At 35.8% G+C, this 72,089-nt stretch overlaps 5 protein-coding genes across 5 annotated transcripts; 3 read left to right on the forward strand and 2 right to left on the reverse strand.

The window, feature by feature from the left end:
* The first annotated feature begins 8,223 nt into the window (after positions 1–8,223).
* LOC141664816 (uncharacterized) lies at positions 8,224–9,645 on the forward strand. The gene is made up of 2 exons (XM_074470770.1): positions 8,224–8,728; positions 8,834–9,645. Exons 1-2 carry the CDS (start codon positions 8,224–8,226, stop codon positions 9,643–9,645), a joined length of 1,317 nt encoding a protein of 438 aa, XP_074326871.1.
* Positions 9,646–18,829: 9,184 nt separating this feature from the next.
* On the reverse strand, positions 18,830–19,267 carry LOC141664818 (oleosin Cor a 13-like). Its single transcript, XM_074470771.1, has one exon. It carries the CDS (start codon positions 19,265–19,267, stop codon positions 18,830–18,832), a length of 438 nt encoding a protein of 145 aa, XP_074326872.1.
* A 10,467-nt stretch (positions 19,268–29,734) lies between these two features.
* Positions 29,735–30,940, reverse strand: LOC141664005 (uncharacterized). The gene is made up of 2 exons (XM_074469866.1): positions 30,497–30,940; positions 29,735–30,398 (listed from the first exon to the last, which is right to left on the reverse strand). The coding sequence occupies exons 1-2, from the start codon at positions 30,938–30,940 to the stop codon at positions 29,916–29,918; spliced, it is 927 nt and encodes a 308-aa protein (XP_074325967.1). The 3' UTR covers positions 29,735–29,915.
* A 3,767-nt stretch (positions 30,941–34,707) lies between these two features.
* Positions 34,708–36,418, forward strand: LOC141664819 (gibberellin 20 oxidase 1-like). The gene is made up of 4 exons (XM_074470772.1): positions 34,708–35,201; positions 35,373–35,700; positions 35,843–36,069; positions 36,289–36,418. Exons 1-4 carry the CDS (start codon positions 34,708–34,710, stop codon positions 36,416–36,418), a joined length of 1,179 nt encoding a protein of 392 aa, XP_074326873.1.
* Positions 36,419–64,395: 27,977 nt separating this feature from the next.
* Positions 64,396–66,299, forward strand: LOC141663940 (phospholipase A1-Ibeta2, chloroplastic-like). Its single transcript, XM_074469785.1, has one exon. It carries the CDS (start codon positions 64,554–64,556, stop codon positions 66,195–66,197), a length of 1,644 nt encoding a protein of 547 aa, XP_074325886.1. The 5' UTR covers positions 64,396–64,553; the 3' UTR covers positions 66,198–66,299.
* Positions 66,300–72,089: the final 5,790 nt, after the last annotated feature.

Below are 72,089 nucleotides of genomic sequence, written 5' to 3' on the forward strand. Positions count from 1 at the left end.
TGCTAGATGCTGAACTAGTAGTCTTCAATAAATAAGGGATCCCATGTAAGAAGTAATTATTTCTGTGGAAATCTATTGACACAATCAAATTCTGATAATTGAGCTTAGTTGAGTTTACTTTATCTATCTTATTACTAAGTCACAAACTAGAATAATGCTACTCATCTGTTAAGTTCTGATGCTAGTAAATCTGTTGAATGTACTAAGTGCTGATAAACCTCACTTATCAAAAGAAAAAGCAAAAGAATCAAGGATTAAGAATCAGGTACTCCTTTGAGATCTAGAGTAAAAATGTGGAAGGGAAGACCCAAGTGCATTGCTGGTATTAAGTAATATGCATCAGAAAAGCAAATAAAATATTTTCTTGGTGATTTTTCACACTATATGATTACTGGAGAAATACTCTGATAATAGAATAAATTCTGATGAGCAATCGTGACTCACTTACACTGAGAAGCCACTGTAAAATGGAATTCAAAAAGATGCATAAAATTAGCACACAATAGTTGAGGTGGACTCATGCATGAACTCATTCAACAGTAGGTTTCAGAATAATGACAGCTCTTTAGCAAAGTGTTAGTTATGCCTTATTTCTAAGATGTACTGAAGTGAATCAGACTTTACTCTTTGTCTGATATTTAGCTTAATGCACACACTAATCACTCCATATGAATGATGAAAATTACTGTGGTGATCTATGTTATTTTAGATGAACAGTCATTGTGTCACATTGCACAAATTCTGATGACACGTTCTCATTACATATTCTGATGATTAAGTTCTGAAGAATATAAATCAGAATTTGTGAGAGGACTTACTAAGATAGGCATTTCTTTTTCGAGTTAAGAAATTATGTTCTGATGACTGTTAAGTTCTGATATAAGTCTAAGTTCTGATATTACAGTCTAATTCTTTACTTGACTTATTTGTGGATAAAATTTGGAAACAGTCTCGGTTCAAACTAGTATATATTGAAGTGGAAGATTAATAGTCACTATGGTTAGGGTTAGTTGTACTCGTACTTGAACAGTCAACTTTTACTTGCTTCTTGTGCACATTAAACCATATTTTCTCTTTCCAATGAATGTTTTTCTTTTTCCAAGTCTGGGGAGACGAGGTAGAATTAATTCTACCTGTCAACATTAAATTTCTTTGTGTCTCCTGGCATTTTCTTGCCTATATAAGCAACCACTCCACAACAGCCTTCCCATTAAATCTTTTCTCACAAACTTACCTTCATACTTTTTCTATCAAAAACACCATGGTCAGATACAACATGTTTTTGAACTACGAAACCTTCAATATGGAGCTAAGTTGTGCCGATTGGCAGCAGGAATGACACGTCACTGCCATTCCTGATGAAATATGGGACTCTGTGCCCCAGGAGGTACTCACCCACCTCCTGTTCTTCTATATGGATTACCATCACCATCTGGAGCGATTGGAGGAGGAAAGGCTGGAAGCTCTCCGCCAGCAAGAGCGAATCATTCGACTCGCCATTCTGTTTGTCGAGAGTAGGAAGAAGAAATGATTTATTTTCTTCTTCCTATTTTTCTTCATCATCAGCCTTGACCTGCTTCTTGAGCTAGGACTAAGGTTGTTGATGTTAGGTTTAGCAGCTTAGGGAAATCTTGTATAAATTCTGATGTAATTTCAATTTCATGAATGTATTCTCTTGATATATTAATGAAATTTATTTTTGTATCAAGATTTTGTCTCTAAGATATTTTGTAATGCATTTGATAAATCCTGATAATTATTCATATTCTGATGACCATATAAATTCTGTTTTAATTTAAGTTCTGATTTTACTTTATCAGTACTTACTCATCTGATTTATTTTGATCATTTTCACTTGATTTATTTTCAGAATATTAATGTTGCAGTAAAAAATAATTAAATAAGTGGGAACAGTTTCAATTTTGAATTAAAACTGTTTCACCTTGATTAATGGAATATCTGGGTAAGTGGAACGGTTTCTCCTTGAAAAACGGCAAGTGGTATAGTAATGATTACTGTTTTCTCGTGCCCAGTAACTATCCGTTATTACTGCATGTCTGACAGGTGTCCAACGGTTACATTTTTTTTTACAAGAGTATAAGTAAGACATAGAGAAGATTTTTTTTAATCTTTTATTTCCTTTCATACTTTTTCTCTACTTGCTTTTACTCTATTTCTTCTTCTCACGTTGGTTTTTCATACAGACATTTTCTCAAACACCTAACAGGCACTCTTAAATCTCAATTTTTCATATGGCACCTAAGGATTTAATCATCGATGGAGCTAAGTTTATTCCAAATAACTATGCTGCAATTCTTGATCATGCTGAAGCTCCATCTGAATTGCATTTTGTGCCAGATCTTCTTGCACACAATGAGATTGGGTATGCATTGACCCAGCCTTCAGTCTTTTCAAGCCAACAAGTTCTGACATTTTGGCGGACTGGGCACTTTGATAATGGTGGTACACATGGCACTCCCAGTATTATTTTCGAAGTGGGTGATTCTTCATATGCAGTCACTCCTGGTACAATACGCAAGGCTCTACATCTCCCAGAAGGATGTACCTTTTCAATTCCAGAGGAATCAGCTCTTCAGGAGTTAATGGCTAATTTGGGGTATGAACAGAGTTTGGCAAAGCTTGGGCAGTTGAAACGGGCTCATGTCAGAAGAGAATGGAGCTTCTTCTTCGACTGCATCACTAAAGCTTTTGGGAACAAGTGTTCAAATTTTGATGTTATCCCTATTATGAGTCAGCACATCGGGTATGCTATTATAAACCAAACTCATTTTGATTTTGTAACTGCTATAATTGGTTTTATTGGGGATAGGATGATAGAGGATAGGAATGTTGTTTACATTGCTAGATTCTTTCAACTTATATATACTTTTTGTACTGATGAACCTCAATTAGTCAGTTCCTCAACTCCACCTTTTAAGGTTGCAAAACGTTACTTTAATGACCTGATAAATGCTGACACTAAGAAATCAGTGGTTAGACCTTTACAGATTCCTCAGTCTGTAAAACAGATCTTAGTAAATGCTGATCCTGATACTTATAAATCTGTTTATTCTGATGTCCAACCAACAACAACCATCCAAACACCACAACAACCATCAACACCTACCACTCATTCTACTCAACCAACCCTCAGGCAATATATCAAATCCTATCTCTCCACTTCACAGACCGTTCAACCCTCATCCTCAGCACCTACTGTGAAGCCTTCATCTTCCAAACCTAAGAGGACAAAGACTGTTCCTCAAACACCTCAAAAGAAAAAGAAGATTGCTTTGAGAGATGAATCTGATACTGAGGAACATGTTCCTTCTTCAGAACCTGTTGTTAAACAAGCTGAGAAAGTGACTTCTCAGAAGAATTCTTGAATTGGGGGATCTAGGCTTCTCAAGAGGCTTAGAAGAATGACAGTTCCTGAAACTCCCAAGGAATCCAAATCTACAAAGAGATACAAGAAACAGAGGGAAAAAAGACCTGTTTCAGATGATGAAGAAGTAGCAACTCAGGAAGGGGATCAGGAATCTCTGATCTCACGAGAAAAGGAATTTGTTAAAGTCACTTCTTCTTCATCCACTCCATCTCAGGAAGCTATTTCTGAAAAGGTCAACACACCATCTGTATCTCCTGTTGATCCAGGCACAAGTGCTGATATTGATGTTCAAAATTTGGTTGTGCCTGAAGTAATTCTCTTAGAAGCTCCAACAGCAACTAATCCTTCAACAACACCTGTTACTGATGCTGTTCAAACTCCAGAGTTATCTACTACACCTTCTCTGCATCTAGATGCTGATGATCAGAATTTAGGTGAGCATCAGGATATGGCTGTTGATCAGAACTTAGACCCAGATCAGCAATTAGAGGATGCTGAAGCCTCCATTGCTACTCACACTGTTGTTTTATCAGAAGATACTGATTCTGTAAGTTCTGATGCTGCAAATGCTGGAGATACTGGTGATGCTGCTCCAAATGCAGATGCTGATGCAGCAGGTCCTTCAGGACATGCTCCTCAACAAACTATTCTTAAGTCTGAACTTGTTAAGAAGTTTGTTACCAGAGAAGCACCAGTGCCTTGGAGTGAAACTCCTACAGGACAGGAGTGGACTAAGGAATGGAACTCAGTTTCCTGTGTTCCAAATGAAAAGCATCTTGCTGAGCACTTGACTAAGGCCGATGAACTGTTAAATTCTGATGATTTCAAAACCCAGCTTAGAGTCACTGTATTGAGTACTAAACATCTACAAGGTCTTCATTCAACTACTCATGCCGAGCTATACAAGATTCAGGAAGAATTCATTAAACAGGAACAAGTTCAAAAGATTGATAAGAAAAAGTTCTTCCAACCTACCTTTGACAGGATTGCTTATATTGAGAAGACTCAAGAGAAACAACAAGCTCAGATTAATGATATTCTGACAAATCAAGCTTCTCAGCAATCTCAACTTACTGAAATCCAAGCCTCAGTGGAATTGCTTGTCTCTCTTCTACTTCCTGCTGATGCCAAAAAGGGGGAAAAGTAATTAAGTCCAAATGCAAGACTGACAAGACACTGAAAGGGAAGGATAATGAAAAGGATGATCAAGGAAGCTCTGGAATGGGTAAAGGTCATAGTCAAGGTAGAGGTTTCACATCAAGAAAAGCTGAAATCACAAGTCACAGGACAAGTTCTGATACTGGGAAAAGAATAAGTTCTGCTACTGGTAAAAGGATAAGTTCTGATGAACTTTTAGATCTTGATGAAGAAATGTCAAGACAGTTATTTCTTCAGGAAAATCCAGGAATGGACTTGGAGAGTTTAATGGAAGAAGAAGCCGGACTTAAATCAGAGAAAGTCACATCTAAATCTGAAGCTTCTGGTAAAAAGCCGCTTCCAAAACTCAAAGGCATTGTGATCAAAGAAATGACACATACTGAAGCAACATTGGCTAAATCACAACCGCAGATAGATCCAAGATCTAAGGGTAAAGAAAAGGTTGGTGAACCTATCAAGGTTTATGTGCCTCCTGAGAATGAAGAAATCACTGATGAAAAGGATGATCTTGCTCTGACTTCAAGAAAAGTTCTTAAAACAACCTCTGACATGGCTCAAGTTGTTCAGAGTCAAGAAACTGTAAGTTCTGATATTCAAAAGAAGCAAGTAACCTCTGACACAGCTCAAGTTAACTTGATATCAGAAGATAGACCAAAGACACTCCTACCAGGATTCACTAAAGCAAAACAGACTCAACCTTTGAAGACTGCTGCAAGTGGTTTTGAAGCTAGAGTAGTTACTGGAAAGGAAGCAAGAGATAAAAGTGGATTGGGAAGTGCTGATGAAAGAAGAATACAGAACACTACCAATGATCCAACTTCCTTGAGTGAACCAGGTATTGGAGCAACTCCGGAGAGATTGAATCAACTGGAATCTGTACAAATGGTTTACCATACCTACTTGAAAGAATACATCTTGTTGTACTTCATGACAGATGGTAGGGTTTATCATATAAGGCAAAATGTCATTCTATTGAAGTATTTTGAAGAATTGGAGCATGTACTATTTTTACTTCAAGTGAATGACAGATTGACAGGAATTGCTGCAAACTATTTGAAGGATCAGATTCAGAGACAGAAAAGGCTTTATTCTATTAAGTCTGACAACACATATGTTCCAAAGTACAGAGATCACAAGGGTGATATAGTTGAAATGAAGCCCAATTCTGCTCAAATTATAACTACCTTTCTAAGGTACAGGGCTGTGGAATTCAATCTTGAGTCTGATAAAGCTTATCTGATCAGACTGGATCAGGATATAAGAAAAGCAAAGATTAATGATCTCAGGGCTGCAATCTTTCAAATTGGTGAAGATAATGCAGAGCTTAAAGATGCTAAAAGGAGAATGATTGATGAACTTAGATATGCTGAGAGATGTTTGTTGAAGAACTATCTCAGAACAACTCCTGACATCAGAGAGATCAGAAGATGAAGCCAAGTCAAAGATCTACAACTGCTTAAATTCTAATATTTGTACAGACTGAAGTTGTTATCAGAAATTAAAGATTGGTAAAGCTTTAAGGACTGTAAGTTGTAGTTATCTAGTCTAATTCTCATGCATTTGTACTTAATGTTTTTGACATCATCAAATATCTGTTAAACTTGTAAATTTTGCTAATTTACAAGTTGGGGGAGATTGCTAGATATATTTGATAATGTCATGGCTAATATGATTTATGTTTAGTTTTTTAGATCTTATTTAACAGGACAAATCAGTACTTAACTGGGAATCAGTACTTATACTGGAAGTCAGGACTTAAGGATATCAGTACTTATATTATCAGGAGATAATCATCAGAAGATGGATATCAGAACTTAAGTGTTGAAGGACGTTCAGATAAGGACATTAGCTGATTAAAGGAAAGAAGATCGATATAAACATAAGAAGAGATATGCATGAAGAAGAAATTCTATGAAGAATAGAATACTTGGAAGAAAAGATATATGATTGATATATTTTAGTAAGCAGAATTATATTCCATATCAATTAGCGATTATCTTGTAACTGTGTAGTATATAAACACAGACATAGGGTTTACACTATAAGTGTTATCATATTCGAGAAGATTATTTATTGTAACCCTAGCAGCTCTCGTGATATTTGTTCATCACTGAGAGGTAACAGTTCCATACTGTAACAGAGTTTATTGTTTCAATAAAGTTTGTTTTCTGTTACTTGAAATATTAAAAGTTCGATTTGATTGTATTTTACACTGTATTCACCCCCTCTACAGTGTGTGTGACCTAATAGGGAAACACGAGAGTTACAAGCTGAGAACGAGAACATGACAAAAATAATTCATGAGCATTCACTGCCGCCTGGTTTTTCCGACAAAGGACAACCATCCACCCGAGTGGACGAAGATGGGGTCATCACATTGACTCCCGAAGAAGAGGCCTTACTCCTAAAGATCCGGGCAGAAATGGCCGCGGAGAAGGGCAAGGCCAAAACTGATCAAGCTGACAAGGAAGCAGAAGCCCGAACGAAGCGAAGAGAGGCTGACGCGCTCCGGCTAAAGGCCCTGCAGCTTCAAAGAGAGGAGATTGAATTGCAAGAACGAGCCTTGCGTGAAGCAATGCGGTCCGACGAGCCCGGTAGAACGAATAAGGATAGAAGAGAACGTCGGGTGCATGACGAAGAAGATGAACCTGACTCTGATTCGCATCCCCGAAGGAAAAGGACCAATCAACTCTTTTCTTCTGATTCGGATGAGGAACTCGATGGATCCCGCCTCAGGCTCAATCTCCTATAGAAGGCCCTGTTCGGCGATAGGAGGGCCGATAGAGAACCGGTCGTGACACAAGAAATTGAGCAATATCGACCCCCCGGGCGAAGAGAGGCAATTCCCTAAGATGAGCGAGTTCAATGGGAAAGGAGACCCCGAAGACCACTGTGAAAAATACGAACTCCTGATGGTTGGGATGGGCCACAATGATATCATGTTGTGCAAAATGTTCAAGAACTATCTCAAGGGGCCGGCTTCGATGTGGTACAAGTCCCTCAAGCCCCGATCCATTGGATCCTACGAACAGTTGAAGAGGAAGTTTTTGAAGTACTACTCGCACCTGTGCCAGAAGGCGAAGGATACTGAAGCCCTGATCCACTGCAGACAGAGGGCGAACGAAGAGTTGGGGGACTATCTCGCTCGGTTCAAGGAAGAAGCTGGGATGGTCACTAATCTGGACAAAATCAAGGCGATGGGATTCTTAACGGCGGGGCTGGACCCCTATAAAGGTAAAAAGCTTTGCTCATCTCTTTATGATTTTCCCCCGAAATTCCTGAATGATATATATATATATGAGAGGCGAGAACATTCGCCGAAAAATGGAAAGTATTGGGGGTATAAGGATTCAAGAAGGGATGACCGATCAAAGCGAGCCGGCAGATACAAAGGCTCAAGATCAGGCGCTGACCGAAGGGATAGTAGGAAAGAAGGAAGAAAAGAAACGGATCGTGGGGCCGAACGGCGACGAGATAGAGATTCGGCATTATTCACCCCTTTGAATGCGCCGATCTCCAAGATTCTCCATGAAATCAAGGGAAAACCTAGATTCGTCCATCCCGCCAAAATGAATGTCCCAAACCACAAGAAGAACCCCGATAAATATTAAGACTATCACAGGGACAAGGGGCATAACACCGATGAGTGCTATCACCTGAAAAAGCTCATTGAGCGTATGATCAAAGACGGCGAACTTAATCAGTTCGTCCGAGATCTGAGAGATAGGCTTGGGCCGAGGGAGAATCAGGAGGAGGAGATAGAGGCCGAGGTGCCAGAGCGAAGGGACTGGATAAGGAACGAAGTAAAAACTATATCTGGAGGCAGCATCCTGGATATGGATAGTAAGACAGCCAAGAAGAAATATGCCCGACAAGTGTACCATCTATATCAGTTCGGACAGGAGAAGCACCATATGCCCATAACCTTCAGCTCAGAAGACTATGAGGATGTCATTCGCCCACACGAGGACCCTCTTATCATCAATCTTATCATCGGGCAAAATAAGATATGGAAGGTAATGGTGGATACCGGCAGCTCGGCTAACATACTGTTCCACAAAACCTACTGCAAGATGAACTTGGCCGGAGAACAGCCAGAGCCCTGCAATGAGGCTCCCCTTTACGCCATTGGAGGGCATCCCATTCAGTTTGAAGGAAAAATTACTCTCCCAGTCCTCCTAGGTAAATTTCCATATACTGTTGAGAAGCCAGTATAGTTCTACGTGGTTCGGATCGAAAGCCAGTACAATGCGATATTTGGGAGGCCTTTCTTGTCAACCTTTGAAGCGGTAGAGTCTATACCCCATCTTAAGCTCAAGTTCCCAACTGAGAAAGGGGTAGGAGAAATGAGAGGCGATCAGAAAACTGCACGAATCATAATGCTGGAAGATCTTGAGAAGGATCAGGAATACGAAGGGCCGGACGGAATTGGAAAGAGGAAGCGGGCTGAATCCGAGCCCAGCGGAAGCCGAGAAATATTGAATATTGAGTTGGAGAAATTCAGGGCCGACCTCTCGAGCCCGATTGCCGAACCCGCAGCGGAAACCGAGGAAGTGGAATTGTACGCGGGCCATTCGGGAAAGATGGTTCGGATTGGAAAAAATATGGGGGCAGATCTGAAGACGAAGGTAATAGCTGTCATTCGGAAATACCATGATGTGTTCGCCTGGGGGCCGGAAGACATGCTCGGCTTGGATCCCAAGACGGAAAAGCACTGCTTGAATGTGCAGCCCGAGGCCAAATCGGTGAAGCAGAAGAAGAGGACATTTGCAGTCGAACGACAGAAGGTCATAGAGGCCAAAGTGGAAAAACTGTTGAAAGCTAAATTTATCAAAAAAATTGAATATCCCGACTGGCTGGCCAACGTGATGGTCGTCAAGAAGTCAAATGGGAAGTGGAGGATGTACGTGGACTATACGGATCTCAATAAAGCATGTCCAAAGGATCACTACTCCTTGCCCAGTATCGACCAACTGATAGACGCCACGACAGGATATGAGGTACTTAGTTTTTGGGATGCTTTTTCTGGTTATCATCAAATTGTTATGAATGACGAGGATGTGCCCAAGACAGCGTTCATAACTCCGAAGGGGACTTAGGCTTATATAAAATGCCCTTTGGACTGAAGAACGCTGGAGCCACATTCCAACGAATGGTAAACAAGGTCTTTAAAGAGCATATCGGAAGGAACATGGAGGCATATGTGGATGATATGATTGTGAAATCACCGTTCCAAGATCATGCCGAAGACTTAAAAGAATGCTTCGAAACGCTCCGGAGAAACAACATGAGGATCAATCCGAACAAATGTACCTTCGGAGTCTCCAGTGGCAAGTTTCTTGGTTACATGGTCAGCGCCCGAGGGATAGAGGCGGACCCAGAGAAGATCAAGGAAGTCATTAATATGGAACCTCCTAAATGCATCAGAGACATCTAGAAATTGACCGGCCGGCTCGCCGCCCTTCGGCGTTTCATTTCCCGGTCAGCCGAGAAGGCACTCCCCTTCTTCGCCGTGCTCAAAAGGTCAAAGAATTTTGAGTGGGGGCCCGAGTGCCAAAGGGCATTCGAGGAAGTAAAAGAATATCTTACAAAGGCACCACTCTTGATGAGGCCCGATCCGAAGGAAACCCTCCAGCTTTATCTAGCCGTGTCCGACAGAACTCTGGGGGCGGTGCTTGTTAAAAACTTCGAAGGCAATCAACACCTTGTGTTCTACGTGTCCCATGTCCTCAATGATGCAGAGACAAGGTACCCCGATGCCGAAAAATTCGCATATGGGTTGGTTATGGCCTCCCGAAAATTGCGACACTATTTAAAAGGCCGAACGATTCAAGTTGTCACCAGTCAACCTCTGAAGAAGATTTTAACAAGGCCCGAAGCCTCAGGAAGAGTCGTGGCTTGGTCCATCAAGCTTGGGGAATTTGATCTCGAGTATGTCCCCAGGACGACGATCAAGGCTCAAGCTCTGGCCGACTTTGTGGTCGAGTGCACCTTCTCAGGACCGAAGGATCTTACACCCGACGAACAGCTAATTCGGATCCCTGGGAAGTGGAAACTTTTTGTAGATGGGTCGGTAGCCGGAAAAAAGTGTGGGGCCGTCTTAATTCTCTCCAGCCCCGAAGGATTCGAGATATGCCAGGCTATAAGATTCGACTTTCCCTTGACGAACAATGAAGCAGAGTACGACGCACTCCTCGCAGGGATGGAGCTGTCCCGAAGCCTTGAGGCGAAGCATCTAAGGGCTTTCAGCGACTCCATGCTGGTTGTGAAACACTTTACGGGGGAATATGATCAAAGAGATCCCCGAACGAAAGCCTATGCCGCCAAGGTAAGAGATGCTTCTTTGTCATTTGAAACCTTTGAGCTAAGTCAAATCGGCAGGGAGAACAATGCTCGGGCGGACGCCCTTTCCAGGCTAGCTTCGGCCGAGACACTGAACCTAACTGGTTCTATTTACCTCACCGAAGCCAAGATGCCTTCGATCGAGAAGAAAGAATGTCTAGAGATTCACCAGGGGAGCGATTGGATGACCCCCCTCAGGAAATTTCTGGAGTAAGGCATTCTACCTCCAGACCGGAGGGAGGCGCTAAAAATAAAATATAGAGTGTCGAGCTACATAATCATTAATGGGCGGATGTATCGCCGATCAGTCAGTCAACCCCTTCTACGATGTTTAAACACTGAAGAACAATGACAGGCTCTTGAGGCGGTGCACGAAGGAATTTGCGGCGAGCACCTGGCCGGTCGGTCCCTCGCCTTTAAAATTCTCCGACATGGATTCTTCTGGCCCACCCTGAAGGCCGACGCAAGCAACTATGCAAAGAGGTGTGTACAGTGCCAATTGTTCGCCACTGTCCCAAAACAACCCCCAGAAGAGATGACTTTGGTGCTAAGTCCCATTCTGTTCGCCGTGTGGGCCGTGGATATTGTGGGCATTCTCCCAAAAAGTATGAGGCGGGAAAAATACTGCATAATTGCCATCAATTACATGACCAAGTGGGTCGAAGCCCGACCTCTCTCTGTCATTACCGAAGTGGCAGCAAAGAAGTTCTTCTTGGAACAAATTATTCTCCGATTCGGGATTCCGAAGATCTGCATCTCTGACAATGGAACCCGGTTTATTGGAAACAAATTTCGTAATTTCCTGCACCACTTCGGAATTGGACAGAGGTTTAGCTCAGTCGCCCATCCGCAAGGGAATGGAGCAGTAGAAGCGGAGAATAAAGTAATCTTTCAAGGAGTAAAGAAGAGGTTGGGAGAAGCTAAAGGAAGATGGGCGGAAGAACTCCCTTAGATCTTATGGGCCTACCGAACGACCCCTAGGACATTAACGGGAGAAACTCCCTTCAGAATGGCCTATGGAACCGAAGGCTTGATTTCAGTCAAAATAGGTTTGGAATCATATCGAACTGAGACCTACAATGTAGAAACTAATAGCTTCGGGTTAAGGGCGAACGTAGACTTATTAGAGGAGGAAAGAGAAGCGGCCCACCAAAGGAACATGAAATACTTGCTACAAGCGGCACAACATTATGACTCCAATGTCAAGAAGAGGACTTTCAGAGTCGGGACCTCGTCCTAAGGGAGCTGGCCGCATCTATGTCGGCAAATAAGGAAAGCTTCAGCCTAACTGGGAGGGGCCCTATAAGGTGATCGAGGTCATTCGTCCTGGAACATACAAGCTTCAAACACTGTCGGGCGAAGCAATCAAAAACACTTGGCACGCCAGTCAACTTCGGAAGTTTTATCAGTAAGAAATTTCTTTAAAAGTTAAAGATTGTACTTGAATTTCATATGAGGAATGTAAGCAGTTCGATTATAAAGAAAGGTGCATTTTCTGTCACATTTCTTTATTAAGTACCGAAGCCGTGACCGCCTGAGTATTATCTAGGGGCGACCTCGAAGACGATAAACTCTCCGGTCGCCGCCTTCGACAAATTTGTTAATGAATTATGTATCATAAGGGGCAATCCCACAAAACTAAAACATCATTCACTACACTACTGTTATTTAATTTGCACGTAGAAAGGGCGAACGAAGGGCCTTAAGGGGAAATCATAAGATAAGCCCGTATCATTCGCCCTTCCCTTGTTCGTGTGATATTAAAGAGGTCCGAAGGAAACCCTGTCCAGGGGCAATCTTAGAAAAGGACATGATCCTTCGGCCTCAATCACGATAGTATTTACAAACAAATACAGAATGAAGAAGGCCTCGTGCAGGGGCAATCCCGAAGAAGACCAACCGAAACTTCTTATTGACCGAACGAACAATGACATGTTGATCAAGGGGCAATCACCGAAAGATCAGCATCCATGTTCCTTCGCCCAAGAGCAGTAACTTAAAGCATTAACAACCCGAAGTTACCTTCGGCCTTTAACCCTTGGGGCCATAAGGGGTAGTGAGGCATCAAAATTGCTAAGGCAAAATCCGAAGATGCGATTCATTTTATTAAAATCGTTAAATAAAATTGTTAACGCAAGTCAAACCGAAGATACAATTCATTTTATCAAAATCGTTAAGGCAAATTGATAAAGCTGAAGATGCGATTCATTTTATTAAAATCGTTAGGGCAAACTGATAAGGCCGAAGAGGCGATTCATTTTATTAAAATTGTTAAGGCAAATGAAGTCGAAGATACAATTCGTTTTATTAAAATCATTGAGACAAATAAAAGAAACAATGCTGACGAAAAATGAAAGATGCATTAAAATATAAAAGCCCGAAGGCTAGTTAAATTACAAAAGCTTGAAGGCAGGAGTATCAATTACAAAAAATAAAATTACAAGTTAAGAAGATGAACGAAGAAAGCCGCTGCAAGAGTTGAGTATGACCAAGGAAACACCAACGACAAACTTCACAACAAGATCATCTTCAGTCATGTCAAGCACCTCAGTGTTGAAAGCTTAGGCCTGAGGGTCATCATCCGAGAGCTCTTCGTCTTCGCCGGAGGAGACAAGAGGGGCTTCAATTGCTGGCCGGCCGATAGGATCCGCCAGGCTGTCATTCAGCAATTGCTTATAATCCCAATTCAAGCGATAGGCCTTCTCCAGGACATAGTCAGCGCCGAACTGGAAGCAGCGCTCCTCCGTCTGGTCCAGCTATTTTTGCTTCTTCCGAAGCTCCTTGCGGGACTTCTTCAGCTGGACGTTCCAGTGGGAGATTCTCCGGTTCGCCTTCACAAGGTCCTCCTCCAGCTTAGCCTTATCCCCCTTCAGTACGGTGGCCTGGCCGTCCAGGACCTCGTTCTGGGTTTTCACCCTTACAAGTTCCTCCTCGGCCGTCGTGGCCCTCCTCTCCAGCTCCTTCACCTCGGCTATCCGAGTCTCCATATCCCGAACTTTGTCCTCGACGGCCGCAGCCCAGGGAGCAGCCTGCAAAAAAGACAAGACAAAAGCATTAAACAAAGAGAAATGTGCTGAAGGATAAAAGGCGAGCGAAAGAAAAAATAAAGAAAAATTAAAAACATACTAGGGACAAAAAGGACAGAAGCTCAGTGCAAGCCTCGGTCGGGGAAGCCGAAGCAAAGGCCGGCAGATCGGCCGAGAGTTGGAGGCCGTGGCACAGGTCTGAAGCCACCTCCTTCGTAGATTGCTTCGCCGGGTAGACAGTATGATCAGACGTCAACACGCCCCAGCCAGGGAGATAAGACTGAACGATCCCCTCCCGGCTGCGGGTCCTCTTGGAAGGGTTCCCTTCCCTCACCACCACCGGCTCGTCCTCATCATCTCTATCAGAGGCCGCTGGAGCCTGACGAAGCGGCGTGACCCTCTCCGCCTCGGGTCTCTCCTCTGTCTCCCCGGAAGAATTTGGCGTGGCCCCTCCATCAGCAGCTTTCTTCTTCGCCGCCTCTTCTGCGGCCCTCTTTTCGGCCGCCCTGGCCTTCTTTCTTTCAATCAGGGCCTCCCTGGAAGACACTGAAACATAAACAAAGGCAAAATGCATCAGATAAAGGGACATAATAAAAGAGCGTATGAATGAACGAAAGACAGCTACTAAAATATTTCGATAGACAAAGGAGAAGTTTGTTACCCCTACCCCACAAACTTAGTAGCCAGTCTCTATCCCGAAACTCCTCGGGACCCATCTTGCTCACGATGACGTCTACCAGGGCCGCGTAGTCCTCCTTCTCCCTCTCTGTTAGGCTCGGAGCGAGGAGCAGCGAAGGGTTTACGTCCCGCCAGACAGACAATTGAGCCAACTTCCGACCTCTCACGAAATACCAGTGAGTATGGGTCTGCTTGTTGCTGGAGTTGGTGGCCGTCCAATCCGCGCGGCTAGCCCGACGAGCAATGGTATAAAATCCCGGGCTCTTCGAGTTCCTTCGGAAGTCGTAATGCCACCAGCTAGCCTCAGAGTTGGGCGAACTCCGGCATGAAGGCACCTATTCTGGAAGCAGTTGATATGGATGAACCCATTGGGATCCATCTGCCCCAGAGTGATCCCCATCTGTCTGAAGAGATACTTCACCATCTTCAGTATCGGCACTCGAAAGCCGCACTTGAATGCCGCCACCGAGATCCCAACAGCACAGTCTCCATACCCTTCCGGCATTCCAGGCGTATCGTAAATCCGCTCGTTCTCCTTAGGGGCATAGAACCAGAAGAAGTTCTGAGGGACAAAGAAATCAGAATACATCTGAATTATCCTCTCCTTCGACAACTCCGACCGGTTATTCGCCGCCGGGTAATTCGCCACCGATCCAAAAAGATCCCTACCCGTTCTCTCGGGGCGAATAGAAGATGTTCCCACCAAAGTGCCCCAACTTGGGTCCCAAGTGTCTAGGGGGCGAGTCGCTCGGTCCATGTCCCTGTATTCGGAAACGGAGAGACATTAGTCCATGTACTCGGGACAAGACAAAGGAAAAATGAAAAATTTTAAAAGGCCGAGTACATGTCCCAGAACCGAGCGAGCAGAAAAAGATCCGGAGTCGGTTCCCGAAGGCTGTTCCAAAGGGCAGGTTCCCCGAAGGAAGTTCTCGCCCCCAAAAACCCTTCGCCTGCCATCTTTAGACTCCAAACCGCCTATCTGCCCCTAGGGTCGGCTCCCGAAGGACGTTCTTAGGCTAAGAACCCCCCGAAGAGAGTTCTTGGCCAAAAAACGCCTCACATGCCATCTTTAAACCCATGGGGGAACCCAGAAAACTCCTATTGACTACCCAAAAGTACCCAAAATTTTGATAGGGTGAAAAAACACAGCAACACAAACATAAAACCCAGAAATGTCCCATAAACTCAAAGACATGACGAAAACCACCAAGCCCACATGCAAACACCCTAAAACTCAAAAACTAGCATGCAGGTGCAAAAACAATGGAAAAGCGAAAAAGAACTTACTGATTTGAAGATGTTCCTGGATTGAGATGGGATAGTCTGGAAAGACGGAATTTTTGTTGCCCGTGATTAAGAAACTCACCACAGTTCGCTGCTATGTATAAGAAAATGGAAGTGATAAAAAGAAAAGGATATGCACAAATGGACTTTATATAGGCGCCTAAAAAGAATTCAGAAAGGCGACGTTTGAGGGTTTATAAAATAGACGTCCCAGATTAAAACGGTTGAGATTCAACGGCTGAGATTGAGCCATGGAACGACGTGCCAACAGCTGTCGCTTTAATGCACTACAAGTTCCCACAAGCTTGCCACGTGTACGACCGAAGATCAAGGCGGAACTTAAGCAGTTACCCTAGGGTTTCTTCGCCCCAATATGGGCCGAGACCGGTATCCGTCGGCCGGCCCGAAGGCCCCGCCGAAGGACAGAGACATGTTGGTTATAGGCCCAATAAGGCCCATCGAACGAAGGCCCAATGTGCAATTAAGCTACTAGGCCGAAGGTCCTTCAGGCCCGCGAGACGATGGCCCACGGAAGTCCCAGGCCAAGGCCCGGTCTTCTTCCACCGTTAGAAAGGATAAGAGGCATAACACCCCCTTTCACTCCCTCCTTAATGACGAGTAACAGATGAGCATTCATGTGTAATATGGGTATAAAATCCCCTAAAAAGTAAGACAACATATAGATATTCTCGCATACACTTTGCTTTTCTTGTGTTATTTACCCATCTTTGCAACCAGATTCTTATTCTCACGTCGGAGGTGAATCGGGGGTATCCACCCTCGCATTCTCTTCACTTTCAGGTACCGGCCGAAGGCATTCTTAAGGCAGCCGAAACCTGTTCACTAAGTCGAACGAGTCCGAGCGTAACAATAACAATGTCGAAAATAACAATACGAAAGTAGTTTTACTTGAGCCTTATTAACGCTATATTTATTTTTAAAGGTTTGTTGTCAGTCATATATACGGCTCCTCCTTATTAAAATATTAGTAAAAAAGTGTTAGTTTAGCGCGAAAAAGAAAAGAAGAAAGAAGAATATTAGATTAGTATGTCTCAGACGGAGCAAAGCAAAATGGACTGGGCTTATTAATAGAACGCTGCAAAAATAGTGGTATGAAATGCTCTGCTGGGCCGGACAATATGAATTTCGGCTTTTCTCTAAGATGACTAAGATGGGACCTGTTTTGCAAACCTGGCCATATGGACTTCACCAATAATAGGACCGAAATCAATATTCGGCCATGAACAGGGCCAGGACAATTGTGGGCTTACAGTCGAATAATGATTCATATTATCAAGCAAGTCAACTATTATGTGGGGACCTTTTTTTCCTATCTAAAAATTTCTTACTTATATGAGGGTGCCTGGTAATTGAGTACCCAGTACCCAATGATGAGGTACTGGCCTACTAGCCTAGGTTAGTACTATTTCGTTACAGCTTCACTTCTTCCTATCGTAGTTGTTGCATAGGAGATAATTTACGTGAGACTTAAATTTGTTAGTAAAACGAACTTATAGCGGTGGGATGTTATTGTAACAATCGAATGAACGGTGAATATTTATATTTTTTTTCTTTATGGTATTAGACAACAATTAATTACGTTGCATGTTGATATCGAAAAACGGAAAAATATACCTACTATTAAGAGTTAAGACTAGAGTCGCAGGGGTAAGATTTCCAGAGCTGAATGCACAAAAGTATATTGAATTGTGCTGGACTGAGCATTATTAGAGAACCAAGACAGCCGGTGTCAAGAGTGAACATGAATACTTTGTACATTGAGATGCCACTTTGTCACAACTCGCAATTGAACCTAAATTTGATAGATTTTATAAATGTCCATGTTACTTTTTTTCTAATTTATTAAATACGCACACACGACGACACAAACACCAGGAGGCTGAGTTTTGAGCTTAGTTACCCAGATTTGTATGTACACTTGAACATTTATTTTAAGACAAAAATATGTAAATTTTTTAAAATATTGCCGAGTCTGACACTTAAATACGAATCCGTGTCCGATACCAATATTGCCGAGTCCGACACTTAAATACGAATCCGTGTCCGATACCCATACCCTAACATAGATTTTGAGTTTTTACCGGCCACAAAAGTTCAACCGCCACAAAAATCTCATGGTCTTCTTTATCGTGTTGTAATGATAGAGTGCTGCACTGACAGTTTCGAAATTTGAGCATCCTGCAAAAGCTGTAGTAAATTTAAAAATGTAACATCCCCACTCATTTCCCTCTGGAATCGCCTACCATATACCGGTGTCTATTCAAATCTTTAATTTTCCTAGCTCTGTCCACACGTAGATGATTTATACTCCCTCCGTCCCTCCCATTTGTTTATATTTGAGTTGAGTACGAAAGTTAAGAAAAATGATAAAATGAGACCGCAGGAAAAATGATAAAATGAGACCGATTAATATTTAATATATTAAATAGGTATAGTGGAGAAAAATAGTGGATGTGGTTGCTTTATATATTATAAAAAATTTACTATTTTTTGAAATGTAAAGAATTGGAAGGTATAAACAAATGAGAGTGACAAGAAAGTATGCAATTATTATATGGGATCCAATGCCTATTAATTAAAAAGATGAAAAGATTCCCCAGACATATTTAGATTTTAGATAATATTGGTGCAATTGAGCTGACATTTTACTACATTTGAGTTGATTTTCTATGTTTTTGTTATGTCTCTCAAAAGAATATTTGTTAAACAGATTAGCGGAAGATAAAATAAAACACAACATTAATTAATTAGCACAGGTGTTGGATGTGCACCATTACACAAGACACACAGAAACAAAAAACTAACATACACAAAGTGGATAACATGAAATTAAACACAGTGAAACATGGTCATCAGATAACATCTCTGCTACAAAGTTACTCCATTATTATTGTCTAGTCTCATGCACTCATCACGCCTTATCACAGCTTCTTCAACTTCCCTGAATGGTATTAACAGACTCATGACCAAGATGCTGAGCTTTCTCCTTCACTTCATACGCCGCATTCGCCAACTTGTGTCGTGCATAATCAATCTGATCCGCACCAATCGGATGCTTTCCCGCCGTATACCTGTACATCCAGAACAACACAAAGGCGGCTGTGGCCCCCAGTCCACCAGACGTCAGAAACCCTCCAATCAGGAGCAGTAGAGTGATAGCAGCCGGAACAAGAACAGGGCTAAAAATCACCATCACAGGTGTAGCAATCACAAGGCCTATGACAGTAGCCACCAAGGTTAACCCAGAGAGAAGCATGAGTGAGCCACCTATAGTTGCTGCTGTGGTGGCCTTCACAACCTGAGTTGATAGTGGCTGGTTATAGTGGTGTGTGTGTTGGCGCAGGTGCTGAGGTTGTTGATACATAGCCATGGTTAAAAAGATTTTGATACAAGAGTTTGTGAATGTGAGTGTTTTGATAAGATTTGGGTTATGGTTTATGTGTGAATAAATAGGGGTTTGGAGGTGGAGATAGGGTGGTGTAGAATGTGATGTACTGGGAGGGGCACGTGATTAGACAGAAGAGTGTCACGTGATTTATATATGTGAGTCATGACTCATGAGTCATGGTGCCATGTATTAGATTTGCATGCAAACGTTGTCTGTGAGGTTGACACGTGTGGTTTGTGTACAGTCGAGAGATTTATTGGTGTGTTGGGGGCAGCTGTGACATTTTTATATCTTGGATACAGATCTGAGTGAGGTACATCATACATGTAGGGTGATAATCAATTAAATGGAAAGAAAAATGTTTAAAATGTTAACATAATTTAGAACTGAGATTGAACAAAAAAATCGATAAATTTTATATTTTTCAACTTCATGCGTTCATATTCAAGTAATGGAATGAGATATCTTACATAAATTAGTTGTATGAAATAAAAAATGATAACTTTCATGTTAAACTTCTTATTGATTTGTTAAATGTTTGTAAAACATAATTTATTTGATATTTATTTAACCTGACTTGTCAAAAACATATGTTTTTAGTGGCGGATCTATATGTATGCATGGTGTGTCAAGCCACGTATCATTATTTTTTTTCTTTTACATATAGAAATCTGCCTCCCTCTAACCATTTTTATTTCTAATTTGAATTTCAAATTAATAGATTTAATGGTCTGCTCCAATTTAACAATGAAAATATTAAGAGTGAACTTACAAGGTGTATTCTGACAGTATCATTGATAAATATTATTTTTTTATATTTTCTTATAAAATATGTGTCATTTTGTATTTACATGTATTCTTAAAAATAGAGGGTTAGTGTTAAACGGTGTCAATAAGTATGTGTTAATTTTTTTACTCAAAAATGATTGTCCTAAATATTTCTGAAGCGGGTGAATTTGATCCAATTATATACTCTTGAATCAAGAATATCACTTTATAATGTGACATCCTGAATCACCCCATATTATGGTCTACAGAAATTAAAATAAAAACATTCTTATCTAAAAAAAGAAAGATTTGTGTCGGGTTACCCAATATGTAATATGGGTTTGTTGATAAAAGATATAATTGAATTGAGTAATAATTGTATTTATTGACAATTATTATCATAATGAGATTGAGTAATAATTGCATCTGTTGACAATTATTATCATAATGGAAATGAGTAATAATTATATGGCAGATAATTATTATTTTAATCAGATTATGTATGTTTTTTTTGGCTAAATTTGTGATGGCTATATATACATTGTCATGTTATTGTTTTGATGTATGTTTAAGAGATATAGTCGTCTTATGTAGTATCGTGGTGAGAGTGGTTGGCTCAAGTATCAGTTTGGAAGTGTTATGTATTAATGTACTATTGATAATTGTTTTGATTAATAATATAAATTGGGACAGGATTTTCCATATCAAATATATTGTTGTGTATTTATGTGCTTACTGTATTGGTAGAATTAAATCTAGAATATATGTTTTCTTTTTGACAATTTGTTCATAAAAAATGATCCTTATGTTGATGTAAGATGGGCTTTTAGAGATTGCTATCTAACGGTCCCATCAAAACTGTGGTCACCAAAAACTACACTGGGCCTCATCTTATATGACGCACCTAAAAGTTCACAAAAGTTGCCAAGTAGTCCGCTAGTTATTGGGCTTACACTTCCCCTACAAATTTTGTAGATTGTTTAGCAAACTGCAACCCCTTATTCTATTTTCAGTAAACGTAGAGATAACGGCACATTGAAAAGTTAAAACGTACGACATTTTGGCCCCAGATAGTTACTTCCTCCGTCACACTCGATTGTTTATGTTACTTGTTAAAAAAAAATTAAAAAAATATTATGAAACTATATTTTATAGAAGTCTCAAAATGCGTACATAAAACTTTTATTCAAAAAAAAATTAAAAAAATATTATAAAACTATACTTTATAGAAGTCTCACAATACATGACGAATAGTAACGTAAACCGGACGAAGGCCGTAGTAAACTATTCCTTCCGGCACTGGAATAACACTGTAGCGTTGTCTGTTGAAAATATTCATTTTACCAATAATTCACGTCTGTTTCCAACCTTAAACACATATATATGATTTTTTTTTCTTCAATTTATCCTTATTTAAAATTCTTTAGATTTTAATGAGGATCGAGTAAAATAAAAAATAGTTTATATTCTTATGATATTTAATGTGTAACACATATATACGTTCATAAATTAAAAATAACAAATATTATGTCACTTAAATTTTGAAATCGGAATTGGGTTAGCCAAAAGTACTGATATATTTTAGTTTCTAATTGATAGAGCTTATTTTAGTCTTTATCGTGAACTTTCCTTCTTTCATTTCTCTATGCTTAATCGAACATGAATATCCAATGTATATGATTTGGAAACCAACATGTTTGTATCGAAACGTCTACTTAATATATGGAGTACATATCGTATTCTCAACCGGCTATCCGAAGCTAAAGATTCGAGGTGACACAATTTGTATTAAAATCATTTATTTGTCTACATATATCATATTACCTATCGCAAATGACAAAACATAATGCTCATTACGTCGGCATTAAAATTTTGTCTACTAACAGCAATAACAAGGGTATGCTTTTGCTGCAGCATCGTTTGCCAAGACCTTGCATATAAATAGTTGCATATATATTGATAGGGCATAGCAGACCCGGGTATGCTTCAACTTGGACTAAATGGAGGAAGGCTCAACCAACATGCTAAGACCCCCCTCTCCCAGGCCAATCAAACATAGGAGCCCAGGCCCGGGCCTATCCTACTTCCCGGATCCGGATCCGCCTGCATACCCGGGTCCGGATCAGGGCTAAAACCACAGTGAGGGAGGTCCCGTCAAGCACATGCACATCCCGCAACCCGCCAAGCGAAGGTACGTGGGCACGTGACTATGACAGCTATGAACAACCAGCGCACCAGACAAGCACTGCGCGTGTCAGAGGCCGTTTGGACACTCTGGAGGTGGTCCTCCCCTGGACACGTGTAAACAATCCACCCAAGCCAGGCGTCCTCTGGTCCCAGACATCCAACGGCCCAGATTTAGAGGTAACTACCCCTAAACCCTACCTTGGGGCTATATATACCCCCAAGACTGAAGGGTTTAGGGGTGGGAAAATAATTTCTCTTGCACTCACACACTCACATACACTCAAAAACATACAGCAGCCATCACATAAAAACACACATACACAGCAGCCTCTAAATTACATAAATATATATATACCTTCATCTTCTCCAAAGCCTGTTCTTATTCTTACACCGGAGGCGCCGTGGGAGCCAAACCCCCCTTCCGGTGTTGTTTTGCAGGCGCCCAACCTACAGCTACACCTCTCTCACGCACGGAAGGTCCAGGAACGCCAACGGACGGAGCCACCCGCTCTCCGGAGTTATCATTTGGCGCTAGAAGGAGGGGGCTCCATCCTTGGGTCTCGGTGCCCCTGGATTCATCTTCATCAGCAAACTCTTGAGAGAGTCCACTTTCAAACCTGTAAGAACATAAACAACCAAACCCTTTCTTGAATATGAATGTTCATTATAGCCACGTTTGTGTGAGCTTGTTGCTTTAGGCCACGTTTGTGTGAGCCCGCTCTTGTTTGTTAAGTTTTAGTTGTTTAGGGTTTGATAATCTTGATAATCTTGAAGCCTGGGGTTTAATAGTCTTGGTGATTTAAAACCCAGAACTGTTTTAGCTTGCGTATTTTCTTTTGTGTTCAAGAGCCTGCTGTTCTTGTTTGGTATTATTGTTAGCGAAACCCAGAAAGTTTGCTTCTTGTTATTCTGGAAAATTTTTGTAATATTCAAAAAAGCAACCCCAGATCCACATTTGTAGCCTCAAATCTTGGTCAGTTGTTTGTACATTTGTGGTGATGGCAAGAGCAGGAAAAAGTACAGCTGGTAGGCCCTCTGCCAGTACACATATTCAGGATCAAGACCCCTCTCAAGTTCAAGAACCTGGGGGAGACAGGGAGACCTTCCAGGAGCAACCACTGACACAGCATACACCAATCAGGGATGCTAGAAATGTCATAGAGCTAAATCAGTACAAGTACACCAATGTTCCAGTTGCAGAGGAGCATATGGCTAACTTAACAAGCCATGAACTTGCTGAAGCAATCAGGCTCTACAGAGATGAACAAGCCCGGGCTCAGATGGAGTTTGAACAAGATGATGAGCAAGAAGAGTCCGGGGACTCTCAGCAATCCAGGAGATCTGTCTTCGACCGAATTGGGGCTAAGGCAAAAAAGAATCAAAAAGAGCCTAGTAAAAAGGAGACAGAAGCAACCAGAAAGAAAAAGTTAGAAGAAATCAGAGAAAAGATAAGAAAAGAAGAAGAAGAAAAGCTAGAGCAAAAAATTCAGAAAAGAATGCAGGTGGAGGAGGAGAGGCTCCTCGCTAAGACAAGAGGCAAAAGAACTCGGAGGGACCCTACCCCCGAACTTATTTCTGATGACGAAGAGGAGGGTCAGAAAGATCTCAAGGACATGATTTACGAGCTCCAGAGAAAAATGGAGAAAGAATCCGGGGTGGAAGTTGAGGAGACCCTAACGCCCTTCAGTCACTCCCTAGAAGCCATCCCTCGACAGAAAAATCTCAAACATTACAACTTTGACTCTTTCGACGGACTTGGGGATCCGGAAGAGCACCTCAACTACTTTGAACAAATAGCTCAGATATACTATTACAATGACTTGACGAAATCTAGATTCTTCGCCTCGACCCTCAAAGGGGGGGCTCAAAGATGGTTCAGCAGGATCCCATCAAGAAGCATCCACTCCTGGAAAGAATTCAGAGGAGCCTTCCTTAGAAGATTCAGAGCCAATAAGACACATGAAATGCACATGTGCCACCTGGAGACAATCCGCCAATATGATAACGAAGCACTTTCAGCCTATATGCGGAGGTTCCAGGAAGCCATTAACAAAGTCTCGAATCTCGATGAAAGGGAGGCTCTAAGCATATTTCGAAGAAACCTGGATCCAGAACACAATGAGAGGTATATTGTGGAGTTGATAAACAAAGAGCCCCAAAGCCTGGCCGCGGCTTATTCCATGGCAGCCCGGTTCATAAAAGAAACAGATGTTCTCCAGGCGATGAGAATGACTCGGAATGGAGGGAACAGGAACAAATCTTCTGATGACCGACCGAAAGGGGGTTACCATCAGGAGAAAAAGTTCAAACAAAGCAACCAAACCCAGCAAACAAATGTGGTGCAAAGCACCCCAATTTTCCAAAGATTGGGTCCTAAAACAGAGTCCAAAAGTGATCCCGGTCCCCCTAGGCAGCAAAGGGAGCCCAGGCAAGAGCCAGAGTGGACACAACTAAACAGAACCCGGGAAGAGATACTGAAGGAGATCAAGGGAAAGCCATTCTACTATCCTCCAAAGCCAATGCAGACTCCGCCAGAGAGCAGGCCTTACAACAGGCAGTGCGACTATCATGAAACCCATGGGCACAAGACTGAAAATTGTCTCTCTTTAAAATACTTCATCGAAGATCAAGTCAAGAAAGGCAACTTGAATCAATACATCTCAAGGGAGAAAAATCAGAGAGAGGAAAGACAAAGAAAAGGTAAGAATGTGGTAAATGTGGTCCTGGGAGGCTCACATTCTCCCCCGAGGAGCCCGGGCTCAGGAGATGAGGTATTCTCAATCCAATCCTACCCGGAGATGATGATCTCATTCAGCAGCAAAGATTATGAAGGGGTCAACCCAAATCACAACGAAGCCTTGGTGGTAACACTCGACATCTTTGATAACGAAGTGAGAAGGATGCTGATCGATAATGGATCTTCAGTAAATATACTCTTCAAGCATACTGTGGACAGGATGAAACTTGGGAGCGTACGCTCCAATGAATGCCAAGAGGACCCTCTGTATGGGTTCGGGAACAACTTGGTCCCGATCCAGGGAACTTTATACTTGCCAGTCGTATTCGGATCAGGCTCAAACCAAGTTACCCATGTGATAAAGTTCTACGTGATCAATACTCCTTCATCCTACAACGGCATAATCGGGCGCTCGGCATTGACCAGGATCCAAGCAATCACCTCCATATCACATTTGAAAATCAAATTCCCAACTCCGACCGGGGTAGGAGAAATCAAGGGAGACTATGAAGTAGCTGAAAGATGTTACAGCCAGGCTCTGGTAATGGCTGAAACCCACCAAGACAACAAGAGAAAGGCCGTGGTACTCCGGAAACAACAAAGTATTAAGAAACATCGCCCCCACTCAAGGGACGATGCGAGGAAAGAAGTTCAGGTAATAGAGTCCCTCTCAAATCCGAAAGTAACCATACCAAGCTCAAAAGAGCAAAAAACCAACCAAGTCACAGAAGGGATTGAATTGAACCTAGGCCTTGGCCAGATCAACCCTACTGTGCAAGCAACCAACCCTGAAACAATTGAAAAAGGGAAAAGCAACCAAAATGAGATGGGAGCCCAGGCTCAAATTTATATGAAGAAGAATACAGAGGCTCGGATCCAAAAGATGGTTTCAGAAACGGCTCAATCCAAGATAGAGGCCGCTGTTGAAACAGAAGCAATCCTGATCAGTAGAAGCGATCCTTCAAAAAAGATAAAGATAGGGTCCGGACTCGAAGCTAACTTCAGAAAAGAACTGGTGTCACTACTCCAAGGGTACTCTGATATATTCGCCTGGACCCCGAAAGAAATGCCCGGTTTGGATGAATCCATAGCAATGCATAGCTTGGACGTCAACCCAGAGAGGAGACCAGTCAAGCAAAAGAGAAGAAATTTTGCCCCGGAAAGGCAGAAAGCGATTGATGAGGAAATTGAGAAATTACTAAAAGCTGGAATAATATGCGAAGTTAAATACCCAGAATGGCTGGCAAATGTGGTGATGGTGAAAAAACCAAACGGAAAGTGGAGAATGTGTATCGATTACACAGATTTGAACAGTGCATGCCCCAAAGATCCCTACCCCTTGCCAAATATTGATCAACTGATCGATGCAACCTCTGGGCATGTCATGCTAAGCTTCATGGACGCCTACTCGGGTTACAACCAGATCAGGATGAATCCCAGAGACATTTTAAAGACAGCATTCATAACCCACAGGGCGGTCTATGCCTATGTGATGCTGCCATTTGGATTGACTAATGCGGGAACAACATATCAAAGGGCAATGAATAAAATCTTCAAGGACCAGATTGGAAGAAACCTGGAATCCTATGTAGACGATATGATCGCAAAATCCACAAGCATAGCCGGCCACATTGGAGACCTGAGAGAGTGCTTCGACAACTTGAGGAAATACTCACTCAGGCTCAATCCAGAAAAATGCACATTTGGTGTAGGGGCAGGAAAATTTCTGGGATTCATGATAAGCAACCGAGGAATTGAGGCCAACCCAGAGAAAATAAAGGCAATACAAGAGATGAAGGCCCCAAGAACACAAAAAGATGTGCAGAAGCTAGCAGGATCACTGGCCGCACTCAGAAGATTCATCTCCAAGCTAGCTGAGAGATGCCTACCCTTCTTTGACCTGTTAAAAGGAGCAACCAATAAGAGAGAAGTTAATTGGAGCCCAGAATGCCAAAGAGCATTTGAAGAGTTAAAAAGGTACCTTTCTCAACCCCCCGTATTAACAAAAGCTCAACCCGGGGAGCCCCTATCCCTTTATCTTTCAGCAGGGGCCCTGGCAGTTGGAGCAGCGTTGATCAGGGAAGAAGAAGGCAAACAGCAACCAGTTTATTACGTAAGCCAAGTGCTAAAAGATGCAGAGACCCGTTACCCGAACCTAGAAAAGTTTGCCTATGCATTAGTCACAGCATCCAGGAAACTCAGACACTACTTCCAGGGAAGGGAAATACGGGTTGTAACAAGTCAACCATTAAGAAAGATAATACACAAGCCAGATATCTCAGGGAGGTTGGTAAATTGGGCAGTTGAGCTAAGTCAATTCAACCTCACTTTCATTCCTAGAACAGCAATCAAAGCCCAGGCTCTAGCTGATTTCATCGTAGAATGCAATTTCCCGGAAGAAGAGCCCGTGCCCATGTGCATTGAGACTGAGACAAACACAGATCAAGAAACAGAAGCCTGGGCTCTCAACGTTGATGGTTCTTCAACAAATGAAAGATCAGGAGCCGGGCTCATCCTAAAGAGCCCGGAAGGGTTCACAATCCAAACAGCAATATCCTTTGCATTCTCAGCAACAAACAACCAGGCAGAGTACGAGGCTTTGACTGCAGGATTGAAGTTAGCAAGAACACTCAGGATCCAGAATCTCAAAATCTACAGCGATTCCCAGATCGTCGTAAAGCAAACAAACGGGGAGTACATAGCCAAGGATCCAGTTCTAGCCAAATACCAGGCTCTGGTCCAAAGCTACCTGGCCTCCATACCAAAAGTCCAAGTCATCCAAATCAGCAGAGAGGAGAATTCAGAAGCTGACTCATTATCTAAACTTGTTCAAAATTCATCCGACCTGGATTGCTCCGTCTACTTCGAAGAATTGCAGAAACCAAGCACAGAGTCTGAGGAAGTAATGGAAATAGAAAACATTCAAAATTGGATGACCCCATTCATTAACTACTTAGAGAAGGGAGAGCTCCCGGACGATAAAGGGAAGGCGCAAAGGTTAAAGGCAAAAGCTTCAAAATTCTTCATGGAAGAGGGAATACTCTATCGCCGGACCTTCTCCTCCCCCATCCTCAAATGCATAGGCCCAGGAGAGGCACAATACTGCCTCATGGAAGTTCACGAAGGAATCTGCGGGGACCATATGTCCGCAAAAGCACTAGCTCATAAAATCATAAGGCAGGGGTACTACTGGCCTACTATCCATCAGGATTCAACAGACTTTGTGAAAAAGTGCAAGGAATGCCAACTCTTCAGTAATGTGACACGGATGAGCCCCGTCCTACCTTCTTCAGTCTTGTCACCAATCCCATTTGCTGTATGGGGAATTGATATCATGGGACCCTTTCCCAGGGCAAGGGGAGACCTCAGGTACCTACTAGTCTCAATTGATTATATGACAAAATGGGTAGAGGCAAAGGCGATGAGGACAATAAACCAACGAGACTGCATCAAGTTTATGGACAACATATTGATGAGGTTTGGGATCCCGAGAGTACTTGTCTCAGATAATGGTCCACAGTTCGTCGGTTCAGAATTTGAATCGTACCTTCAAGAAAGGGGCATCCGACACAAGAAGTCTTCAGTAGCCTACCCTCAAGGAAATGGCCAAGTTGAAGTAACAAACCGAATACTTCTCAGGGGGATAGAGAAGAGACTCAGGGAAAGCAAAACCAAATGGCCAGAAGAATTGCCTAATGTACTCTGGGCATACAGAACAAGCCCCAGAACAAGCACAGGAGAAACCCCCTTCAAGCTGGCTTATGGAACTGAAGCCATGCTACCAATTGAAGTAGGATCCCCCTCCCATCGAGCAATCAACTTTGATGAAATAGCAAACGAGGAGGGGCTCAGAACGAATATTGAGCTAATCGATGAAGTTCGAGACCAGGCAGTGGCAAGAATGGAAAAGTATAAGCAGAAAACAAAAGAGCACTTCAGCAAGAAGTCCCGGGTCAAAAACTTTCAAGTGGGAGATCTGGTCCTACGAGACACAGAAGCTTCAGATCCCACTAATACCGGAAAGCTAATGCCGAAGTGGGAAGGCCCATACAAAGTCAAGGAAGTTTTAAGGCCAGGAACATACAAGCTCATGAACATGGATGACTCTGAAGTACCAAATACATGGCATGGACTCAGGCTCAGAAAGTATTACCAGTAGAAAAGCAAACAAAAGCAACCAGAACTTGTAGCCTATGGCAAGCAACCAATCTATGATCCGATATTTTGTATGAAAAAATTTGCAAATCAATGAAAACAATTTTCCATTTTCAGAAAATTATTACTTTTAAATTACCAGTTATGGAAGCAAACAACAACCCGGGTACCTTCTCACACCCGGGTTAGAAGCAAAAAACGAAAGCAACCACTATTTGCTTAGAAAAATTCTAAGTAAATGGAGCAATCACCAATCCGGGTTAGACATACCCGGATTGAAAGCAAATTTAAAAGCAAAAAGCAACCCGGATTAACATTTAAATCCAGGCTGCAAAAATCCATTATGTACTTGGAACATAAAGCAAAAAAGCAAACAACCCGGGTTAGACACACCCGGATTGAAAGCAAATTTAATAGCAAAAAGCAACCCGGATTAGCATTCAAATCCAGGTCGCAAACAACAATTATGTACTTAAGTTTTCAAATACTTAAAGCAAAAAAGTAAGCATCAATCCGGACACTGTCCCATACCCGGACCAAACCCGATATGAAACAAGTCCGGATTAGGGGCCATAACAAGGATCCGGATTGCACAAAAAGAGAACAAAATATGGAAGAAAAGCAAATATTTTCAAAGGAAATTCAAAGGCTAATCCGGATTGACATCAATCCGGAATAAATCCAAATATTACAAATGGTTCAAATCAAAGTACCAAACAAAGGAATCCTAGAAATGAAATTACATGGTCTGGGCCCGAAAAGCCTTGTAAGGCTGATCCGGATCTAGAGGAAACTGGGGCTCGGACCATCATAGGGTTCCGGTTCCCCTTGACCTTGCTCGACAGCAGCCTTAGCAGCAAGGAACTCTTGGATAAAGCTCTCCCAGGAAGCAAAAGGGTCAGTCTTGATATGGCGCTCTGCAACAACCCAGGACCTGCGTACCTCGGGAACCCCGGCCTGAGCAACTTCGAAGTCATAGACGTCGCTGGCCTTGAAATCAGCAATGATGGCCTCCTTGTTCAGGTTCTCTTTGGCAGCAAGCTCGGCCTTCAGCCTCTCGACTTCCTGGGCCAGCCCCTCAGCCCGGATCTCAGAGTCCTTCAACTTCTCGTTCAGCCCGGTCTCCACCACCCGGAACCCCTCCCGGGCCTCCTCCAGCTCACCCCTAAGGGAATCGGAGAGAATCTTCTCAGCCTTAGTCCGGTTGTTAGCCTCCTTCAGCTCAGTGAAAGCAACATCGGAGCAAATGGAAATTGCACTCCCAAGCTGAGAAACAAAAAAAAAAATATATAATACTATGAGCAAAGAACAAAGTAAATTCGAGGCATAATCCGGAACTAAGAGCATAAAAATCCAGAAATTACCTGCCCCCATTGACCAGTGACCCTCTTCAAGGCAGCAGCCATGTTGTAGCCCTCGACCTCCTCCCAATCTTCTTCTGAGGGGATACTGGACATGAACCCGGCCAGATCAATAAGACTCTTTGTCCCTACCCGGATAGGAGCCCCATCCGGTCCCTTCCCCTCCGAGTCGCATATGACCCGGTCAGCAACAACAGTTTTTCCGCGGGGAGGCTTCCCCGGGGCGGACTTCCTCTTCTTCGAAGGAAGTTCCTCTTCAGAGATTTCCTGAACGTCCGGGTCCTTGGCCAGTGGAGAATTACCCGGATCAGCAACATTCCGGGGGGCAGAAGATTCGGCACCGCCCTCTACATCCGCAGATCCGGATCCGGTGCCTGGGGCCCCCTTGGTTGTCTTGTATGCCAACCCCAAAGAGTTAAAAGCCGCTGCGTATGCTGAGGAAGACATTATGGCCCGGGATGCAGGGTTATAATGCGGCAAACCTGAGAAATAGAAGAAAACTATAAGCACAGGATTAATAAAAATGAAGACTACCAAACCCGGAAAGAAATACTACAGGGAGCCCGGACCATGGCAAGACGTTTTATGCAAATTATCTAAAAAGTAAAGCAGGAAAAGCAGGGGGACCCGGATCAAAGACCAAAATAGACCTTGATCCGGACCAAAGATTACAAGTTACAAGCAAAAGAAAGGTAATCCGGTTCTCCAAGCTTGGATGGAGACCCGGATCAAGTAAAAAGGGGCAAGTTAAAAAAGAACTCACAGCCAAGTTGGAACATGAGTTTATGGTTCATAAACGTATCCCGGGTTGGCTGGAACCCGAGACTACCACAAAATTTTCTAACTTGGTCTACAGCCTCCCCATCTAAGATCTCTGGGTTGAACTTCGTCTTAACCTCCCCAGTCGTGAAATAAGGAAGATACTCCAAATCGTAACCCTTCAACATCAGTATCTCCCCATTCCAATGCTTCAAAGAGGTCTGGTGCATGACTGGTTTGGACCTACCCGGACCAAATCCGCACTCTGCTGCCCGGAATCTCAGTTCGTAAAAAGGTTTCTGGCTTGACCTAGAAAGGTAAAAAATCTGGTGGAATAACTTGAAGGTAGGAAGAAGCCCGGACTTGTTACAGCAAGCTATGAACCAGGTCATAGACTTGATCCCATTCGGAGTTATCTGCATAGGAGAAATCTTGTAGACATACTTACAAAGGTGCTTCAGAAAAATGTGCCACCTGGGGCTCCACCCGGACCTTAAATGCTCCAGCCAGACCGGGACAAAACCATCAGCAGGACGATGGAAAATCCTCTCATATGGCTCAGGCCACCTCCAAGCGATGTCAGAAGTCAATTGAAAAGCAGCCCGGATTGCATTGTCCATATCACCCGAATCTGCTTCGGCATAAAAATCCTTAAGCTGGTAGTGATCCCGGCTGATCCCAAAGGAAGCAAAAGCTGTTTCCAGAGCACCTTGGTCATAAATACCCGGGTGCCCATCCTCGTGCCTCTCATATCTGACCCGGGTATAATAAATGCTATCCTCGAACCCGGGTGGCTTTCTTATGAAATGATACTTAATATCAGACCACCTGCCCTCTGGCGTAAAAATAACAGAGTTTTCTGGAAGCCTCTTGAACCGGAAGCTCGTAATTGTTCCCACGGACCCGGACCCCTTTCTAACCATCTCGCCCTGGATCTGTTCTCTACCAGATGAATCCGGATCACTCTCCTCGTCAGAAAAGTTGGGATAGCAGTTGTATACTTTCCTAGCTCTCTCTTTGATCCGGACCATATACCTATTAAAATGAAGGTCAGTTAATCTGGGCCCTACAGATTTTATTTGTCTTACTAAGTGGTCCGGATCAGGTACGTTATGTTAATTTTATCATAACCTAATGATCTGGACCACCAATGCAAGTCCAACCCGGAAAAACATCAACGATCCGGATCATGTTAACTACAATCCACAAAAACAAACCACCATGGACCCGGATCTTGATGGCAAATACCCAGATCCGGATCCATTGCAACAAAAAACTTAAAGCAAAACCCATACACCCAGATCCTCATGGCAAACACCCACACCCGGATCAAAAGCAACCAAAAAACAGATAAAACCCAAGTCATACAATTCTACCCAAAAACCTACCCCCGATCCGGATCCTATACCCTCGACCCGGATCCAAACAAAAACCCTAACCCACAAACAGTTACCTTGGGAATCAAAAGGCAAAACATGCCACTTTTAACCTATACATACATATATATCCCAGCCAAGAACACGAAGAACAACAGTGCAAAAAACCCATAGAAATCAACAAAAATCGAGCCTAAAACACAGAGACACTTACTGATCTACAAATAAACAAAAAGCCAAGCAACAAAAACAACCAAAAAACTCGATTTCACTTCGAAGAAATATAGACGAACCTCAAGCATGCAAAATCAAAATTCCAAAAACAAAATCGAAGAACAAATGGAAAAAACAAGAAAGAAGAGATCTTACAAGTCAATTGAAGATGAATGGAGCAACAGCGAATCAGCGGCGGAAGAAAGAAGCCGAGAGTGAAAGCCTTCGAAGAAAAATGAGAAAAAGAACAGAAGAAACTATTGGATTTTTTAGAATTTGGGAGAATAAAAGTAAGAAGGAAAAAAGAAAGGGGACTGCAGCCTTTTATAGGCCCAGGGGAGAGAAACCGCTCCTGCCACGTGGCAGGATCCTACTGGTTCCAGGAGCGGTTACAAAAAAAATAATACACATTAAAACACATTTAAAACCCATAATGATTATGGTCCGAGTTTCTAGGAAGTAACTGCCCAAAATTCAAATTCAAAGGGGGGAAAATGAGCAAAACCGATTGAAATCCCAAAACCTTTCGAATTCCACAGCCCAAGACCCGGATCAATAGCCATAATCCGGATCATTGCAAACAAGATACATTTCAGAGGCCACCAGGATCATAAATTCTTCCAAAGGCATCAACAATTCTACCCTAATCCGGATTGGCATCCACCTCACCAGATCCGGATTGGGGGGCAACCAGGGGCAGAAATTTTCCTAAGCAACCATTCTACCTTAATCCGGACTGGCATCTACCTCACCAGATCCGGATTGGGGGGCAACCGGGGGCAGAAATTTTCCTGAGCAACCACTCTACCTTAATCCGGATTGGTATCCATTTCACCAGATCCGGATTGGATGGCAACGGGGGCAGAAATTTTTCTTAATCAACTATTATACTTTAATCCGGATTGATATCCATTACACCAGATCCGGATTGGGGGGCAGAAACTTTTCTCTAAGCCAAATATGCGATCCTACTCTACTCCCTCATCCAGAAGATCTGCATAAGGGAGTGGGGGGCAAATGATAGGGCATAGCAGACCCGGGTATGCTTCAACTTGGACTAAATGGAGGAAGGCTCAACCAACATGCTAAGACCCCCCTCTCCCAGGCCAATCAAACATAGGAGCCCAGGCCCGGGCCTATCCTACTTCCCGGATCCGGATCCGCCTGCATACCCGGGTCCGGATCAGGGCTAAAACCACAGTGAGGGAGGTCCCGTCAAGCACATGCACATCCCGCAACCCGCCAAGCGAAGGTACGTGGGCACGTGACTATGACAGCTATGAACAACCAGCGCACCAGACAAGCACTGCGCGTGTCAGAGGCCGTTTGGACACTCTGGAGGTGGTCCTCCCCTGGACACGTGTAAACAATCCACCCAAGCCAGGCGTCCTCTGGTCCCAGACATCCAACGGCCCAGATTTAGAGGTAACTACCCCTAAACCCTACCTTGGGGCTATATATACCCCCAAGACTGAAGGGTTTAGGGGTTGGAAAATAATTTCTCTTGCACTCACACACTCACATACACTCAAAAACATACAGCAGCCATCACATAAAAACACACATACACAGCAGCCTCTAAATTACATAAATATATATATACCTTCATCTTCTCCAAAGCCTGTTCTTATTCTTACACCGGAGGCGCCGTGGGAGCCAAACCCCCCTTCCGGTGTTGTTTTGCAGGCGCCCAACCTACAGCTACACCTCTCTCACGCACGGAAGGTCCAGGAACGCCAACGGACGGAGCCACCCGCTCTCCGGAGTTATCATATATTATATCTTAGCAAATTTGTGTGCAAATACAAAGTACACGTTTAGAGTAGATCATATTATAAGCTATTTATGTAAAATAAAGTAATTCCGATGGCATCAAGAATTGAAGAAGAATCTGTTGATGCACTTTCTTCACTAGACCAGAAATTACACGTTAAAAATTTCATATGGTGCGAAAAGGAGTGGCCATCACTAAGCTTTGACGAGTACGAGGATGGGGAGGACGTTCCAGTTATAAGCCTCCACGAAGTTTGGGAGTCGAAGAAAGGTAACAATTATGAGAAACTGTGTCAGCTTATGGTGACTGCTAGTGCAAGATCGGGTTTCTTCAAATTGGTAAATCATGGAGTAGCTTCAGAAATTACTGAAAATATAAATCTGCGTTTGCACGAGTTTTTCGATCTTCCTATGGAGCAAAAGCTGAGGGGAGCTAGATCAGGAAGCCTGCCATTAGGCTATTCAGCCACTAATCCTGATTATGGAGAGAATTTGCCTTGGGCTGAGATCATACAGCTACTTCAATCTCCACAGCAGATCCTAGGCTTGGCCAAGAATGTGCTAGGTGATCAGCATCAACCTTTTAGGTACAAATTCAATCGATTCGTTACAAATATATATAATTATTACGTATTCAAAACAATTATATTAATTAATATAAGATGTCCTTGGTAATTAAATTTGTGAACATTTAAACAGTATTAATTGCGTCTGTCAGCTGCAAATCTTGATCCTTTTTTTTTTATTTTTCTTTCTAGTGATGCAATGTCTGCATACATGGATGCGTTGGACAAACTGGGAATGATCATTTTTGAAATGTTAGCTCATGGACTGGGCTTGCCAGATGATTTTTTCACTAAGCACTTCACAGAGAAAGACTCTACTATGATTCGAATCAATCGGTATCCACCTTGTCCCCTACCAGAAAAGTGTTTAGGGCTGGGTAGCCATTCTGATCCTCACACTCTCACAATATTATTCCAAGATGAAGTTGGCGGTCTTCAGGTTCTTCGAAATGATAATAAATGGATTGGCATTCGACCCGTCCCAAATTCATTCATCATCAATATCGGTGACACTCTGGAAGTACGTAGAAAATCATCTGTTTTTTTATTTGACATTTTGACTTCTGTCTCACATCTTAGGTACTGCATTGACTGTATTAGATAAAAGTCAAGCCTCTTTAGTTCTAGAGTCTGAAAACCTGGTATACTGTAACTGTATGCAGGCATGGACAAATGGAATGTTGAAGAGTGTGGTTCACAGAGCAGTAGTAAATAAAGAGAAGAGGAGACTGTCAATAGCTTATTTTATGAGCCCAGCATGTAGTACTGTAATTGAATCCCCTCCCCAGCTAATTATACATGACAAACTGTACATTCCTTTCACATGGGGAGACTTCAGAAATCAACTATTAATTCAAAAGAGGGTTTCAGGTAAAACTGCCCTCAACAGGTATCGTCTTAAAAAATAAACCCTGGCCCAATTACAATTTTAAAGGGACATTTGGTGGATGTATAATAAAGTTCTGCATCTCTTGCATCTTAATTTGTGGTTCGTGAATAAAGAGGATGATTCTAATAGGGATATTTTAATTCGTACTTGAAGTTCTTATTACTATAAAATTAATTTTATATGTAGATTTTACAAGCATGTTTATTTATGACCAATTAGAGTGCAAGTTGATGGTAATAACAGCTGCCAGTTGAATTACAACGATGGCGAAGCAAAATTAAAGTGTATATGCAGTGTTCTAAAAGTCGGAAATCGGCATTATTCTGTGGAGGTATCTTTTAGTGATTAATCGTATAATTGGTGATTAATCGGGGCATTAATCGGAAATAATTTAATCAATTAAACAATAATATAATTCTATTTAAATTTTATAAACCTTTCATAAATTTTACAAAAATAATATCACGTATCATTAGTTCATATGTAGTATTTAAGTGTTTTATACATTTTTTTTGATAGTTGATTTATGTATAATAATCAATACTAACTAATTAGTAGCTCGAAAGTTACTAACTACTAATATAAATAATTTTGTAATTTGCTAGAATTAGTTAAATAGAAGATCAACTAAAGGAAATTATGAATGATGAATAAGAGTAATTTAATTGAAGAAATTTGTTCAATTATTAAAAATTATGATTTGGGGGCATATGGTAGTCAGTATATTATTATTAAATATTAATTATTATTTTAAATTTCAATTTTTCATAAAAAATAAATTTTTTTATTAATTTTCAGCATTTCACCGAACTGACGAATTTTTGACCTGGACTGGCAGATTTTTGACCGAATCAGCCGGCTTTTGAACGATTTTTAAAAAAACACACTTTGACCCGATTTTCGATTAATCGATACGGGACCCGTCCGAATTCCGATTAATCGGCCGATTTTTAGAACACTTTGTATATATATGTCGTCGACCGCAAAATTGCAATTTATCGATTAACTCTACTTTTAACTCGTCAAAAATAAAAAGTGCTACTTAGTAATTCGTAAAATTAATGAGGAGTTGTAGCATTATCGCAGAATAAAGTTTGGTATTTATTTTGTACTTCCAAGTTTTTTCGGAAAAGAAGAGATATAAGTAATTTTTTAGCATGTTTCTGGGTTACCAGTAGGGCTGCACAGGTCAAAAACCGGACCGGATCGGACCAAAAACCGGAATTTTTCAAAATTAAGGACCGAGGACCGGACCGGCTCTATCCGATATTGGGACCGGACCGGAAAAACCCGGTTTGGACCGGAACCGGACCGGTTTATTTAATTTTTATATAAAAAAAATTATTTATGTAATTTTATTTTAATTTTATTTTCAAATTTATAGAGATTAAAAAGTTTGTTACTTGGAACGTCAATAAAAATTTAAAATTAACTGCATGTCTTATTCTTTTAAAAGTAAATATTAATTTTTGAGTGTATCAATATCAATTTTTATCACATGAAGTACGGAATTGTGAATTTAGAGTGTATAATATGGGTGAATGTTTAATATTTATATATGATCTTATAACACATAAAATAAAGATAAATTATTATATATATGAATTCTGATCCATGGATCGGATTTTTTCAGGTCGTGGACTGGACCGAAAACCGGATTTTTTCACCTATAAAGATTGGGGACCGGATCGGGTATATTTGATCCGGTCCGGGTCTTGAACCGGTAGACCAATCCGGTCCGGGTTACCTGACCAAAATTGTGTGCAGCCCTAGCCAGCAGTTCCATGTAATCAGATAGATAGTCTTTCCGATTCTTTATCCTATCAGCCTTTGACTACGAGTTTGCAATATGCAAGAACAAGTACTGTTTTATCTCTTTGGTTGTAATACGAAATTTTGCCTAGAGGAGTATATACAAGTTGTGTGTGCATTTATTAACATTGTATTATATAAGCATAATCTTGTTATAGGGTTTCCTAATATTAAGGTTATTCGAGGTGTCTGCAGTCAACTTCAAGGTTCAACACATAAGAAAGTCAGTGTTTGATTTCAAAGGTTAGGAAATTGTGTGGTCTCCTTGTTGAACTAGTGTACTTTGTACCATAATTATGTATTATTATAAAGTAGCGAATTGCTTCCTATTTGATTACATTATTTTTTTTACTAAATTGATTACATTATTACTAGTTTCGACTTAAAAATGGTTGGTCAAAGGGTCAATATTTAATGTATTTTAAGAAAGAAGATAAATTAATTTAATTAACTTTTTGTTTTTCTACATTATTACTAGTTATCTTTAATATATATATATAAACATACATATACATATACGTATACACTATTCAGACAAATCTAATTTCTATTTCAAAAATACACATTTATTCATATACAACTTCACAATAAAATTCGTTCCTTGCCAAAAAAAAATCACAATACAATTTTTCATTTCTCCGTTAGCACAAAAATATAGTTAAGTCAAATTAGCTCAACTAATTTAGATCCAGATTTTAGGAGTTTATCATTCAAAATTTTAGTTTCGATTTTAGGTAGATGCACAGATTAATTAAGAAGTCATAGAATGATGTGCTAATTATCTCCATATTAATTAAGTTACATGTAATTTGGTCGAATATTCGGTTATCAAAATAAAATTAACCTAAACTATACTAATACTTATGATGAACTACTATTCGTCCAAATCTAATCTTGGGACACTAATTATAGTCTATTGAACCCAAAATCAAACAGGGATAAAATTATTACTGTATAATTGAAATATCATGTCGCTAAAAGTACAAATATTATCTAAAAAATATTTATGAAGTATCGGAAAAATTCCTTTGAAAAAACCATCTTAATTCGAAACATTTTTTAATAAAACCTGGAGATTTAAATTTAAGAAAATACCGTACATTTTATTAGGCGAAGAGAATGAAAATAAACTTAACAAAGAATCTAGTACGTACAGTTACATTAAAAGCTTAATCTGTTTGCGGGGTCTCTCTGGGTCAAATGTTTTGAGACAACTTACAATCTTGTTTGTACACATACATCTAAAATCTAAATCGCATCAAAAGGAAATAAAATGGGTCATTGAAATTATAAGAACATTAACTATCAATCCATAGATACGCTACGTTGATAAAATAATAGTCCGCCATCGAAAAAGTAGTCTGTATCCTGAGAACTATAAGCAAGTTGGAAAAGGAACAATGAAAGACGAATAAAGTGTGTAGCTGTCTCCATTATTTACTTTAGACCGTCGTCGGTTTAGCCTTTGGACTGCGCCATCTATTCTTTCAAATTTCTCATCTTCATTTCTAAAGAGTAATACAGTATATCTATGACAATTGCATTAATGCAAGTAAGGTTACATATTGATATTATATACGACAGTAGCATATGAAAAGGTTATAGAAATAAACATTTACGTAGTTGCCTAATTGCTATAATAACACAACTTTACTCAAGGGCCCCGTTCTGCTAGATATGGCGGGGTTGGATTTGTTCTCATTAATTTAGAGTAGATTTTGTCTATCTAGCACCATGGTGTACAACTGCATGGTAATGGATCACGGTAAAGATGATGTAATCAAAACTCGTCTGACTTTAATAATATATAGATTTTAAATATAATTTTTTAGTTCATAAATTTATAAATTATCCCAGACAGAACTTAAATTAATACTTCAACATAAATTAATTATTAAAATGAATGATGTAATATATATATATAAATAAATTATGAAATTATATTTTATATACATCTTAAAATCCTTATCTATTAGTGAAAAAGAAATGTAAAGAAACCGGCCGACGGATGTAATAATTCATAGGACGGGCTCTCTATATGAAAGAACGTTAAAATAAGAACGTGCTAAAAAGTGGGGATGGAATTAATCCATGCGGCCAGGAAATGATCGGATAATTGGGAATGAATTGGAACCACGTAATAATTGGATTATTAATTGAAATTAATTTAATAATTTTTTCTAATATAATTTTCTATGAAGAATTTTATTATATTTAAACTACCCATAGATAATTATCATGTATTTATATAACTATTTAAAAATATTCATAAGTGAAATAAATAAAATTACTTTGGCGTCTAAAATAGTAATTACATATGTGAAAACAATATTTTTCTTATTTTTATTTAAGTTTTTTCCTTTTAAATTTTAATTAATTTTTTTAAACTTTTATACACTATTTTTTACTAGTCATACCAATTTTTGACTAATTAATTCAATTCTAACCGATTTTTGTTGGATTTAAATAAAAAAATGAATTTTGATGAGATTTTTGTATAATCGAATCACGTATTAAGTGATTAATCACCGATTTTTAGAATAAAGGAAAATATATTAAAAACCTTAACCCGGTCCACCCGCCTTCCAATTGTACATATATACTCTTTGTTAATAAATTAAATCATGTTTTATTCCATTACAAAATACCAAAATATCAAATTTTGGTACTCACTTAGTTATTATATAACCATTTTAATTTTTTATATAATTACCTTTTAAAATTTTATAATAATAATCTCAACTATTAACATAAATTGACTTTTATTCTCTAAGCATCTATTTTTTTTATTAAATAGAAAAACATTTTTAAAATTTTATAATATTAAATCCCAACTAATAACACAAATTCACTTCTATTACATGCGGACTTCTAATCTCTGTAGAACTTTTTTTCTATTGATTTTCTATATTAATATTTTATTTTCGATCCGTATTTCCCACTGATTATGAGTTCGAATCTCTGCAAATATTAATTTAATATTTATAATCCTGGACCTATACTTCACAAGGTTATCGACTACTCCTAATTAAATTAAACATCCATCCATATACTGAAATTAGAATCAGAAATTAAATATCCTTTAGAAGCGTATTATAAATTATTGAAATACCATTTAAACTTCATTTCCTCTATGTCTTTGGTCTCTCATGATACCTTTTACCAAATTTTTCACTTTTTCTCGATATAAAATTCAAATCAAACAACTAGAGTTGAACGTAATGTACTTGATGAACAACAACGCCCTTTTCTAGTCATTAGTCTAAAAAACTGATCTTCATCACCGCCCTCGAACATTTAACTAGTTTTGACTCCTTTCTGCTCCGCATATAAATGTTTCAATTTACATGCATGCAGGCTAAAATTAGACTAGTATCAATGCTGGCTAGAGCGGGCAATCGGGTCGTGTCATGTACTTTCGTGTTGTGTACTTTCATGTTTCGTTTACGTAAACATGAAACTTATATCCAACCCGAAATGATTTCGTGTACCCATATCCGATTCGAATCGTGTCGTGTACTTTCCGTGTATATTAAATAAAAAATTAATATAATATATATATACATATAATATAAAAAAAATATTTTAATGTATAATTTAATGAAATATGGAGAATGTATATATAAATATATATATATATATTTTTACATAGTATTCTATAAAAACTTGTAGATATTTAGATTATGTACATAAATATATGCATGTGTTATATATATTAATTTATAAATATATTTATCTCGTGTAATTTCGTTTACTTTCGTGTACCTAAATTGAAACTCATATCCGACACTAAATCTATCGTGTAATTTCGTGTTCGTGTTCCGTGTACCAAAAATTTAAACTCATATCCATATTTTTCGTGTCGTGTTCACGTATCATCTATCAAATTGTCCGATCTAGTGTTGGCCGTAGTTCTTACTTGAATATTCGCGTCTGTACTTTGTATTAGGCGTTTGATTCGGAGAGAATATATTGTGCCATCAAAATTTATCGAAAAGTATAGGTTTCTTGCACGATTGTATAAATTTACGAAGTTACGCAGTGAGCACGTAGTGGAATAAGTCACTTTCACTAAAGAATTATATTCCGAGAATGTCAACCAACCGAGAGAGCCCAAAGCAAGAGAAGTGGAATTAGGCATTTAGATTACACACTAACCTACCTCAAGTCATCACTTCCATGTTGTTTGGATGACAAGTTAACACGGAAGAGTCAGCAAGAAAAGTAAAATAAAAGGCAGCGAAAATAACTCGAAAATTTTAACAATTAAATAAATAAAAATTTTGGAATAGTTCAATTATATCCTAACTTGAGTTTCACATCTGAACAAGTCCTAAAGTAGTTCCCCTCTCATTATATCTAAAGAGTAATATCAATACAAATATTATTTTCAAAATTCAAAATTGCGTATCCTACGACTGTGAGTTTTATTATTGTAGCTGTTCAAAATTGTCGTGACAATGATGTGTCGGGAAACAATTAACAAACACACCGCTTCCTAAGCGTTGGATCGTTGATATAACGGTCATGATTTTAAACGATTCAACAGCTAGGATTTTTAGAAAAAAATTTACATTTTCGCGCATAATATTCGTTGAAAGCATAAAAGTTTCGGCCTTTCCGTGTATAATATCCGTGAAATGGGTAATTACTTTTTTACCCTTAATTATCTTTCGCATTTAATAGAAGCCCTGAAAACAGATTTAACAGGTTCAGACGACCCGTTTAGCAGTTTATTGATAAAATTCGAAATTAAATACATTCTCTGGGCGATTTAAAGGCGATTCAAGTGCAAACTATGACCGATTCTAAATGTTCATCAATTTCTCATCGATTTCTCCACTCCAACTGCATTAAGGTTTGTTTTATAAGCCCTAATTTCCATTTTTTCGGTTCTATCTAGGGTTAGCTTTTCGGTTTTTGAGGCCCAAAATGAAATTTTCCTAATTGATTGTGTAATTTGTGTGTACTTATAATTTTATGTTCGATTGGGTATATAATTCGAGTTTTGCATTGTCCGAATTGGTTGTTCCACGTTTTTGAACTGTATCCATAAAATTATGTATGCAATTGTTCGATTATGTATTTTCTGCGATTTTGTATTGTTCGATATGTATGGAATTCAAGTTTTTACATTGTTTTTTTTAATTTATCGAATTGGTGTATGATATGGTTTTATGATTGTCACTGTGTTCTTGATTGTAATACGTTTTTTGCATATATAATCGAGTAATTGTGGATTATTAATAATTATTGATAATTGTGGAGCTTGTTGGGGATATGTTGGGGATATAAACGAATGGGTTTCGTTTGATTATGTGGTTCTTTGTATATATAATCAAATGATTGTGTTATTCACTAGGGAGATGAACTTTTTTGTGAAAGTGGTTAAATTGTTAAATATTCATAGTTATGCTTATATGATTTAGATTGGTTGCGGATTATTGTCGTTGTGATAGCTTATACATACAATTTTGTGGATTATATAGTTTTTGATTAGTTTATTGAATTCTTTTCATGTTTATTGTTTCAGTATGGATAATTAGTTATACCGTTATATTTGATAACGAGTATCATGTGAGTTCGGATATTTGGGAGGGGCATGAGCGGGGCCCTTTAGAGTGTTACTGTTAGAACAGAAATATGCGTAATTGGGTTTCCTCTGATGCTCATAACGACTTGTTGCATAGCCTTTGTTTTGGTGTGTTTGCAAATTCGGGTGTGGTGTTGTAGAATAATGCGAGGTTTGTCACGACATTTATGGAAAGGTGGCATCCCGAGACCAACACCTTCTTCATGAGACAGGGTGGGTGATAGTGACTCTCGAGGATGTTGGTTATATATTGGGTTTACCGATTAGTGAACGTCGAATAATTGGCTATATCTTTATCACTTTTTTTAAAAGTTTTTCTACCATCAAATCTACTAAACATCTTATCCATAATGAAAATAATAAAAAAAGTAAGATTTTTAGCTTACCCATTGCAAGTAGTGAATAATGATGAAAAATTGCAAGAAATCCCCCAATTTAGCTCTCCATTTAGCTTCAAACTAGCATAATAACTCGTGCGAGGCACGGGTCATTTTTTAGATTTTTCTTGTACATCATACAATTATATTAGTAAAATTCTTGATCATTTTCTTATTGATAAATATTGTATAACGTCTAAAACATATCAAATACAAGTTGAGTATCTATCATTGTGTATGATATTCATGTAAAACATTAATAACGTTCATAACGTTTTTAATATATCTCATTAATCATAATACATATTTTCTTATTTGTGTCGTGTAATTTGTATTTACTAAATGAATACAAGTAAGGTAGTCATTATACGTGTAAAAGGAAAATATTGAAGTTAATGCATCAAATATTGTCAATATGTTTATAAAAAGAATTAAAAATTAACAAATATGTATATTATAGAGTCGAGTAAATTATTGGAGTTTTGGTCAAATAAATCCGGAGTAATGAGATATTTTATTACTAAAGCCATTATTAATTTACAATTACCTTGCTTAATTTAAAAGGATTAGTAATGCATAATAAAAGTGGTCAAGACCTGCAATCGTAATATTCAACAAAATAGAATTTACATTGCAATTAATACACTACACCATAAATGGCCTACAGCAACACCAAGAAAATGTTACAACAGGCCCAAAAAAGTGTTACCACAGCCAAAAAAAGCCCTAAGGTAACATAAAAATTAAGTTGCTTTTTTTCGAGTTACCTTTGGCCCCTAAGGTAATATTACTTTTTCCCTGGTGTAACATTCACATTTGTGTTACAATAGCTGTCAAAAGTAACATCAATATATGTCTATAGTATCACAATATGTATGTTACCTTTGGACTTAGAATTTTCAAAAAAAATGGGGCCCACATGGAGCCCCACATGTGGGCCATAAAATCATTATAACATTTTTTTTCCTTATTGTAACAGTTTTATAATGATTTGTATTATATTATACTAGTTTGTTTATAACATTGAAGTATGTAATGTAACATATTTCGCAAAAAAAAATTGACAAAATTTGTTTGTAAATTGAACATGCCATAAACCTGTTTTTCATACAAGTCAACAAATAAACAATTCAAACCACCAAACTTCAAATCGGTTTTCACAACCCCCACCAAATACTACTTCAGTTTTCACACATTTCACCATCAACTCCACATAATCCAAAAAACAGGTACATAGTCTATAGTCTAGAGTGCGATAAATAAACATCTGGATTCTAGTACGATAACACTTGGAGTACGCAAAAGAAGATAGGTCAAAAATAGTGATGCCACTGTGAGATTAAGTGCAACCCCTCCTCCTTTCAAGCTCGCACTCTGGATCCTCGGTAAACTTGTGATGGTAGCATCTCTTGCCTTCATAGTCATAGATCCATCCAACTGAACACACTGGACTGCAAAAGTTTCAACATCAAGCAAATTATTATGAAAATTATAACTTTTGGAATAACCAATATAAAGAGATATTGAATGTCAACTTGAACTTTAGTAGACTTAAGTTTGCCATATATTTGAGCTGAAAGTAGAGGAGTCCATCCGGCCAACAAAATTTAAATATATAGTAACACTGATAGTTTGACCGCCATAAAAAAAACAGGGAAATAATCTTTAGAGGGCACGACTTCTTATTAAGTGGAAAAATCCTCATATTGTGGTTATTATTACCTCTTTGCTGTGGTTTCTCTGGAAGTAGGTCACCAATAATTTAATCACAATGCGCCTGCCATAATGGGGAAAATTTGTTATTCAAAATTTCTCATTATATTTATATGTATATCTATTGAACAAGGATAAATACATTCTTTAGTACATTACATCGTATAACCCTAAACAATATCATATGATAGAAAGGATTATTCATTTACAAATATAGGAGGCAAGACTGTTGATCCATCGTGGACCAAAGACCTTCAAGCAAAAGTTGTACAGTCAAAGTAGGCATGCAATTCAAAGTGGCTTTTAAAGAATGCTTGCATGCATCTACGGATAAATCCATTATAAAATGTCCGAATACAGGGGCAACAAAACTAAACTACATATAAGTTATCCGGTTCCAACTGCTGAGAAGATATCAACTGTATGTGGTTGACAGCTGCAATTTTTTTACCGAGCCTTGCAAAATTATGAATTATCACATTTATTAATTTGGGGTCAGAAGAGTAGCAAGGTACTTGCTACTTGAGCTAAATCAATCTAACATCTGAACATAATGATCGATGCTAAATCAAGACCATTTCATTTATCCTAAGATCCAAATTTAATACACATGCATAATATTGAGATCATCGTGTTACAATATAAATGTAGTCGGAAGCCAAAGATCGTGTCAAGTGATAAATATCTGAACATAAGCATGCGGGCAAACAAAGATTGAAGTTCATAAACCAAACCTGTCAACAAAATAATCTGAATCCATTGACATCCTGTTAAGCCTTGTAATGCTCTGCTCAAGAGCACGCCGTAGCTTTGCATTGTCTTCCTCGACCTTATTTACTCTACTTTTACTGTCGCCTACCAATCTTTCAGCCTCTGAAAGTTTTGCAAGGATTTCTTCCTTGTCTCTCTTTAATATCTCCGCTGCTTCAAATACATCCTAGTCAATATAGAGACCACAAAATCTTAGAATTATGCGTACAAATTAGCTGCAAGCCTCTCTCCCCCCTCTCTTTCACACACACAAACACACACGCACTTTAAAATTGGACAAAAGTCACAACACACTGATGATAGTTCCAATTTGACTGCCACTTTCAATCAGCATAAAGACTGCTTGTAAGAAAATTTGCAATGGTAGAACCTAATCAGTTGCTGATCCACAAGAAATTGTAATATTTTTCCATATTGTCATTCTTTAACACAAATATTTAATACGAGGATTATCAGATAGTCCAGACATTTAATAATTTATTGAGATGGACAAAAAAAAGAAGGAAAAGAAGGGGGTCAGAAAATAAGACTAAGTAGTGATAGTTGTGCAAGCATGTATAAAACCTTCACAAAGCACACAGAAATTCAATTTCAGAACAATTACATAGTACAATAGGGGAGTGGTTTTACGTTAAGACAATCAGTAAGCTTGGCAGACTCTTCTCTTGCAACAACCAATTTTTCTTCCAATTCTTCCTGATCAATACAAATAATGAAACAACAAAATATTCAAAAAAGTTTTGATGTCAAGAAACATTACCAAAATGCGTCTTTTAGGGAACCGAAATGCGTCTTTTAGGGAACCGAAATGCGTCTTTTAGTAAGCAAAGTGGCTATAACAGTACAAGTCAGCCATCACTCTGACTAAAACACTAAATTCTCAATTTCAAGTTCTATCACGGTGTCTAATTAGTAAGACTATTTTCATCAAGTTGACAGATTCATATGTACATAACAGGACAATAAGAGTCTCTGACTCTTAGTGATTCCAGAACTAGGAACACAGATTCCCAGTGCGTACTCAGTTTTAATGGGAGAGAATCTCTGACTCTCTTAGCAACCATGTGACCATAAGGCCCATGTCCATCAAAAACACCACTAAATATCGTGTCTGCTCTTGACGCAAAGTTCTGAAAGGAAATCCACTCTAAATTAGTGGCATAGCAGTGTTAGATACAAGGACAATGCTCTTAAAATTCTAAGAATATAAACTATAATGTACCTTAAGAAACTCCCTACTTTGAGCAAGGAGAACAGGGTCCTTCCCTGCTCCAAGAACCAAGTTCTCTATAGCAGTATAATTAACATATTCTGTTAATGATTTTGCTATATCTGTATCTTCAAGTATCACATCAATATATTGAATCTGTTGCATTATGCACACAAGTTAGTTTTACTGTAATATCATTCCTATATTATGATTTTATAAACACTTTAAACAGATAGACTACAACCCTTGGCTAAATGACAGATTACAGATTATTATAGTTTCTAGTAAACTTAAATTTACATATTATTCTCTTTTCGCCAATTCACACAACTATTATCAGGTTTTAAACTAGTCATCTTAATTACATATATTCTCTTCTCAACTGCAGTAGCCATTAAAATTACAAGCAATAAGCAAACAAACTCTTAACAAAAAAAATCAATCCAAAATAACCTAAGTATTAATTCATTAATAGAAGCAGCTTCAACGTCAAGTATATCAAGACACCAGATAAAGACATAACAAACTAGTTAAAGACAACTTTAACTTGAATAACAAAATCAGCATTTTGAAAACATAAGAAGAACATCTCCCTCTCATAAAATCAAATATTACACAACAGTCCCGAATAGTTCACATAATGCAACACAATTTGTTACTATATATAGAGAGATAGTGAGAGAGGTAGTACCGCAAGCTGATTTGACCACAAATTCGCAGTAAATAAAAAACCCCCAATTCCAATTTAAAACCCTAGTTTAGTTTGAAGATCGAATCTGAGAGATTTTATCAATATAAAACCCTAGCTCGAATCATCGATCTGTGAGGTAGTATGTCCATCGATGATTAGATTCGATTCAATTGAAAACTTAGAGAGAGAGAGTGAGAAGAGAGAGCGAGAAGAGAGAGCAACCGAGAGAGAGGAGAGTGTGAAATTTTGACTTGTCTAAAAAATTGCCGCTTCTCCAAAAGTTTTAATCCTACTGTAGCCCGCCTGATAGAAAGCCCAACAGAGCCCAACATTGCTAATTTCACCTTTTTTATTTTTCATAAATTTTTAAGTTTAAATAGTGTTCAAATTTTTATTAATAAAAAATTATAGTTACCATATAGTGCAATTTACAAAATTTAACAAAAAAAATATTTTAGCAATCATAGCTAATATTAATACTATTGCTTAATTATATTATCAAAACAGATTAATTTTGAAGTCAAATAATTATATATATTTAATTGTTTGTAAAATGTTACTTTTTTATCCATTAACACCCTATTGTAACATAAGTTTCCACATGTTACCGTATGTAACACTTTGAATCTATCGTAACATGTTACAAAGGCTATGGTAACATCAAAAACACTACGTTGCGGTAGGCTAAGATGAGCATAGCTAAGGTAACATAATTTTGTAACATACATGATTAAACCATTGCGATAGGTCATCTATGGCGTAGTGATATAAGTTTATTTTTTAAAAAAATGTTATTTTTTTTAATTCAACGTTTATGTTGATTTAATATCATTGCTAATGTCATAATTCATTAACTAAAGTTGATATATGTCGTGTAATTAGCTTTTAATCCTCTCTATATATTATACAAAGTTAATTTTATAAGATATTAAATAATTGTCAATTCATAAATTAAAATTGACATAATCTATTTAGTTTTTAACACATTGAAAAAAAACTTAAATTTAATTGATCATTATTATTTTCACATAAAAGACTTTTGTTATTTTCTTATAGTATATATATAAATAACTCTGAAATATACCATTAAAATTGAATTTTTTAATATTGGTAAAGATAAAGTCACATGTGTGTGTATATTATTTATTATATTTCGAGTAAATTATGTTGGTCTCTTTTATTTATGTGCTAGATATCTGGGTCATGTATATATCTAATTGTTATTCAGTAAATTGCCCAAATAAAATTTATCTATGACTATATAAAAATTATAATTATCTAATACATAAATTACAATTATTTATATATCGTAGTCGTAGTAGCACTGACAATCAAACAATATCTATTTTTACTCAACATAACATCGGTCATGGATGTGATATAAAAATAATTCATATATCGTAAAGTCTAGCTACTGATATTCATAAGTTTTTTTTTCAAGAATCTGAATATAAATTTGTACTAATATCATGATTCAAATCATTTTGAAGTTTCTTTCGTTTATGATTCTAATATTTCTTTTTATAGTAACTTGATAACATTGTATATTAATTTCTAAAATTAAAAAAAAATCAATTTGATGAATTTTTTTAAATATTAGTTCAACTTGTTAATCCTTTCAAAATATCGACTAATATTAATTTTTTTTATTTAGATAGTATAACATGGATTAAATCAAGTAGTACAATACATTATGGTTTTAACCTTTTTTTCAAATAATTCAAAATAGTTGTACAGTATTTTCCAACACTAAATTTTTTTTTGTAAATTTAATATTGCTAATTTTAAATATATTTTTTTCAAAATTTGGAATTCTATAAGTTTTCAAGTTTCTTATATATATATGTATGTATATATATATATGTATATATAAGTTAAGTTATATTGAGTCCTTATTTTTAGTTGAGTTCGGGAGTCCATATATGTTCTGCAACTAAAATAGTATAAAACATTTTGTAAAACGTAATATAATGTAAATCATGTTCTACAAAAATCACTATTTTAATAAATATCTTGCAAATCTCGTACATTTGACAAGTTGAACATTGCAGAACATATAATTTTATTCTAAAGTTGACACCATAACAAACGTGTATATCATGTAGTTTATTATTTTAGTTTTTAAATTATTAGAAACATAAAACCTGAACCATTAGATTTGATTGTAATATAAAGTTAGGATTTTGCACTATATAACTCCACAAAAAAACAGGACTTTATGTATATGATTACTTATAATAACCATATCAAATTGAATAATATAAAATTTAGGATTTGTCTCACAAATATTTTAATATAAATATATCTTTAATTATATAATGCAATAAATAAACTCTTTTTTATATAGAAACATCAAATGTCTTACCATTTTTCAAATAACATGTTAATGAAAATTATTAATTTTACTTTATAGTTTTAGTTTATTTTTTTCTAAATAGAATGAAAAAATATTACTTTAGAAACACCTCTTTATAAATTCACCATCATCGAATAATATTTTAAACCTATTTTTTTTTAAATGAAACTTTAATAAATAAATCAATTTAGTATATCTTCATAGTTTTAGCGGAACTTGTGACATCTCATGTCAAATTTTGAATATATTTAAATATTTGGTCAAGTTTCAGATGTAATAATGTAAAACCAGTCAGCTAGTAATTTTGATACATAATATCAATTGACTTGATCGTATAAAAACCTCAAAAATATTAATTTTTATTAATATAAGATATTATAAAATTTATCCTTATTGGTAAGATATTCTCGTCGAACTCGTAATTTAAATTTATAAAACCTAGATAATGATTTTGTATTTTCGGTTGGGTCATGTAGTCGAATTTCGAGTATTTTTCAAAATGGGTAAAATTCTGATTTTGAAACTAGTAATTTTGATACATATTATCAATTAACTTGATTTTATAAAGATCTCAAAGATATTAATTTTTACCAACATAAGATATCACAAAACTTTTCTTTTTTGGTAAGATTTTCTAGTCGAACTCATAATTTACATTAAGCCTAGGCAGTGACGGGGTATTTAAGATCAGGTCATTTGGTCAAATTTCGAGTATTTTTTGAAAAATGGGTCAAGTTCTAATTTTGAATTCGAAATAAATCGAAATACGCTAATTATAATTTATCCAAATATGTAGTACACATATATATTATTAATATAAGTGTATCTCTTTTCAACATATAAAAAAATTAATTATGTGTACAATTTATTTTTTATTAAAAAATATATATTAAAAATGTATGAGACATAGTTTTCAAATTAAAAATTGTTTAATAAATAAGGGATTGATCCGTTTATGTACTATGCTTAACTTTATATCTCAAATTCAATTGTTCAAAACTAACTCTACAAATATTTTAGTAATCATGTTTAAAGTTAAATAAATTGTCGCTATTTACGACACTCACGTATGATGTGTATGATAATAAACTTAAGTAAAAATGTAGTGTAGTGGTAATGTGATATGCTTGTGAATGTAAAGACTTGGGTTCAATTTCTTCCAACAACCTCTTTTATATAAATTTAAAGTAAATGGGTAAATTAGTCATTTTAATAAGACTTTTTAATCTAATAAATATTATCACCATGTTCTCTTATTATATATGGAAGAGATGTCACAAAGAGTAAAGTGTGATCGTCTAGGGCTTTGTTAACTGAAAAATCTACAACCTCTTTTAAATAATTTAAAGTGCACGGGTAAATTAGTCATTTTAAAGAGACTTTATAATCTCGTGAATATTATCACCATGTTCTCTTATTATATATAGAAGAGATGTTACAAAGAGTAAAGTGTGATCGTCTAGGGTTTTGTTAGCCGAAGAATCTGGCATTTTCGCACGTAATATCCGTGAAAACATCTCTCTCTTTCGCGGAAATATAAGCGAAAAACCTGCTTTCCACGGATATTATACGTATAAAGGCTATTTTTTTAAATCCTGTCAGTTGGATTTGTGATGTATAATAAAGATTTATGTGGTCTAAAATAGCTTAATGTATTCTTGCATTATCAAATTTGCTACTCCCTCCGTACCACAGACTTCTATACGAATAAAATGGGCACGGAGTTTAAGAAAAAAATTAATTTAGTGTGTAAAGGTAAGAAAAATGGATAAATTGGTGTGATCGGTCAATATTTAATATATAAAGTGAGTGTAGTGTAATAAAGTAATGGTTGTAGTTAAATTTATATTATAAAACTTTAATATTTTTAATAAATTTTCAAATGTATAGAATAAAATAGGACATCCAATAAAGAAAAAAATTTAAAAATGAACGGGATGAAGGGAGTAATATTTTTGTATAATAATAATACGTACGGTATACTAATATAACCGATTTACACATTTTCCCTACATATTTTATCCGTTCAAATATTAAGGTAAATAAATGTAAATATTATTATAAATTAATTTCTTCAAGAATAGCATCGACAAAAAAAATCATTTTCATATATGACACGATATTCACGTTTTGGCCGGTTATTATTATTTTTTTCCAACAATCATGAACGATCTTTACAAAAGCCAAAATTTAAGTGATAAAGTTGAGATTGAGGAAAAAGAAAGCATCCTGCAGTGGCAATGTGGCATCTTAAAATATATGGGCAATTGTGTCCCAAAACAGCGTTGTATAGAGCGAAATCGAGACTTGAGTTTAACTTCGACCGAATATTTAATTTCAAACTCGAAATTCATTTCTTAAAAATATTTGATGGCCTAGAATCGATTTTATCAAATGTTGACAAAACCTTCATATATAATACGTTTGTTTTGAATTCGATTCGCATCAATATATAATATATAAATAAAATCTAAAATATTTATAGGAGAAATATATTTATAACAAAACAAGTAAAAATACTATCTATAAGTAGGCTTGTCAATGGAGCGGAGCTCCGGTCCGATCCGATCCGGTCCGACCCGAGTCTTAATGGATGGATATGGATTGTATAAAAATAAAACTGATATGATAATAATCCGATTCGATAGAGATCCGATCCATTAAGAAACGGATATGGTTTTTCACTTATCCAATTTGATAAAGACCCGATCCGAAATACTAAACTTATATAATTATAAATATATGTATATATATATATACTATATTAATATATATATACTATAATAAATATAATTAAATCTATATTTATCAATATTAATTATATTAAATTTGTACATATATATTAACTATAATAAATCAATATATTAATATGAATTATAATTAATTTTATAATTAATTTAACTGTTATCTCATCATATTAAAATTTCTTGTACGCACCAGATGTCATCATATTCTAATGAGTATCATGTGTGTCAGAAATTATTTTCATACATAATATTTTATTCACAACCTTTTTTATTTTAATTTTTAAAATTGACATATATAATTATTTTCAGATATTTATCTAATTACATTATTTTATTTTTATTTATTTATTTCATAATTATTTTGAACTGAACTCTTTTCACATATTTTCATTTTTTTCACAATATCTCTGATTATAAAATAGTTTTTTGTGCTTAAATTTTTTTAATTATTAAACCGTATTAAACTAATATTATTCATCTCAAAAAACTTAAATGATCGAGAGTCCGATCCGATAATCCAAGATCCTAATGGATTTGGATATCGATTATGTTATTAAAAATCCGAAAGCGATCCATCTGAATCTGATCCAACAAATTTAAATGGGTATGGATATGGATTTAGTCAAATCTGATCCAAATCTGACCCGTTGACAAGCCTATTGATAAGGTTTGGGAATCTTATAAGCCGAGTAATCTAAAGTTCGAGCTAACTAACTCGATAAAGATTTTGAATAGCTCAAGATGCGCTCAAAATTTATAAACTTAAATTCAAAAAATTTAGGAGTCGAGCTCGAGTAACTAACTAAAGTTTTTAACTTATTTACACCCCTATTAGAAAACATTATAAGAAAAGAAAAATATACAACAATTGTTGTATCATGTACTAACTAGCATAATAACCCGTGCGAGGCACGGCTTTGTCTAGTTTTTTTTTTACACCATACAATTATATTAATAAAATTCTTGATCATTTTGTTATTGATAAATATTGTATAACGTCAAAATTTACATTATAGTTTTAAATCAAATAGTACAATATATTATAATTTTAAACTTTTTTCAAATAATTCAAAGTAGCTGCATAATACTTCCCAACACTAAATATTTTTTTGTAAATTTATTATTGCTGATTTTAAATATATTTTTTTTTCAAAATATTGAATTGTATAATTTTTCAAGTTTCTTATATATATATATATATATATATATATATGTTAATTTCTATTGAGTTCTTGTTTTAGTTGAGTACGGGAGTCCATATATGTTCTGCAAGTAAAATACTAATAAAAAATTTATAAAACGTATTATAATGTGAATCATATTCTACAAATATCACTATTTTAATAAAAAATATTGCAAATCTCATACATTTGACAAGTTGAACATTGCAGAACATGTGATTTTATAGAACATGATCAGTTTGAAGAACATACGTATTCACGTTGTACAACACGTAAATATTCAAATTGCTGAACATTAATGATATAACACCATAACACATGTTTATATCATGTAGTTTATTATTTTAGTTTTTAAATTATTAGAAACATAAAACATGAACCATTAGATTGGATTATAATATAAAGTTAGGATTTTGGACTCTAAAACTCCACAAAATTTAGGGACTTTATGTATATGATTACTTATAATAACCGTATCAAATTGGATAATATAAAATTTAGGATTTGTCTCACAAATATTTGAATATAAATATATCATTAATTAAATAATACAATAAATAAACTCATTTTTATGAAAAATTATCAAATGTCTTACCATTTTTCAAATAACATGTTAAAAAAATTATTAATTTTACTTTATAGTTGTAGTTTAATTTTTTCTAAAGAGAATGAAAAAATAGGACTTTAGGAGTAGCTCTTTTTAAAATAACCATCATTAAATAATATTTTTAACCTAATTTTTTAAATTGAAACATTAATAAATAAATTGATTTAGTATATTTTCGTAGTTTTAACGGAACTTGTGACATCTCATGTCAAATTTTGAATATATTTAAATATTTGGTCAAATTTCAGATTTAATAATGTAAACCAGTCAGTTAGTAATTTTGATATATAATATCAATTGACTTGATCGTATAAAGATCTCAAAAATATTAATTTTTATTAATATAAGATATTATAAAATTTATCTTTATTGGTAAGATATTCTCGTCGAGCTCGTAATTTAAATTTATTAAACCTAAATAGTGATGATGTATTTTCGGCTGGGTCATGTAGTCAAATTTCGAGTATTTTTTCAAAATGGGTAAAATTCTGATTTTGAAGCTAGTAATTGACTTGATTATATAAAGACCTCAAAGATATTAATTTTTAACAACATAAGATATCACAAAACTTTTCTTTGTTGGTATGATTTTCTAGTCGAAATCGTAATTTAAATTAAACCTAGGTAGTGATATGGTATTTACGGGCAGGTCATTTAGTCAAATTTTGAGTATTTTTTGAAAAATAGGTCAAGTTCTAATTTTGAATTCGAAATAAATCGAAATACAGTAATTATAACTTATCCAAATATATAGTATACATATATATTATTTATGTAAGTGTATCTCTTTTCAACATATAAAAAAAAATATATTAAAAATATATGAGACATAGTTTTCAAATTAATTTTTTTTAATAAATAAGGGAATGATCCGTTTATGTACTATACTTAATTTTATATCTAAAATTCAATTGTTCAAAACTAACTCTACAAATATTTTAGTAATCATGTTTAAAGTTAAACAAATTATCGTTATTAACGATACTCACATATTATGTGTATGATAAAAAATTTAAGTAAAAGTGTGGTGTAATGGTAAGATGATGTGTTTGTGAATTTAAAGACTCAAGTTAAATTACTCTCAACAATCTCTTTTATATAAATTTAAAGTACAGGGGTAAATTAGTCATTTTAATGAGACTTTTAAATCTCATGAATATTATCACCGTGTTCTCTTATTATATATATAATAGATTTATATGCCAAGCGTTTGTATGCTTACTATTAATACTATATTAATGCCCGTGCTCTATACGGAATTTATGTGTTAATTTCATCAAATAAATTATTGTAAATTTGAAAATTATATTTTTAAACAAAGTTAGTATAGTTTGTTACAATAATATCTTTCATTTTAATGCTAGTCCATTGTTATATGATTAGTAAATTATTTATTTATTGTGTACATATAATATTCTATTATTTTAATTTTTTTAATATTTATATATATTTTTAATTATAATATTCATAAAGTGTGTTTTTTTCTAAATTTTCTTATTATTCCTCGTTGTTTTAATGATTAGTTTATTTATTTGGTCTTGTTTTCTTCATCATGTTGTCAGCCATGGTTTGGAGAAGATATTACGACTCGTAAGATTATCACGTTCAATACCTGCATTTGTTAAACATAATTGTTAATAATTATGTCTCCTTAGTATTAGAGTATGTCTCCTAATTTATTTATTGTTGGGTTCCGTCTCCTTATTAATTTAGTACTCAGTAATTATGTCTTCTTTAGTATTTGGTGTTTGTTTTATAAACAAATTTGTTTTATTTTTATTTTCATTTTTATTACCATCTTTACAAAATTATCAGATAATATTGATCATTGATTTCGTTTTTAATCTAATGGTCTGTATGTTTTATGCGGTAGTACAACCAACCAAATATCCTTCTTATACTAATTATATATACGTGATATAACTTTTTCCGAATATTTATAGTCTTTATTAAAAGCAGAAATCCTCTATCGATAATATGATATGTCATGTATACCGCGGTATACTACTAAAATATTAAAAATTGATAAATTATTATTAAAAATAGTAGCGAAATTATATATTATGAATCTATTAACTAGACACTGATAATTAACTAGACACTGATAATAAATTGTACCAGGAGTCCAGAGGCGGATCTGGGGTCCGGGGGGGTCCGTGGCCCCCATAAATTTCCAAATATATTCAGTGTAGTAGGCTCAGTGAATAACTAGTTGCTGTAGGTTGGATGGTTTTAAGTAGTGTTATTTTCACCGGATACCAGGGTTCAAAACCCCTTCTTGTCTATATGCTTTTCTAGACTTCTGCATTCATTATTCTAAGGATGATAGGGGTGATGCATAGAGACTATTTTTAGAATATTATCATTTTTTATTATGTTTATTTTTAATTTTCCTGAAATTTAATGAAAATAAAAAAATTTACAATAAAAAATTTGGCACGAAAAATTTTCCGGACCCCCTTAACAAACTTTTCTAGGTCCGCCACAGCAGGAGTCTATTAACTTTCAAGAATGGAAGTCTAGAATATAACATTATCCATGAAAATTTTGAATTAATTTAGTAATTTATTTACTTAATATGACAACAATAGTGATAGAAGTTATATACTAGGAGTTTATTAAAATCAAGAATAAAATATAAAAATTTATATTCTTTATAATTAAGGAAAATACGGGATAACATGGGGTTACTAAATTAGTAGAACTTGTATATTAAAAGTTTATTAACTAAGATCCGATGATATAAGAATTTATACACTTCATTAAATAATTTCAATTCAAATTTAATTTCTATTCCTTACATCTACAGAATTATATAATTTATATATTTAATTTTACCGTATATTTCAGGTTTAATTCCCGATATCAACATAATAAGCAAATAGCGATGAAACAGTATCAAAATATCAAATTTTGGTTATCAGTTTTTCTTAAAATTCGGGCTCGATTCTTCTAACTACATAATTATAATATATTTATTTATTTAGTTTTACTTATTGAATTTCACTGTAATTTTGGTTTCAATTCTCAATATTTATATAATATAATTACATAAAATTTGTTACTAATAGTTAAATATTACTCCCTCCGTCCCAAAAAATATTTTCTGTTTTGACTTTTTACACTATTCATGGTAAACGACTAACTACTAATTTACGTCTAATCTATAAGATCAAATATATTTATGAGTGATTTTGTTAGATTCATATTTATGAGTATTTTAAAATAATGAAATTTTTATATTTAATACTAATATGAAATTAAAAATATTAACAATCAAAAATATATATTGACAAACGTATTAAACATAAATGAGAAAAGTATTTAGGGACGTACAAACGAATAAATAGACAAAACACGGGCTAGGGGCTATATTTTTAATTTAATAGTGCACCCCTAACTTGACTTACTCCTCCTCTGAGGGGTTTGTTTAATGTGGGGGAGTCCGTACGTGGATACACACATCGACACAAACGACGAACAAAAATGCATGTGAATTTGTGAATTCGTCAATGAAATAAAATAATTCGGCCCTGGTGTTCTAAATGCAGTTCAAATTTATCAAAATATATAGCTGCTTATTGATTCTAAATTTTAACAAAAAGTTTGTGTTATTAAATTTACCATTTTGGCTTTTATTGTTATTAATTAATTATATACAGATGTTACTAAATAATAAAGATTTCGTAATAATCAACCTTCTGCTACAACTTGCTAAGATTTTTATTTACATGTAGATGAAACTTTAAATTTTTAAACATTTCGTTGTTGGACTTTATCCTTAAGTTTTACTATGCAGTTTGGTTTATTTGGATAGAATAATTTTAACAATTAAAACTGCATTAGAAAAAGTATTCAGATTATTATTTATTAGAATCACGGCCTGCCTGAATTTTGATATACCCTACTCCGTATAAAAAAAATTAGCGTAAAAACCCGTGCGAGACACGGGCCTGTATATATACGAAAATAATTTTTTGAATGAAATTATATATATTAAAATAATTTTATATTTAGAAAATGGGGAAATGTTTTTTTACTTTTTTTTTATCGTAGGTAATCCGCAGCCGCTATCCTTCGGGTGCGCACTGGGTAACCCTACGGGTTCACGCAATAGCCTGCAAACCACGTGAACCAAGGTAAACCGCATTTAAACGACAGACTCTGGCTCAGGAGGCATAATCATAAATTCTCCTCCCGTGGGATTCGAACCTGTGACCAAAATGATAGTTTTCCTCTCTTTAACCAAATGAGTCAACCCTTGCGGGCTTTATTTTATATTGTACATTTATTTTTTAATATCGCATATGCTTCTTATGAATTAAATTTTTTTTGGATAGTTTTTATTTCATAAAATTTGAACAAATATCAATACCACAAAAGACATACAATAAATTCAAATTTGGTAAAAAAATTATTTTAAATTCAAATGACTTTAAATTAACTTTATTAAATTAAACAATTGAGTACCTATAAATTATTAGTTAAATATAATAGTCATGTTTGACATGGGTGCACGTAAACTTATATAATTTTAATATAATTATACTATATTTGTAAAATATAAACTTTGACCGCGACATATTACAAAATTTCATAATTTTATACAATACCCGATCTAATCGCCCCGAGCCGACCCTAACCCAATCGAAAATTTTCAAACTGAACTTTAATCTATTTAAAAATGAATAAAACCGAATTAATGAGTTTGGTTAAGATTTTGTGTGTAACTCACCCATTCGAACGCGACCCACTCCTCTACTTGTAATAATATTATTTGAGTTGAATCTTTCTATTCAACTTTCCATAACATGATTAACACTTAACATCAGTTTGGTAGATGAATGTAACTTTCTACTTGAAAGCTGCATCTAAATGCAACCGTCTATAACCAAACTTTTATTTACTTAAGTTGGCATACAAACTTACGTTAACTAATATTATATACACTTTTTTTTCCGTAGGTAACCCGTACCCGCTACCATACGGGTGCGCACTGTGTAAACCCTACAGGTTCACGCATATTATATTATATACACTTTTGACAGTATTCATGTTGGAACTTGATCAAAAGGACTCTCTAGTAGTATAATATGTATCATATTAAAAACTTGTACTTAAAAATATTCCCCAAGCCTACTTTCTTTTATCTTAACATTGTTGTACACGGACGTAATAATTTTTTGTATTCTTAACGACCCAACCGAACTCAAATTCTAACGGATGCGACCCGATAGAATTTAATTCAAGCTTTAATTGGGTTAAAAATTATTAAAATCGAACTAAATGGGTTGACTTATGGCTTTAATGTAATCCGCCCAACTCGACACGCGAACACCCTTGATAGTCATTCTTGGAGTCATCTCACTTTGTTTAACTATGTATACGAACTCAGTTAGTTCCCATGAGGTAATCTTTATAGACATCTTTATAGTACCGGATGCTACATTATATTCGAATCAAATTATATTAAATTCTAATATAGACATTAAAAATTAAAATGATCTCATTCTTAAGTATAAATTTGTTTGGTTGCACACCGCTTTACACCCCTATTAGTAATATGACTAATTTAAATAAAGTACATAAAATAATGCTATAATAATTAAAAATATATTTTAGCATATTTAACCAAAAATAATTTAAGTGTAATAAAATTTATAAAAGATGATTGAATTTATAATTATATATAAAACTATGAAAACTGAAAAAATGAAATTATATAAAAATATTATTAACATTTTATTTTCTCAAAGTTAAAAAAATATAAGAAAATATGACAGAAAGAGAGAAGGTGCTTTATTTAATAAAAATGTTAAAATAAACTTAAAGATCTTTGCAGCATACTGGTTACGAGATCAGTTTCCTTCTAGGATGCTAGGTTCGATTATTAATATCCACATAATTTTCTTATTTTAGCACACTTATAATATAATGTCATTTTTGTAAATTTTTGGTATATAAGGGTAAAATGATAACTTTATGCCTACTTTACTGGCTCAATTGACACATAATCACCTTTTAATATATAAAAGAAGACTATAAAAAATAAATTAAAGAAACGGAGTGACGTCGATAAATAATATAAATCAGTATTTTATTTACTCAAAAATCACATTTATAAAAAGAGAATTTGATAACGAAAGAGAATATAACTTATTTAATAAGAATTTTAAAATGAACTCAAACTGTTACGTAGTGACATAAAATTGATACCTAAAATTGATACCTAGGTGGTAAGAGGTTCGATTCTTAGTAAATACACTAATTCTACTTATTTTTAAGTAAAATTGTGTCAGGATGACAATTTTACAATTTTTTAACATAAAAGGGTAAAGTCGTAATTTCACATTCATTAAATGACTAAATTTTTAAGTAAAATTGTGTCAGGATGACAATTTTATAATTTTTTAACATAAAAGGGTAAAGTCGTAATTTCACAGTCATTAAAATGACTCAATTTGCCCCTGGTCCTCTTTTAATATATAGAAGAGATTGTTCCCCAATTGAGTATACTTGGGGGAAAAAATAAACTAAACTCAATTTTTTTGACAAAATTGAGTAAAAAAATATATACTAAACTCTAGTCACAAGAAAATCAGGGAACTCACAAGAAACTCGTTTGATTACATAACAAAACAAAGTATTACTCACAACTCAAAAGATCATTTTCCTAACAATTTTCTAACAAAATCTTTAACTAAGCCTTTAAGATTAAAATTTGTTAGCATTTCCTTCCGATTGATCACATAACCAACTTATTCAGTCATTCTTGTAACATAATAAAATAGAAATTCGACTTAATCCACTCCAAATTAAAAATCACAATTTTTTTTATTTTCAAGTTGATGGTCAGAGAAATCTCGCTTACAAAACCATAGCAATCATAGCTTTTATCAGAAGATTCATTTTGTTTGTCGTGTGTGTATGTATTGTTTTGTTCTCTCTCTGTCTTTATCATTGGTTTTTATCGACTTCTACAGATAAGTCACCTTCCGGGATTTCCGGAAGGGGGGACATGTATTTTGACTAGAATTACGATAGGTGATAAAGATAAGCTAGTAGACATGTGTGTTGTTTCTGCAAATTTCGGGGATGACTAAGGCAAAACAGGTGACGAAGAAGGGACGTGGATTCGCAACCAACAGGAGACCCATTAGTCGTAGGTTGTAGAGACGAAGTCCGTCGTAGGTTATAGGGACGAAGTCCCTTGAAAGGGAGGTTGTAAGTTGTAGGTAACTTTTGGTCATCATAAATCATTCTTTGGTATTGTTTTCGTAAAAAATTCTTTAGTATTATTTTATATTATATATAAAATATAAATTTGTTTTGCTTGCCATTATGGTCGGTCCCGGTTAAAACTCAAGTGAGAAATAGTGCTACTATATATACAGTTTATTTATATTATATATATAATTTTTGGTCGGTGACTTCATTTTTAATTCCACGCTAAACGCAAAACAGCCTACATTCTGCAACCCTACATATTTTTCGATTAAAGGAATTATTTAAATCAGACGAAGTGTTAAATTACTGATGCTCAATGTCAAATAGTAGGTGAAAAATGACTATTTGGCTAGCTAATTATTTATTAATTCGAGCATGAGAAGAAATATCTTTTTTGATTGACTTGGAATTTTGTAACTAAACATTACGTAATGAATAAACAATGGTCATATATTTAATATTTACGCGGTCAAACTTGTTTTACATAATTATTTGCAGCACTTTTTTTCTTTAACACAGTGTTACTATTTGTCTTGGTTTGCAATTTGTTAATTGTTACACCAATTCTATCATCGCAAATTGCACATAATTGAATGTACAGTCGGAATAAAAGAGGGTAGTTTGACATAGAGTCTGAAAGAGACTTTTTTCACTGAATTTGTAAGACTAATAATATTGGCATGCTTGAACAGTTCAAAAGTTTTACGGTTTTAGCTTTTTAGGATAGCCTCATAATCGGACCTAAATTTTAAGGTATTAGATAAATGTCGGAATATAATTTTATATTTTTTGATACTTTCCTCTCAATTATACAATATTTTTTGTACATACTTAAACCTTAAGATGTCAAATAAATTTCTGAACATAATTCTATATTTTTTAAAATTTTCTCTCAATTATATATAATACATTTTTTTATTGATTGATCAAGACAACATACATAACCAAATAGATACTAATACCAACAAAAAATATTAAATTAAATAAATAGGTTGGGAGGACTTGAACTCGAGACTGCTCCCTAAACCGAGTTTTGATATCATGTTAAGTATATATTCTCTCGAAAATTTTAAAATGGTAGAGAAATACTCGAAAATAATTTTATACACTTTAACATATATTTATGCTGTGTTCCCGAATTTAGGGTAGAAAATAACTAATTTTTCTTTCTCTCCTAATCTTTCCAAAAATGGGAAGAAGATTTTGGAAACAAAAATAAAGAAAATTTCTTTCAAAATCTGCAGCTTTCTTTTCCTTTCTTTCATAAAAGTTGTTTCGGAACAAGTTGAAGAAATCTATTTTTTACATTTCTTTTCTTTTCTCTCCAAAAAAAGTTTCTGGAACACAGCGTTAGTGATATGTATATGTATTTATTAAGAGAAAAATATAATTAATTACAAATGTGAAATACTTCGTTTTGCAGAGAGAAAAAGATTTATTAGGTGTCACGACATGCTCAATCGAAAAAGAATTAGAACTAATGAAAATATTTGACAACATTATAAATTTTCAAAAAAAATCTTTTCAACAGTTATTAATTTTATTTTTCAATAAATTTTATTTGTAGCAATTTGTATTACTAAATATTGAAGTACATGTAAAAATCAATTGGATGAAACCGGAAGTATTTTTTTTAGAAACTAATATACTTATAATTAAATTATTTTAGCTCATGAAACGTATATTTGGATGTAATATAAAGTTTATAATTAATTGTTTGGTTAGTATGGATAGGAAATTATTAATACTTGGAAACGATAACGATAATTATTTAATGACAAGTACCCATCTGATGTACACATGTCTCTGTATGTAAATGCGGGGAACAGCGTTAAGTTTTTGTTAGGGACGCTGTTCTATATTTTCTATATTTTTCATTCAAATAAATCGCGTATTGGTAAATGGCATTTCTGACAGCAACTCGGCTTGGCTATGAATATTTTAATTATTTAGATGTGGTCAAGACAAACCTGTTGAATTCCAATAACTGCCCCCCTTCAATACATACTTGGACTATACCCCTTTATTTACTTTTTTTTTAATCCCAAGGGCAATTTCGTCAACTAATCTCTATAAATACCCCCTTCTCATCCCTCCATACCAACTTGAGCCCCTAACATTTAACAATTTTTTTTCTTTTGTTCCTATCTCTCTTTCTGCATATCTAAATCTTGATAAATATTTTCTCCAGCTAGAAAGATGCAGATTGGATTGACACTTCCTGTTCAGAACATGAACCTTTTTCCGGCCCAGAGTTCAGGGTTCAACTGTAATGGATCATCCTCAATGAAGGCCTGGTCAAGAAATTTTAATGCAAGGTGTTCAACAATGAAAGCTGTTTCAACTACCAAAATGACCCGCAAACATTTGTCAAGTCTTGAAAAGCTGCTCCAGAAACAATCTGAACCAAGCCCACCAGAAGATGTTGTCAAAGTTGAAGATGTAAATATGGTGACTCATAAATCAACTGATGGAAAAAATAAAGGCAGAGGTTTCTTAGAGAATCTTAACTTGTCTAGAGTTTGGCCCGAATCTAAAGCTGCCGAGGAGGTTTCTCCTCGACATCTTATCCGCTTAAAGCGGATGTTATCGAAGACCAACCAGTATTCTCCCCGTAATATTCTCGCCAGCAAATGGCGAGAATATCACGGCTGTAATAATTGGTCGGGTTTACTGGACCCGTTGGATGAGAATCTAAGGAGGGAGATGGTCAGGTATGGGGAGTTTATTCAAGCTGCTTATCATTGTTTTCATTCTGACCCTGACACGTCAGCCGATCATGCTCCCGTGGATCGCCATGTGGCGGTTCCTGATAGGGCTTACCGGGTGACAAAGAATCTTTATGCCACGTCATCGGTTGGCTTGCCTAAGTGGGTTGATAATGTGGCACCGGATCTCGGGTGGATGACACAGAGATCCAGCTGTGTTGGTTACGTGGCAGTTTGCGAAGATCAAAGGGAGATTGCCAGGATGGGAAGGAGGGATATTGTTATCGCGCTTCGCGGGACTTCCACGTGTCTTGAATGGGCTGAAAATATGAGAGACTTGCTTGTTCAAATGCCTGATCAGGAAAACAACAAAGGGGAAGCTAAAGAAGTACAATCAATTTCTAAAGTTGAGTGCGGGTTTTTAAGTCTTTTCAAAACTGCTGGAGCTCAAATGCCAAGCCTATCCGAGTCAGTTGTTACTGAAATTCATAGACTTGTGGAAATGTACAAAGGCGAGACTTTAAGCATTACTGTCACCGGCCACAGTCTTGGGGCAGCTTTGGCTTTATTGGTGGCCGATGAACTTACTTCGTCGGCTCCCAATATGCCTCCAGTTGCAGTTTTCTCCTTCGGGGGTCCACGTGTAGGCAACAAAGGATTCGCAAATCGTTTAAATAAAAAAAATGTTAAGGTGTTACGGATTGTCAATTCACAAGACGTGATCACCCGAGTGCCTGGCATGTTTGTGAGCGAAGAGTTAGACAACAAACTTAGAAATTCAAGCATGGCCACGAACGTGCTCAATGTACTGGACAACAACATGCCATGGGCGTACTCGCACGTCGGGACAGAGTTACGAGTTGATACTAAGATGTCACCATTTTTGAAGCCTGATGCAGATGTTGCATGTTGTCATGACTTGGAGGCATATTTGCACCTGGTAGATGGTTTTTTGGCATCAAATTGCCCATTCAGATCCAATGCCAAGAGAAGCTTGGTGAAGTTATTAGATGAACAAAATTCAAATGTAAAAAAGTTGTATACAAACAAAGCAAAGGCCTTGACAGTAAAACTGAATCCCCAAAGGGAGATTCTGCAAATGTCAAGTTGCTTGCCGAGTCCATCATCTTATTGAAAAGTTTAAAGTTAAAACTATATGCCCGTGTAAACGCTACTGTGTTTGTTAGTGTACTGTAGTTTCCTCGTCCATTTGTTATTTCCAAAAATAAAAATTCAAGTTAAAAAAGAGTAACATCTATTGAACTTGTAACTTTATTATGCATTTTCAAATTTTATCATCCCCTGCCCTTGCAAGTTACAAGAACTAGCAAAGGCTCCGTATTAAGGCCAGGTAGAGAACCCGACAAGCAATCTGCTTGACACATGCAAGGTAAACTTGAAATTTGAGAAACACATATAAACAAATGACTAATGAGATTATGGACTGTGCTTATTCTTCCTGTCGACGAGAGCACTACCACCAAGAAATTATTACTTTTTTAAAGGCCGTTGATTTTTTTAGGAGAAGTATTTTCAAATATTGGTGTGAGAGCAGCTGATGACACAAAATAACAAGACTGGGTCGAGCAATTTAGTTAAGCGAATGTGGAGGAGGGCTGTACACTTTAGTTGTCGCCACAGCTAGCAACATGAGACTTGCTCTTACAAAAACAAATCTAAGGATTAATTTGACGTGTAGCTTCCAATATTTGATTAAATGAAAATTAAAACTCAACTTTCAGCTAGTTGGTAAAGAGAAAAAGAACATATGAAAGCAAACAACACGAATAAAGCCATTGCATTACTGTTCCAAAAAGGGGACTAATAATGCCGAAAAGTTTTTATAGTCTAATTTAGAATTTGACCACATCAAATCTTACGGTATATTGTTTTTGAGTTGATTAGCTTTGTAACATTGTTGTTCATATATGACTTGAAAAATTTATTCAAAAAATAGTTTCAACACACAACAACAGATTCGATAATATGGCAGCATAAAACTTCAATATTTACATATATAAATTATCAATATATATATATATAGGCTCATGTTTAAATAAAAATCAAACATAAAATAAAAACTATAAATCATTAATAACACGTATTTACTTTACTATTTACAACCACCCCTCCCCGATCCACTACAAAAGCTTTTTTCTCGATTTCCCACCTCTTCGTATACTATCCAGTCATCATCTCCGATCAAAACCACTCACTAGCCTTCATTCTGACCAATTTTTCGGCGATCTCTAATCGTAACACTTCTTGATCATTTCTTTTTTTATTAAATTAATTATATCCTTTGATTGCAATAAATCACCACAAGCTTCTCTGGCCAACAAGATTAACGTTTTTTTATATCTCTCCGTAGATAATATATATTTGTATGTATATGTCTAGTATATACTGCTTGGTGATTTTTATATATAAAAGTTAGTGATTTGTGTGATGTAAATGAGTGATTGTCATCGTACTATTTAGAAATAAAAGTGTAAATTTGGTGGTTTATTTCATATCATTTGGTATATATATTCATATATCATGTTCAAATTCTCGTTCATTTTAATTGGAAAATGGTAGTTATTAATGATTATATTGATTATATATTTCATTTATATGTATCTCCCTCCTCTCTCCTATTTGGCAGTAATAGTTTATAATCCCATCCACCAACACTCTTACCCTTGCACATCTAACTATGATCGTCTTCATCATTTCATATTATACAAGTTAGTGCAAGTAGTGATTAAAAGTTACATGTAAATTGACGGTGTCAAAAGAACGGAAGATGATGTGGATATATTTGTGATATTTGAGTGATTAGAGATGATGCTTATATTTTAAGTGGGTGATTGGTTGATTATAATGGAAGATGGAGAAGGTGATGCTCATGATTTCCCATATGTGATGCAAATGGGTTTGATGTTAAGTTGTTGGACTTTAATTGAAGAGGCTAATTTCTAATTTTTATTATAATTATAAGTTAGATTCTATTTAATCAAACCCCTCTATATACGTGTGTTTGAGTGTGCAGACTTGATCGAGATAAGCACATACATAGAAAAACGTTTAAGTTGGAGAGGTAAAATATTATCCTTTTTACTATAATGTGATTTTCTTGCTAGACTCTTAAAATTGAAATTATGTGACCTCTTCTGGCTTGCCCGTTTTTGAAAAAAATAATTTTTTCCTTTAATATGAATCCTAAAAATGTGATAATAACTGTTAAATTAAGTGTATGTGTATTATATGAATCTGTGTTTAGAGTAATTAATACTATAAATAAAAAAAATTATAAAATAGGACGGAGAGAATACAAAGTTAGGTTAAGATTTAGGCGTTTTTTTTGGCACAAAATTAGCTTTTTAAATCAAGTTATATTTTTGATCAAAATAAAAAATCCAGTATTAATATTTGATAGTTAACTTTTTGAAATAGCTTTTGTCATAAATAGCTAATTTTGAAAAAGTTTTTTTGGAGGAGTTTTTCAAGTATATAATACAAAAACCTAATTAAACAACTATTTATGGAACAATTTTATTGGAAACAGTTAAATTTAATTATTAGTCAAAACAGTTCATTCAATCAATTTGAAAAAATAGCTAATTCAAATCATTACAACTAATAGCTAACGCCTAATTGTGAAAGAGGACCTCGTGCTTTTGATTAATGTTTGTTTGTGGATGTTGGTATCTCTTTCATCCGTTAAAACACAAGTAGGTAAGTTGTTTAAAGATCACATCAAACGAAAACAACTAACGGAGAATGGTACTCTCAAACTAACTTTACGGTCGGGGGAGCCGAGTAGGTCTCGACGGTCTCGACTCTAGTATGACGGGTTTTCTCGGGTCCCCATTCACGTGAGTCTCCAAATATTAAAAATGTTAGAGAATTACTACATCATTTACCTATATTTAGAAATGCATTTAATCCCTGTAAGAGTTTACGGAACCCAAAATGTCTCCGTATTTGTTACCGTGTCATATGTTTCTAATCAATCCTAAATCAGTAGACAATGGATGACGCAATAAGACCTTTGAACGAGCTTGATGTGACTGAATGGGTACATACCAAGAAAACATATCTGAATCAATATATTTGTGTTTGATTTATTGACTTTGGAGTTCACAGTTGTGTTTTCTATATGGGTTCGACAACCGAATTTTGTTCCAAGTCAATTTTCAAAACAAGTACATGTATAAAGTTTTATGACACAAAATCAGTCTTGTAAACTATTTTAAATAGTTTATTATAGTATAAATACACCACCGTCCCGGAGTTTTGTCCAGAATCAGATCATTTAAAAAAAAATCAGCTACAAGTCGAGTCAAATCTTACCATCTCAGTGATCACTCATATTAATATCCGAAAATTTAATCGACCTTTTTAACTCGTCCAGGACTTGAATGCTTAAAATATATCAAATATTACGTACTGTATATCTTGAATTGTTCATCCAATGCGATGCACGCGATGTAGTTGCAGTCACAGGCTCACAGGCTACCAGTATGACTTGCTCTTTAAGAAAAAAAACTCAAAAATATTATTTTGACACGTCGCTTACCATATTTGATTAAATGAAAATGCAACTCACTCAGCCTGTTGCTGCTTAGAGTGAAATAAAGAAAAAAATTGTGATCAGAAAAAAAAGAAGAAGAAAAAGTTTAACATCAATTTGATAAATAAAAAAAAAAATTGCATTTCTGTCGCCCGTGTCTCCAAAAAAGGCCATGAATCTATGTTAGAAAATTGACTAAATCAAATCTTGCGGTCTTTTGTTTTCCTTGTGTGAAAGTTTATGGGTTGTTTGTTAAGTTGCTTAGGGTTGTATTTTGACAGTACTGTTGTTCATATGTGACCGGGACAAAGATAAATAGTTTGATCAACACACAACAACAACGGATAGACTAAATTGCTATTTCGGCACTATAAAATTAATAAAACGTTACATACTGTAATTCGATGCAGATATATAGTTTTAGAAGATAGTGTGAGACTTGATCAGATGAGCAACTACTTGGAAAGAGCACTGGTTTAATAATGTAAAGCTTAGTGATTTAGCCAAGCTCGATTGACTTACCTAGTTATTGGAGTATAATCTGTAGGGATTCGATTCGATTGATATAATAATATACTCGACCCGGTATTAGCATTAACACAAGAATTAGTCATAAATGGAAATTAAGTTACTGATTTTAAAACTCCTATTGTCTGTTTCCTGTTAATTTCAATATTTGATTTCATAACTAATACACACACTCATAATTCATGCAATAGTTAGGAGGACTTGCATAAAAAATTTACATAATTTTACTGTTTCTTAAAATTGTGCTTTTTCCGAGTGTGACAATTAGACAAAGAGGGAAGGAGGAATTAGTCATAATGGACATTAAGTTAATGATTTAATACTCCTTTTGTCCTTTTTCACCTTTGGAAAAAAGGTATATCCCTCAATATTTGTCTAGCTCTCTTCTTCAAATGTTGTACATATTATTATATATTTTTCGGGTTAATTCCAATATTTGATTTTATAATTAACATACAACTGCATAATTCATTTATTTAATAAATAGTTACTAGGAGTTGCATGAAAAAATTACATAATTTAGTGTATCTTAAATTTATGCTTTTTTCAAATGTGACCCTTAGACAAGAGGGAAGGAATATAAATATATTATCTTATAACTATGCATGCATATTCAATACTCGGCAATATAACATGATTGAATTTTGAATTAAGTATCAATTTAGAAGAAGAAATTAAAGAGTTCGTAGTAGAGGTATGTCTATATATAAGAATAAGTTTTTAATTTTCAATTTATAGCTTTTAAATTTCTAATTATTGCCCTATAATTAGAATAAATTTAGAGCAATTACTCCATTTTTTTAAAAAATAAAATCTTAACTCCACCATTTAGAACTAATTGTTATCACCATTAATCACAACTTTTCAGCACTACCTCTGTTGTCCCAATGTATATTTTCATAAATTAAAAATTATCAAATTATGTGCCAGTTTGGGGTGACATATTCTTCTTAACTCACTGCCATACCAAACTGGGACGTTTTGGCAAACTTTGAAAATGATCTTATACTGTGCTTAAAAGCAAATTAACCTTCTGGTACTTTCATGATAATTTTCTTTGTTTTAGTTGCAATTGTGGTCATTTACATTTGCTTAGTAGTATTATTCAAAGGTAAATATAACCTATTATTTTATTATTTTGATTTATTTTTAATATTTTAATATTTATATTTATTACAAAAATAAAGTATATATGAACAAGTATTTCCAAATAAATATTTTTAATAATTAAGTATATGAAAATAGTTAAAATTAAATAAATACATGGTTAGTGGATGTTTTTTAAATACTTGTCATAGTACAAAGTATTATACAAATCAAATAGGTTTGTTTTTCAACTTTTTCCTTTTAACTTTATATTTATGAATTAGATTTTTGTTTAAATATTATTTTAAATTTTTAATTTGAAAATTTCAACATATAAGTTATTATTTATTAAAATATATTATTATCTTATTTAAATTTATTCAAATATTTAAATAAGCGAGCTTTTTAATTTTAAATTATAAATTATACATGAAGAACCCCCAAGGGGGCCTATACAGAGTGTCATGCAACTTGAAAGATTTGACGTAAAAGATTTGAAAAGGAAAGATAAAATCCGTGAAGAGTTGGTAAATACCGTTCAAACCTAAGACGAAGTGTCCAACGCATTTTAAACTTTTTAAATAACTGAACTTAGACTCCCCTACTTCAAAAATCAAAACAATTCCCACTTCTTTTCTTTCTAGCTGTGTTATTTTTGGTCATGAATTCCCACCTCTTTTAAAGTTTAAGGTAAAATCAAAACTCTACCTCCTTACTTACTTTGCTGCTCATGTGTTTTGGATGTGTTTTCCACAATATTTGTGAATCATAATGAGAATGTGAAATATGTATAAGAAACTGGGAATAATAATGATATAGAATATAAAAATGGATAGGATATTTGTGAATCATATA

This window comes from Apium graveolens, chromosome 6 (assembly GCF_009905375.1).
Source record: "Apium graveolens cultivar Ventura chromosome 6, ASM990537v1, whole genome shotgun sequence".
NCBI lineage: Eukaryota > Viridiplantae > Streptophyta > Magnoliopsida > Apiales > Apiaceae > Apium > Apium graveolens.

What these genes read in the sequence shown, in the direction of transcription:
- LOC141664816 (XM_074470770.1), top strand. Translation starts at nt 8,224, where the DNA reads ATGATCAAAGACGGCGAACTTAATCAGTTCGTCCGAGATCTGAGAGAT. An exon ending in TACTCTCCCAGTCCTCCTAG is followed by an intron (nt 8,729 to 8,833) that starts GTAAATTTCCAT and finishes CAACCTTTGAAG; the next exon opens with CGGTAGAGTCTATACCCCAT.
- LOC141664818 (XM_074470771.1), bottom strand. Translation starts at nt 19,267, where the DNA reads ATGGCTATGTATCAACAACCTCAGCACCTGCGCCAACACACACACCAC.
- LOC141664005 (XM_074469866.1), bottom strand. Translation starts at nt 30,940, where the DNA reads ATGTCTTCCTCAGCATACGCAGCGGCTTTTAACTCTTTGGGGTTGGCA. An exon ending in TCACTGGTCAATGGGGGCAG is followed by an intron (nt 30,399 to 30,496) that starts GTAATTTCTGGA and finishes TTTGTTTCTCAG; the next exon opens with CTTGGGAGTGCAATTTCCAT.
- LOC141664819 (XM_074470772.1), top strand. Translation starts at nt 34,708, where the DNA reads ATGGCATCAAGAATTGAAGAAGAATCTGTTGATGCACTTTCTTCACTA. An exon ending in GATCAGCATCAACCTTTTAG is followed by an intron (nt 35,202 to 35,372) that starts GTACAAATTCAA and finishes TTTTCTTTCTAG; the next exon opens with TGATGCAATGTCTGCATACA. An exon ending in GGTAAAACTGCCCTCAACAG is followed by an intron (nt 36,070 to 36,288) that starts GTATCGTCTTAA and finishes ATGACCAATTAG; the next exon opens with AGTGCAAGTTGATGGTAATA.
- LOC141663940 (XM_074469785.1), top strand. Translation starts at nt 64,554, where the DNA reads ATGCAGATTGGATTGACACTTCCTGTTCAGAACATGAACCTTTTTCCG.